This window comes from Myotis myotis, unplaced genomic scaffold (genome assembly GCF_014108235.1).
Source record: "Myotis myotis isolate mMyoMyo1 unplaced genomic scaffold, mMyoMyo1.p scaffold_m19_p_4, whole genome shotgun sequence".
NCBI lineage: Eukaryota > Metazoa > Chordata > Mammalia > Chiroptera > Vespertilionidae > Myotis > Myotis myotis.
In genome coordinates, this window is record NW_023416346.1 from 75144009 (window position 1) to 75216097 (window position 72089).

At 43.5% G+C, this 72089-nt stretch overlaps 1 pseudogene; it reads left to right on the forward strand.

Annotated features, from left to right (window-relative positions):
* The first annotated feature begins 32411 nt into the window (after positions 1–32411).
* On the forward strand, positions 32412–32862 carry LOC118653291 (annotated as a pseudogene).
* The last annotated feature ends 39227 nt before the right edge of the window (positions 32863–72089 follow it).

A 72089-nucleotide genomic window follows, 5' to 3' on the forward strand; every position in this document is an offset into this window, starting at 1 on the left:
CAATTTCGCTTCTGTAACTGCTTTGTGCAAACCAGGGTCCTCATTCCAAACCCTGGGATGTAATCAATACCTTTGTGATCTTTGCCTATATCAGTGATGGCGAACCTATGACACACATGTCAGAGGTGACACGCGAACTCATTTTTTTGGTTGATTTTTCTTTGTTAAATGGCATTTAAATATATAAAATAAATATCAAAAATATACATCTTTGTTTTACTATGGTTGCAAATATCAAAAAATTTCTATATGTGACACGGCACCAGAGTTAAGTTAGGGTTTTTCAAAATGCTGACACCCTGAGCTCAAACGGTTCGCTATCACTGGAGTATATAAATCTGATGTTGGGGCTGGGGAGGGCACTGCGAGATTTAGGAGAGCGAAATGCCCCCTCGTAGTCACGGATTTGCAATAAATGTGACTCCTTAATTCGACTTCTTGAGGCGTCCTTGTGTGATTCGCGGGGTATATTACAACAGTACCTTTTAATATTCCAATTTCTTTATCATTTTGCCTTCTGATCAAATTTTTCTCCATAATAATCTGACTTAAACACAAAGTATCACCCATGCACTTGCGGATCCGCGGTCTTCCGAAGCTGACATGGGCTCTACGTACAGTTAATCTAACCACCATCACTGGTGCTGTTTCTGCTCAGGTGAATACTTCTTTTCCAGATGCCCATCACCATTACTGTTTGTGCCGCCAGGGTTCAGAAAGCCCCACTTCTGGCGTCCATTAATGTTGGGGCTCTTGTTCCGGCATCAACAAGGGTTCAGGAATCTGGAGAAGGTTGTGCATAGATGTTAAATAAGAGTCCAGAGACTAATAAAGATTCCGGAGATGAAATATAATTTTGAAAGGCATTTAGGGGTCAGAGGAGCTCAGCTAAAGGAGCTAAGTTCTAAGGTCTTAAAGCCAAAGGTCTTAGGTTCTCCTCATCCGCAGGACCCCATGCTTTTTATTAACACAACTTGCCCTGAGGCTAGGCAGAGATATACACTTCAAAGGGTATACACAAGCATTGTCAGAATGGGAGAATTAGCCTACAGCTGTTCAGGTATTTGGCCAGTAGGAGGCAATAACATGTAGATTAAGATGCCTTTTAGCTATCTGGCAGCCAAGAAATCAATTTAATGTATCCTATTCAGGTTTGGGAAAATGCCTTCAGCCATTCCCAGATGCAGCCCTGCTGTCATGCTGGAATTGGTCTCCAGCAGATATAGGTAAACAACACAATTTAACAGCCTTTGAACTTGGGATATATATATATATATATATATATATATATATATATATATATATAGTCTAATCTCCAAAAAGGCTAATAGGATATTAAGATTTCTTTTGGTAGACTGCAGATGAGATGAAGAGAAAGTAGTTTTCTTCTTGAATGTTGGAGGGACTGAGTATTATAAATTCACAAGTAGTGCCAAGAAAATTTACTAGATAAGAAGGCCCTAGAATTTTTTTAAGGTTTATCAGATTCTTTTGCTGGCAAAAGTGTAATGATACCATAGTAAGTGCTGTTGAGAATGTGACTTCTAAATTTTTTTTAATTTTTTTTAAATTAAATCTTTATTGTTCAGATTATTACATTTGTTCCTCTTCCTCCCCCCCCCATAACTCCCCTCCTCCCAGTTCCCGCCCCACCCTCCGCCCTCACTCCCCACCCACTGTCCTCATCCATAGGTGCACAATTTTTGTCCAGTCTCTTCCCGCATCTCCCACACCCCTTTCCCCCACAAGAATAGTCAGTCCATTCCCTTTCTATGTCCCTGATTCTATTATAATCACCAGTTCATTCTGTTCATCAGATTATTTATTCACTTGATTCTTAGATTCACTTGTTGATAGATGCATATTCGTTGTTCATAATTTGTATCTTTACCTTTTTCTTCCTCTTCCTCTTCTTAAAGGATACCTTTCAGCATTTCATATAATCCTGGTTTGGTGGTGATGAACTCCTTTAGCTTTTCCTTATCTGTGAAGCTCTTTATCTGACCTTCAATTCTGAATGATAGCTTTGCTGGATAAAGTAATCTTGGTTGTAGGTTCTTGGTATTCATCACTTTGAATATTTCTTGCCACTCCCTTCTGGCCTGCAAAGTTTCTGTTGAGAAATCTGCTGACAGTCGTATGGGTATTCCCTTGTAGGTAACTGAGTTTCTTTCTCTTGCTGTTTTTAAGATTCTCTCTTTATCTTTTGCTCTTGGCATTTTAATTATGATGTGTGTTGGTGTGGTCCTCTTTGGATTCCTTTTGTTTGGGGTTCTCCGTGCTTCTTGGACCTGTAAGTCCATTTCTTTCACCAGGTAGGGGAAGTTTTCTGTCATTATTTCTTCAAATAGGTTTTCAATATTTTGCTCTCTCTCATCTTCTGGCACCCCTATAATTCCGATGTTGGTACACTTGAAGCTGTCCCAGAGGCTCCTTACACTATCCTCGCATTTTTGGATTCTTTTTTCATTTTGCTTTTCCGGTTGGGTGTTTTTTGCTTCCTCGCATTTCAAATCATTGACTTGATTCTTGCGCTCCTCTGGTCTGCTGTCGGGAGTCTGTATAATATTCGTTATTTCAGTCCGTGTATGCTTAATTTCTAGTTGGTTCCCCAATATAACATCGAGGGTCTCATTCGTTTTCTTGTAGATCTCATTAAGTTTATCGGCGGCTTCTAAACAGTTCTTGAGAGACCTTAAAAGTGTGGTTCTGAACTCTATATATTTCATTGACAATTTTGTCCTGTTTCTTTGTCTCCGCATTTTGTTATGCTTTCTTGGTGCACCCCCTAGTGGTCTTTGTGCGCAGTCTTATAGTTAAACCTTGATTGTTGTAGCTAATACCAGGGAGGGTTTGACCTCCAGGCCAAGTGGCTATGAGAATCAGCTGTGTCTGCAGTGAGAGAACTTCTGTCCTCTAGGGAGGTGCTAATCTAACCTTTGCCTTAGGCTATCCGGCAAATGCCTCTGTGCAGGGCTTGGGTGGGGCGGGTTGCACAGGATCAACAGGGTGGGCCGGAGAGAGCAGTTATGGCGGCTCTCAGTTCTGTCCCCAGGGGCTCTGCCTCTCTGAGTCCCAGCACCCGCTGCAAACCTCGGAGAGAAAGCTGCACTCGCTCTGACCGAAGACAGACAGTCCCGCTTCTCCCGTTTGAGTCTGGGTCCCTAAAGACTCGCCTGTATCTGGAGCTCAGAGTCTTCGACTCCCTCCCAATTGAAAACGCCAACCGCGCCCTCCACCGCCAGCCCGCTCTGCGCACTTCGCACCCTCAGAATTTGACTTCAGCACTGCGCCTCCTCTGAGTGTCCGTATGATATTCTCTTTCCTCCTAGTTGTAGGACTTCCACTCAGCCAGCGTTCCTGTGGTTCTGGGTGATGTCCGTTCCGTTTTTTAGTTTCACTTTTGAAGTAGTTGTTCAAGGCAGCAAACTCCGGCGTTAACCTATGCCGCCATCTTGGTTCTCTACTGTGACCTCTAAATTGTCATGATGTCATTTATATATTGAAAGTTTTAGACATTAGAAAGTAGAGGCACTGATACTAAATTTTGACATACTCTTTGGTATAAATGGTGGTGGGGAGTTTTGTCCTACTAGTATTCCTCTATTTGCAACTTTTCCCAAAAAGAGAATGCTCTCTGCTACTTATAGATAGGAATGTACAAGTATATAACATTAATTCTTACTATAGATTCAGGTCTTGAAGCAAGTAGAAAAACATATTAAGTTGGTCCAAATGTCTCCAGCCACAAGTTCATATTAGCTTACCTCCTTCATATGACCATTGCACAAACACAATTAGTTGAATCACTCTTTTTACATTCAGGCAGTATGGTATTTATTTATATATATCCAACAGAGCCATAAAATTTTAGTCCTTCCCCTTCATGTAGTTACCAGCATACTTCGATATTACCTAGTATCTGAGGCTGGGGTAGAGGGAGAGTAAGGGATCAGGGAACATGAAGGAACAGAATAGCTCTGCACCAGTAATTAAGACACATGGACTTTTTGTGTCCAGGAGTCTGTTAGCTGCTTAAAACAAGTAAATAAATTTCAAGCAATTGTTTTTTTCAGTTAATCTAATGCTTTTTTATTAGTATTGTAGATTCATTGACTCACTGCCTCTTCCCTCCTGGAGGGCAGTGAGTAAGAAAATATTGGGCAGCTTGCTTTAATCCTACTTCCCACATTCAGCCTTAATAAAAAGTTGGACATTAAGCTACCTTTATCCTCAACCCTCCTGTCTCTTGGCAAAAATATTTTCCTTCTAATCCCAGGAAGATTTCTCATATCCCCTAATATGGTACATGTAGGACCCTTGTCCTCACTTCTTTCAGAAAGTTAAGTCTCTGTTAAGATTTCACTATCATCACTAATTTTATATAGTATTATGAAGGACCTAATATTTTACCCTACTTGCAAACTAGCAAATTAGTCTGTCAAAATTTTATAGATGCCAAGAGAAGATACAAGAATCTTAGATCAGAGACAAATAAATGTATTACTCATAGCACAGCACATCAAGTACCATGAACTCTATGTTTTCAGTTTTCCTTGCCTTCTAAGGCACACATGGGCAATGTACTGGGTTTGTGCCCATAGCTGAGAAAACCAGTGTGTAGGAATCAGCAATCATATGAGGGTACTTCTGGAAAATCTTCCCAAGCTTTTCCTTGAAGAGGTATATTTTTCTTATTATGCTAGTCAGAAAACAAATATTTTAACTGCTCTAGGATGAAGTGCTATCATTGTCCTCCTAGGCTACTTACATGCAAATATCATTGGTAAGAGTCAATAATAAATCTGTCAATTTTTTTTCAAAAGGACAGGAAGAAAATCAATTGCTCCATAGATAATTGTCTCTCAACTTTGTAGATATGTAATTATACCCATTTTTGTTAGAAATCATCCTCCACATTTTTAATTCTTATGAATTAGGACTTGTTTATGGTTCAGTATATAGTCTATCTTTATGAACACACTAGTGGCCCAGTGCATGGATTCATGCACATTGAAAGGAAATTAATTAGAAGGTGGCCAGTGGGACAGGACTGGGCGAGAAGGGCCAGACACACCATAGAGCCAACCTCTGTGGTCCTTCCCCAGCCAGAAGCATCTGCAGTCACCACAGCTTAGCAGTAAACCAGATTTGGGCCAATAGTGTAGCAGCAACAACATAACCCATGGCCAAAGGTGGAATCGCATGGCCTCATGAGGAGTCGGGCTCCCTACTCTCTGGTTCCAGGGTGTGTCACCAGAGAACCACCACTGCCAAGTCACTGCAGCTAGGCAGCTCCTGCGCTGAGCATCTGCCCCTGGTGGTCAGTATGTGTCATACCTATTGGCTGGTTGGATGGTCAGAAGGTCGCTTAGCCATATATATATATATATATATATATATATATATATATATATATATATATGTATATATATATATATATATTTGTTCTTGGATTAATTAGCTAGTTATTAATATTAATACTAGAAAAATCAAAGGGAAGGCCAGACATTATAAGTATGGTCATCTGAGTTGCTTCACCAGCAGGCTGCAGCCTCACAATCTCAGGTCTATCACTAAGGGAAGGAATAGAAGAAAGGGGGAAATAGGTGCATGTGCAGTGACGTCAGATGATGTAGAGGAGATACTTGTCTGTCAGTCTAACCTGGGAAAAAAGAGAATTAGCTAGGGGGTATAGAGCCACTGAAATTGAACAAAATCCTGAAGGGTTAATTGGTTAAACTCCTAGTTATAATCCCCAGAAAAGAGTTCTCTCTCTCTTGCTTCACTTTTGGTTTCTTGCTCTGGCATTCTCTTGCTCCATGCCTGTGCACTAGCCTGCCATGTGGCCTTAAACAACCAAATGGCCCATGGACATGGTGATCCCACATTCAATGGACTGCAGCTGGGAACACAAGCTAAACTAGCCAGATGCTATACTATACTGTACTTTGACATGGAGCAGAAACTCTAGGCAAGGACCTTAATTCTAGCCCCAGTGAATATAAGATTGGACATTTTCTATGGCTGGATGGAGAGAAATAGGACATTGGAAACCCAGGTATTTAATTCCACAAAATAAAGATCACTCATTCTTCCATGGAAGTCTCAGGAAATTCTTTTTCTTGAGAAATCGCAAGAACTCCACTTCCACGGGCAACAGAGGGAGACACAGATGGCACCCTATTGGTAACATAAACTTGAAAAAACCCGGTCTTCTGAAACTGAAGGTTGTAATGTTCTATACATATTAATTTAGTCAAAATAGTTACTAGTGTTGTTCAAAATATATAAGATATTTTATAGACTGTTCTGTCAGTTGTTGGGAAGAGCTGTTAAAATTTCCAATTATCGAAAGAATCATCGGAAGAGAAACCAAGATGGTGGCATAGGTAAACACCGGAGATTGCTGCCTCGCACAACCACTTCAAAAATACAACTAGGAGAAACTAAGATGGCGGCATAGGTAAACACCGGGAAATAGCCGCCTCACACAACAATTGAAAATTACCGCAAAGGACAGAGCAAACATCATCCAGAACAACAGGAAGGCTGGCTGAGTGTAAATTCTACAACTAGAAGGAAAGAAAAGCACGCTGAGAGCCAGAGGAGCTGCAGAGGTGAAGTGCAGAGGTACAAGTGCAGAGGTACTACCGGCTCGCGCGCGCGAGTAAAGGGGGTGGCACCTGAGGACTCGGCTGTCTTTTTGAATCACAAGCTCCCGACTGCTCTGAACTCCGGTTCCGGGAAGTCTCTGGGGACCCAGGACTCATACGGGGAGAAGCTGGTCTGTCGGGCAGCGGGCGAACTTGAAGGCGGCTTTCCCTCAGAGGTGCTTGCAGCAATTAGCTGGTCACTGAGACCCGCGACTCCTGGCGGAGAATCAGCCATAGCTCCTTGATACGCCCTTTGATTCCCTGAGACCCCGCCCCACCCAGGCTGCGGCAGAGGCTTTTGCATGTGAATGTACCTAACTGCAGCCTAGCCAGTCAGACCCGGAACTTCCAAGAGAAGGCCCAAGGCCCTGCAGTGGCTTGCATTGCTTCACAGCTGAGCCTCTTCGTGTCTCCTGCTGTGTGGCCTCAGGCAGAGGCTGAATTAGCACCTCCTTAGATCCAGGAGCCACTCTACCCAGTGGTCAGAGGGGGACCATCCAGATTGCAACTCCTCAGATCCATAAGGGACACACTCAGGGAGCAGACTCAGTGAGCACCAAAGCCCCACTGAAGCAAGTCTTGCCCCAGAAGGGTGTCTTCAGCACAGAAGTTCTCCCACTTTAGACACAGCTGATTCTCACAGCCAATTGGCCTGGAGGTCAATTCCTCCCAGTGATCCTACAACAACCAAGGCACCAAGAGTGCACCAAGAGTGTCCACCCCAGGTAACTGGGGAGGCTGAGCTACTGGGCCCTACAGGACACCTGGCCTGCAGGGCCACTCTATCAACACAGGGAAGCTGCCAAAATGCGGAGACAAAGAAACAGGTCACAAATGGCAGAAATGGAGGAAAGCAAATGATTGGATATAGAGTTCAAGGCCACGTTTATAAGGATTTTCAAGAATTTTATGGAAACCGCCGATAAGTTTAATGAATCCCTCAATAAGTATAGTGAGACCATGGAGGACATGAAAAAGGACCAACTAGAAATTAAGCATACACTGACTGAAATAAAGAATAATTTACAGAGATCCAGCAGCAGACAAGAGGATCCGAAGAATCAAGTCAAAGATTTGAAATACAAAGAAACAAAAAATACCCAACCGAAAAAGAAAAAAGAAAAGAGATTCCAAAAATATGAAGATAGTGTAAGGAACCTCTGGGACAACTTCAAGCGTACCAACATCAGAATTATAGGGGTACCAGAAGGAGAGAGAGGGCAAGATATTGAAAACCTTTTTGAAGAAATAATGACAGAAAACTTCCCCTACCTGGTGAAAGAAATGGACTTACAAGTCCAGGAAGCGCAGAGAACCCCAAACAAAAGGAATCCAAGGAGGACCACACCAAGACACATCATAATTAAAATGCCAAGAGCAAAAGATAAAGAGAGAATCTTAAAAGCAGCAAGAGAAAGACAGTCAGTTACCTACAAGGGAGTACCCATACAACTGTCAGCTGATTTCTCAACAGAAACCATGCAGGCCAGAAGAGAGAGGCAAGAAATATTCAAAGTGATGAATAGCAAGAACCTGCAACCAAGATTACTTTATCCAGCAAAGCTATCATTCAGAATAGAAGGTCAGATAAAGAGCTTCACGGATAAGAAAAAGCTAAAGGAGTTCATCACCACCAAACCAGGATTATATAAAATGCTGAAAGGTATTCTTTAAGAAGAAGAAGAAGAAAAAGGAACTCTTACCATTTGCCACAGCATGGATGGAACTGGAGAGCGGATAAATACCACATGATCTCACTCATTTGTGGAATATAATGAACAACATAAACTGATGAACAAGGACTGATCCAGAGACGGAGAGGCATTGATTGGACTGTCGGGACTTGGAGGGAAGGTAGGGGAGGGTGGGGGTAAGGGGGAAAGATCAACCAAAGGACTTATATGCAAGCATATAGGCCTAATCAATGGACATGGACAACGGGGGGGTGAGGGCATGAGTGGGGGGGGGGTTGGGGGTAGAGGGTAATGTGGGGACAAGGACACATATGTAATATCTTAATCAATAAAAAATATATTTAAAAAAATACAACTAAAAGATGGAACGGACATCACCCAGAACCACAGGAAGGCTGGCTGAGTGCAAATTCCACAACTAGAAGGAAAGAGAAAAGCATACCGAGACTCAGAGGAGGCGCATTGTGGAAGTGAAATACTAAGGTGCAGAGGTGCGCATGGAGAGAGCTGGCAGCTGAAGGTGCAGTTGTCTGTTTCAATCAGGAGGGAGTCTCGGGCTCTGAGCTCCAGTTCCAGGCGAGTCTCTAGGGACCCAGACTCAAACGGGAGAAGTGGGACTGTCTGGCATCGGTCGGAACTCGCGGGCAGCTTTCTCTCCAAGGTTTGCAGCAGTTGCTGGGACACTGAGAGGCAGAGCCTCTGGGGACGGGACTGAGAGCAGCCATAACTGCTCCCTCCGACTGCCCTGTAGATCCCCGGGGACCCGCCCCACCCAAGCCTTGCACAGAGGCATTTGTGGGATAGCCTCAGGAAAAGGCTAGATTAGCACCTCCCAAGAGGACAGAAGTTCTCCCACTGCAGACACAGCTGATTCTCACAGCCAGTTGGCTGGGAGGTCAAATCCCTCCCAGTGTTACCTACAACAATCAAGGCTTAGCTACAACAAGACTGCGCACAAAGACCACAAGGGGGTGCACCAAGAGTGTCTACCTCAGGTAATGGGGACACTTAGCACAGAAAGCCACTCTATCGAAACAGTGAAGCATAAAAAAAGCCAAGACAAAGAAACAGGACACAAATGACAGAACTGGAGGAAAGCAGGCTGCTGGATATAGAATTCAAAACCACACTTTTGAGGTCTTTCAAGGGTCTTCTAGAGACTGCCGATAAACTTAATGAGATGTACAAGAAATCTAATGAGACCCTCGATGTTGTGATAAAGGACAAACTAGAAATTAAGCATACACTGACTGAAATAAAGAATATTATACAGACTCCCAACAGCAGATCAGAGGAGCACAAGAATCAAGTCAAAGATTTGAAATGCGAAGAAGCAAAAAACGCCCAACCAGAAAAGCAAAATGAAAAAAGAATCCGAAAATACGGTGATAGTGTAAGGAGTCTCTGGGAGCTTCAAGCGTACCAACATCAGAATTATTGGGGTGCCAGAAGAAGAGAGAGAGCACGATATTGAAAACCTATTTGAAGAAATAATGACAGAAAACTTCCCCTACCTGGTAAAAGAAATAGACTTACAACTCCAGGAAGCGCAGAGAACCCCAAACAAAAGGAATCCAAAGAGGACCACACCAACACACATCATAATTAAAATGCCAAGAGCAAAAGACAAAGAGAGAATCTTAAAAGCAGCAAGAGAAAGAAACTCAGTTACCTACGAGGGAATACCCATATGACTGTCAGCTGATTTCTCAACAGAAACTTTGCAGGCCAGAAGAGAGTGGCAAGAAATATTCAAAGTGATGAGTACCAAGAACCTACAACCAAGATTACTTTATCCAGCAAAGCTATCATTCAGAATTGAAGGTCAAATAAAGACCTTCACAGATAAGGAAAAGCTAAAGGAGTTCATCACCACCAAAATATGAAATGCTGAAAGGTATCCTTTAAGAAGAGTAAGAAGAAGAAAAAGGTAAAGATACAAATTATGAACAACAAACATGCATCTATCAACAAGTGAATCTAAGAATCAAGTGAATAAATAATCTGATGAACAGAATGAACTGGTGATTATAATAGAATCAGGGACATAGAAAGGGAATGGACTGATTATTCTTGGGGGGGAAAGGGGTGTGGGAGATGTGGGAAGAGACTGGACAAAAATCGTGCACCTATGGATGAGGTCAGTGGGTGGGGAGTGAGGGCGGAGGGTGGGGTGGGAACTGGGAGGAGGGGAGTTATGGGAGGAAAAAAGAGGAACAAATGTAATAATCTGAACAATAAAGATTTAATTAAAAAAAATAAAATTTCCAATTATCTACACTAATAAAAGTCAAAGATGCTAATTTACCATAGCTTTGCCATGCCCAAGCCATGCCCACCAGCCAATCAGAGGGACTATATCCAAATAAACAGAACAAAAATGGCGGCTGGAAGCCATGGAGCTAGAACAAGCAGGAGGCTTGGTAGCCCCGGTGATGGAAGAAGCCAAGCTTCCCACCTGCCCTGGCCAGCTATACCTCTGCAAAAGGAAACAAAGTTTCAATTATAGAAGCTAAATAAATCCCAGATACCTGCTTCCACCCAGCCCCCACTTGGAGCTGGGGTGGCTGGGAGCTGTTGCCAGCCTGCAAACAGCCATCAGCCCCTCACCCAGGCTGGCCAGGCACCATAGGGTGAACCCCTACCCTGAAGGGGCTGTGGCCAGCCTGCAAACAGCCATCGGCCCCTCACCCAGGATGGCCACACCCTCATGGAGTGAGGGTCCCTGCTGGGGGGCGTGGTCAACCTTCAAACAACCATCAGACCATCATCCAGACTGGCCAGGGACCTCAGTAGGACCCTCCAACCTGAAGGGGATGTGGCCAGCCTGAAAATGGCCCTCAGCCCCTCAGCAAGGCTGGCAAGACATCCCAGTGGAGACACCTACCCTGAAGGGGCTGTGGCAAGCCTGAAAACAGTCCTCAGCTCCTCACTGACACTGGACAGGCAACCCAGCGGGGACCCCCACCCTGAAAGGGATGTGGCCAGCCTGCAAACAGCCATCAGCCCCTCACCCAGGCTGGCAAGGCACCCCAGCAGGAACCCCTATCCTGAAGGGGCTGTGGACAGCCTGAAAATAGCCATCAGCCCATCATCCAGTATGGCCACACCCTCATGGGGTGAGGGTCCCTACTAGGGGCCTTGGCCAGCCTGCAAACAGCCATCAGCCCCTCACCCAGGCTGGCAAGGCACCCCAGCAGGAACCCCTATCCTGAAGGGGCTGTGGACAGCCTGAAAATAGCCATCAGCCCATCATCCAGTATGGCCACACCCTCATGGGGTGAGGGTCCCTACTAGGGGGCTTGGCCAGCCTGCAAACAGCCATCAGCCCCTCACCCAGACTGGCCATGGACACCAGCAGGACCCTCCACCCTTAAGGGGCTGTGGCCAGCCTGCAAACAGCCCTCAGCCTCTCACCCAGGCTGGCCATACTCTCGGTGGGTAAGGGTCCCCGCTGGGGGGCTTGGCCAGCCTGCAAACACCTATCAGCCCCAAACCCATGCTAGCCAGGCATCCCCGTGGGGACCCTCCACTCTGAAGGGGTGTGGCCAGCCTTAAAACAGCCATCAGCCACTCACCCAGGCTGACCAGGCACCCGAGCAGGATGCCCCTCCCTGAAGGGGATGTGACCAGCCTGAAAATGGCCCTCAGCCCCTCCCCCAGGATGGCCACACACTCATGGGGTGAGGGTCCCTGCTGGGGGGATTGGCCAGACTGCAAACGTCCATCAGCCACTCACCCAGGCTGGCCAGGCACCACAGGGGGAACCCCTACCCTGAAGGGGCTGTGGCCAGCCTGCAAACAGCAATCAGCCCCTCACCCAGGCTGGCCAGGCACCCCAGCAGGGACCCCTACCCAGAAGGGGCTGTGGCCAGCCTTCAAACAGCCATCAGCCCCTCACATAGGATGGCCACACCCTCATGGGGTGAGGGTCCTTGCTGGAGGGCTTTGCCAGCTTGAAAAACACCCATCAGCCCCTCACCCAGGCTGGCCAGGCAACCCAGTGGGGACCCTTCACCCAGAAGGGGCTGTGGATAGCCTGCAGACAGCCATCAGCAACTCACTCAGGCTGACTAAGCACCCCAGCAGGACCCCGCTCCCTGAAGGGGTGTGGCCAGTCTAAAAACAGCCCTCAGCCCCTCACCCAGGCTGGCTAGGCACCCCAGCAGGGACCCTCACCCTGAAGGAAGGTGGTCAGTCTGAAAATTTCCCTCAGCCCCTCACCCAGGCTGGCCAGGCACCCAGCAGTACCCCCGCCCTGATCTGGGACACCCTTCAGGGCAAACCAGCTGGCCCCCACCCATGCACCAGGCCTCTATCCTATGTAATAAAAGGGTAATATGCAAATTGACCCTAACAGCAGAGCGACTGGGAATGACTGGTCACTATGACACACACTGACCACCAGGGGGCAGATGCTCAATGCAGGAGCTGCCCCCTGGTGATCAGTGTGCTCCCACAGGGTGAGCTCTGCTCAGCCATAAGCCAGGCTGACGGCTTCCAGGACAGCGGTGGTGGTGGATGCCTGTCCCGCCTCCTCAGAAGCACTAAAGATGTCCGACTGCAACTAGGCCTGCTCTCCGCTGGCAAGTGGACATCCCCTGAGGGCTCCCGGGCTGCCAGAGGGATGTCTGACTGCCAGCTTAGGCCCAATCCCCTGAGAAGCGGGCCTAAGCCAGCAGGGTGGTCATGCCCTGAGGGGTCCCAGACTGCGAGAGGGCACAAGCCAGGCTGAGGGACCCTCCCAAGTGCACAAATTTTTGTGCCCCAGGCTTCTAGTAATTATATAATTTTCAATTTCTCCCTTTAGTTCAGTCTGGGTTTGCTCTATGCTTGAATTTGTTATTAAAAGTATACACATTAATAATTGTTTTGTCTTCTGGGTAAATAGAAATTACTATCTTTATGAAATTATCATCTTTATCACTGATAACATGGTTTTTCTCTATATGTCATCTGATAATGACACTGTCACTGTAATATTTGTATTCTTACTTTTTCCATCAATGAAGATTTTTGTGTTATATATAAACACTAGAGGCCTGGTGCATGAAAATTCTTGCATTTGGGGGGTCGGTCCCTCAGCCCTGCCTGCACACTCTCACAGTCTTGGACTCCTCGGGTGATGTCTGATTGACGGCTTAAGCCCACTCCCCAGAAGAGCTGGCCTAAGCCATTAGTTGGACATCCTTAGCACTGCCGTTGAGGCAGAAGAGGCTCCCGCCACTGCTGCTGCGCTGGCCAGCCATGAGCCAGCTTCTGGTTGAGTGACACTCTCCCTGTGGAAGCACACTGACCACCAGGGGGCAGCTCCTCCATTGAGCGTCTCCCCCCTAATGGTCAGTTCACATCATAGCAACCAGTCGTTCTGCTGTTAGGGTCAATTTGCATATTACCCTTTTATTATATAGGACTAGAGGCCCAGTGCACAAAAATTTGTGCACTGGCAGGGGGGTATCCCTCAGCCCCACTTGTGCCCTCTCACAGTCTGGGACCCCTCAGGAGATAATGACCTGCTGGCTTAGGCCCACCCCCCGGGTGGCCGAAGGCTGGCCCAATCCCTAGGTGCCTGCCCAGCAGCCCCTGGTTGGGCTCAGAGCAAGGCCGATTGGGGAGTTGGGGCACCGCCCCCTGTCATGCACAGAGCAGGGCGGATCAGGAGGTTGTGATGCCACCCTCAGTCACACTCAGGGTAGGGCCAATTGGGGTGTTGGGGCGCCGCACCCTGTCACACTCAAGGCAAGGTCGATGGGGAGGTTGCGGCTCCACCCCCTGTCACATACAGAGCCGGCCGATCAGGGGGTTGGGGTGCTGCCCCTGTCACACACAGAGCAGGCCCATCAGGGGGGTTGAGGCTCTGTACCCTGTCACACACAGAGCAGGGCCAATCAGGGGGTTGGGGAGCTCTCCCCATCATGCACAGAGTAGAGCCGATGGGGAGGTTGGGGAGCTCCCCCCTATCAGGCACAGAGCAGGGCAGATAAGGAGGTTGTGGCCCCGCCCCCTGTCACACACAGAGCCGCAGGGCGATCAGGGGGTTTGGGCTCTGCCCCCTATCACGCTGCTCCAGGGGCCAGGAGGCCTCGCTGCTCCACTGATCCTGGTGCTGGGAGGCCTCGTGGCTCCTCTTGACACAGGGGCAGTGAGGCCTCACTGCTCCGCTGATCCCGGTACTGGGAGGCATATTACCCTTTTACTATATAGGATAGAGGCCTGGTGCACAGGTGGGGGCTGGCTGGTTTGCCCTGAAGGGTGTCCTGGATCAGGGTGGGGGTCCCGCTTGGGTGCCTGGCCAGCCTGGGTGAGTGGATGATGGCTGTTTGAAGCTGGTCACACCTCCTTCAGGGTGGGGGTCCCCACTGGGGTCCCTGGCCAGCCTGGGTGAGTGGATGATGGCTGTTTGAAGCTGGTCACACCTCCTTCAGGGTGGGGGTCCCCACTGGGGTGCCTGGCCAGTCTGGGTGAGGGGCTGAGGGCCATTTTCAGGCTGGCGGGTGACTGAAGCTCCTCCCAACCTCTCCTTTTTTCCTTTTTTTTTTTAATTCTAGGATTTATTTCCTTCTATGGCTGTCACTGGAGCTGAGAGCCAGCTTTAGCTCAGACCTCAGCTGCTGAAAGCAGGTTTCTGTGCTTTGTTTACCTTCTGTATTTGAAACTTTGTTGCAACTCCAGCTCTGAGGTCCCAGCTGACTGAAAGCAGGTTTATGGGGTTTTGTTTAGCTTCTATATTTGTAACAATGTTTCTTAGAGAGCAGCTCAGAGCCCAGCAGTGGCAGGTGGGAAACTTGGCTTCCTCTGTGACCGGAGCAAGCAAGCCTCCTGTTCGCGTCAGTTGCCTGGCTGCAGGCCGCCATCTTGGCTGGCAGTTAATTTGCATATTGCCCTGATTAGCCAATGGGAAGGGTAGCGAAGTTACGGCTAATGACCATGTTTCTCTTTTATTAGATAGGATGATTTTCTATAGACAGCATGCATTTAGATATTGCTTTTTCACTCACTGAAAGAAACTATGCCTTTTATCAAAATTTTTAGTTTAGTGACATTTAGTGTAACAATGTGATAACATAAAAATTAAAAAGTCAAACTGAGAGAAAAGTAGCACTTATTTGAGGTGGAAAAAGCAGAGCTGTTCTATAAATACTGATTCAGACAGAAACTCAAATAGCATTTCCAATAGCTGACAAATGCAAGGGGTACTTATGAGAAAGGGAAGAGAAACAATTACAGCAATTGAAGAAAGACATATTCATTGCTGAATATAAACTAACTTATTGATGACAATTTTAAAAATACATTTTTAATTTTAGTCCAAAAAATAACTGCTTTTTTGTTAACTTTTGAAACAGTCCTTTGGGACACAATATTGCTTTAGGCAAAGTCCAAAAGTTATTTTGTCCTGTTTTAATGTTTGAAAGCTTTGAGGCATAAAATGTGTAAGGGAGCTCCTCTGAAATGCCAGATATGACTCAATTTTAAAGTGACTCCATTCATCATCTTTTCCAAATTAATATGATTGTAATCTGGTTTAGAATTTTGCTAAGTTTTCTGAATTTTTTTGTTTTTATTTTGACTACTTTGTGTTTTTTTAATTTATTTTTTGATCAATTAAGTATTTTCTTGAAATTCAATGTATGTGTTTTTATTTATCTGTATTTTTTGAATTTTCAGAGGTTGCTCTATGTATTATAATATGTATCCTTAACTTTTCTTATTTTACTCAGATTTGCTAATTTAGAACCTCAAATAAGCTCTAGAATCATCGTAACTATATATATTTATTAAAGCAACTCATACTTTATATTTATTCTATATATTACTTCAAAGTTATTAAGTTCACTATTCAATACTCCATATTTTGCAATAAATGCCAATTTGCATTTTAAAATTTAAAAAGTTAAAATGCAATATTTCTTACTTAATCAAATATTTATTATTTTCCTTTTCATCTTTCCTTTTTGAACTTACATTATAGTATTTATATGGTATTACTTACATGTGTACAAGATTGTTCAAACCATGCAGGATAAAATAGGAGGTATTTACTTACTTGTCATTCCCAACACCAAAAGTCTGCAAATCTAGGTGTCAGCAGAGATGCACCTGCTTCAAAAGATCGAGAAAAGTAAAGAATGACAAAATATGCTATTCTAAAATATGCTTCAGTAAGATAAGAATGAATTTGAGCTGATTATTTGAGAAAGAGAAGTCAGAAGAAAAACTCTGAAAACAAAATAAGTTATTCTATTATATGGAAAATTTACATCTATAAAGGAAATCTCCATTTGTAAGGGGGTCTCCCTCTCTGTATCCTGAGGAAAAGGATGATTAAATCATAAAATACATATATTGAGAAGATACTGACTTAAATCTGCATAACAAACTTTATTTTTGTTTGCTTTATTTTTTACTAGTAACTCCTTAACTGGCCTCCCACACACTGTTTTGCTTGTTTGTATGTTTTTAAGTGAATAAAGCATTTAAGCCTGAAATCTGAGCCACCTGTGTGAGTTATTCATTTTTCTCTGAGTATCTTCCAGGTATACATGACCAATCCTATATAATAAAAGAGGAACATGCAAATTAACCGTCCCTCTGCTATGCTTAAGCCACACTAACAAGCCATGCCCACCAGCCAATCAGGAGCAAGTATACAAATTAACCCAACTAAGATGGCGGCAGCCACGGAACTGGAGCCAGCAGGAGGCTTCAGTTGCCCCCAGCGATGGAGGAAGCCAAGCTTCCCGCCTGCCCTGGCTGGACCTGGGCTCCACTCAAGGATACAAAATTTCAATTACAGAAGGTAAATCAATCCCAGGGGGGAAAAAAAGAATAAAAGGAGAGGCTGGGAGCTTGTGTCACCTGGGGGCATTGCCCAGCTTAAAATAGCCATCAGCCCCTCACCCAGGCTGGCCAGGCACCCCAGTGTGACTCCCCCACCCTGAAGGGGCTGGGGGCAGCCTGAAAACGACCTTCAGCCCATCACCCAGGCTGGCCACACCCCCATGCGGTGAGGGTCCCCACTGGGGGACTTGGCCAACCTGAAAACACCTATCAGCCCCTCACCCAGGCTGGCCAGGCACCCCAGTGGGGACTCCCACCCTGAAGGGGGTGTGGCCAGCTGAAAACAGCCCTCAGCCCCTCACCCAAGCTGACCAGGCACCTCAGCGGGACCCCTACTCTGATCCAGGACACCCTTCAGGGCAAACCAGTTGGCCTCCACCCATGCACCAGGCCTCCATCCTATGTAATAAAAGGGTAATATGCAAATTGACCCTAACAGCAGAACAACTGGGAATGACTGGTCACTATGACACAAACTGACCACCAGAGGGAAGACGCTCAATGCAGGAGCTGCCCCCTGGTGGTCAGTGCGCTCCCACAGGGGGATCTCTGCTCAGCCACAAGCCAGGCTGATGGTTGCCAGCACAGCGGTGGTGGTGGGAGCATCTCCTGCCTCCTCAGCAGCATAAAAGGATGTTCGACTTCAGTTTAGGCCTGCTCCCCGCTGGCAAGTGGACATCCCCTGAGGGTTCCCAAGCTGCCAGAGGGATGTCTGACTGCCAGCTTAGACCCAATCCCCTGGGGAGTGGACCTAAGCCAGCAGGTGGACATCCCCCAAAGGGTCCCAGACTGTGAGAGGGCACAGGCTGGGTTTAGGTACCCCCTTGAGTGCACAAATTTTTGTGCACCAGGCCTCTAGTCCTACCTAATAAAGGACAGAAAAGATAATTAACCATACCTCCGCTACTCTTTTCATTGGCTAATCAGAGAGATATGCAAATTAACTGCCAAGAAAGATGGTGGTAACCGCCAACAAAGATGGCGGTTAATTTGCATACGCGCAATGATGGGAGGCAAAAGGAAAAAGAGGAAGAATGGTGATCAGCAACCCAGGCGGAAGGCAAGAGCTGGGGGGTGGGCAAAGGCCGCCTTTCCCCACCCCCCAGCCGGTGATCGCCATCAGAAAGCCGGCGGCAACCCCGGCCCCCCGTGATCGCCATGGCGATCGGAGAGTGGGAGAGCCAGGGCGCAGGCTCCGTGATCGCCATGGCGATCAGAGGGCAGGAGATCTGGGGTGCCGGAACCTCTCTTAAAGGTTCTCTTAAAGCAGTTGGCAGGGACCTCGGAGAGCCCCAGGGTGCCCTGGTGCCAGCAAAGCTGATGCCAGGGGCGGCTCTCTCCCAGGAAGGTCTAGGGAACAGCCACTGCAGCCTGCCCCCACCCCAGTGCAAGGCAGGGCACGCTGGGCCCGAGGACCCACCCCCTCCCAGAGGCTCCTGGCTTGCTCATGCAGCCCTGGTCATGTCACCAGAGCAGCTACAAGGCACGGGAAGCACCAGGGATGGCCGCTTGCCCCTACCCGCATTTGCAAAGACAAGGCCGGAGGGTGTGAGGGCCGGCTCACATCTCCTTCTTCTTCCTTTTGCTCCTCCTCTGGCTGCTCAGCTTGCCCAGCTTCTTATCCAGGCTCCTCTGCAGCTGGTCCCTCTTGGCGGGGTCCAGGGACTGGTCCTTGGCCCCACTGCCGGCGTACAGCACTCCCTCCAGGCTGATTCTCTGCCAGGCATGGGTGCAGGCCCTCTCCCCACAGTTATGGATCTCGGGCAGGCAGTGGCTGAGGCAGTAGCGGTGGCTGCCATGTGGGCAGAGCTGGCCCAGAGTCACGACGCTGGCCCGGCACTTGGCGAGGCCACAGGTGTTATCAGCCTTCATGGCGGCCGAGAACAGGGAATCGAAGTCCTCTGTGGAGGGCAGATCCAGGGCCACGGATCCTTTTGCATTTTTCTTCTTTTTCTTTTCTGGTAACTTCCGCAGCCCCGGTCCCTCCTTGGCTCGCTGCTTCTGCCTTCCCCTCTCCCTCTACAGTTGCTCCAGGTGCACAGCCCTCAGGTTCATGCTGCTCAGCTCTCGCCCGGGGGGCTCCGTCTGCATGGGGCTGGAGGGCTCAGGATGGAGAGGGGCTTTGCTGTCAGACCCTTCCCAGATGGGTGGGACAGGTGGGACTGGTGGAGACGATTTTTTTTTCTTTCTTTTTTTTTGGCCATGTGCACATAGCTTTAATTATTAAATAATTTAAACTCCTCTGAAAAAAAAATAAAACTCTGCGGCCCTGTGATCGCCATGGTGATCGGAGGGCGGGAGAGCCGGGGCTCAGGCCAGGTGGCACCCGGGCACCCCAGCACCTGACATGCAAAGGTCAGGGATGGAATAACATTTCCCAACCACATCTGCAAATATCCTGGGGAAGGCATCACTGAAGAGTTCACAACAACTCTCTTACTTGGCAAGGAAGAAAAAAGTTGGCAATGGAAACAATCCCTTACATCAAAGTTAAGGTCCCTCTGGGTAAAAAAGAATATTTCCAACGTAAAGGAGGGAGCAGGCAAAAATAATAGGTTCTCATGACTTCCACTGAAGATTGAGCATATGACAGAGTCAAAACGAACATACAAATTAAAACAGTGGACATTCAAATGACCCAAATCAACTGTCACTGTTTGTCTCAATAGCAGCAATGCTTATGTGATAATATAGTTTAACAAACATTCAAAACAAGTCACATGATAAAAGAGGTTCGGCTTCTAAAGTAAATTGAATATGTTCTTTTAAAATTCTAATGTCCTTCCCTCTGACTATAATTCTTAATTTTCCAATCAGAAAATTACCCCACATGATCCAGTAACATGTAGAACTCCAGTAACCTAACATATATTTTCTGAATAGAAAATATTTCAGTTTTTGATTTAAAAAAATCATAAAAAATATATAAGTGATACATTTTCCCAAGGAACTCTGAATTAGTACCTTTCCCTCTAACTTTCTTCAAATTGAGAGAATCTATGGAGTTCCCTATACTGCACAAGTTTTAATGAAAGAAAATAAGGCTTTCTAAGAGCATCAAATACATGTTTTCTTATTTACAAACATATACACTCTCTCTCTCTTTAAAATATATTCTTACTGATTCAGAGAGGAAGGGAGAGGGAGAGAGATAGAAACATCAATGATGAGAGAGAATCATTGATCAGCTGCCTCCTACACACCCCGTACTGGGGATCAGGCCAAAACCTGGGCATGTGGCTTGACCTGGAATCAAACTGTGACTTCCTGGTTCATAGGTCGATGCTCAACCACTGAGTCACACCCGCTGGGCTCAATTCTTTTTTTTTTTTTAATTTATTTCTTATTTATTTATTTATTTATTTATTTTATTGCTTACAGTATTACAAAGGGTATTACATATGTGTCTTTTTTTTCCCCCCGCCCTTGACAATCCCCTAGCCTCCCCTACCCCCCAGTGTCTTATGTCCATTGGTTATGCTTATATGCATGCATCAATTCTTATTTATAAATTCATTCCAAGGACATATACAGCTTGAAAAGCTTTGAAGCAGTTTAAAAAAACAACAACTAGCTTTTAAGTAACAAGAAAACAGTTATAGAAGAAAGTTTAAATTAAAAGAAAAAAATCGTTTTAATTATTCAAGAGTGGGAACATCCTCCATGAAAATGTGTCCCTTGACTGTGGATGGCTGGGTGGCCTTATCACACCTTAGGAATTCAAATGCTTTTTACAATGACAAGAAAGAGAGTTTCATCTCATTTCTCTCCCAGGGTAGATGTCTGTCAACAGAAGGTGGACATCAATAAAAGGAGGGGCTTGGAATCAATACAGAAAGTTGGCAATCTATGAATAATCCAGAACCCAGTATTTATCTCCTCTGCCACGCACCCTCCCTCCCAGCCAGTGAGCAACATAATTACTCTCAAGTCAAGGTAAGTGCCCCCCAGTCACAGTGGCCCAATGCTGACATACAAAGCATACAAATAATTCTCAATCTGGCATAAAAGTGGCAACTTTCTCGGAAGAAAAGCAGATACTGTAAATTTCTCAAAGTCTTCCTGAAACATTTTTTAAAGTAATTTTTACTTCTTTAGAAAAAATGCATACATGGCAAACCATCTGTAATAAAAGGCCCATTCTATAAAATTTTACCTGGTCCTACTCATATCTCCAATCATAATCATATTTAAAGACAAATATATCTATACTAATAAAAGAGTAATATGCTAATTAGACTGGGAGACCTTCCAGGAGACCTTCCAGATGTTCTTCAGGACAAAGCCATGGTGGTGGGGACGAGGTAGAGGCAGTTAGAGGCCAAGAGGGAAGGCAGTTGTGGGTGATCAGGCTGGTGGGGGGTGGGGCTGTTGGGGGCAAGCAGGCCATCAGTGGGGGTCAGTTGGAGGTGATCAGGACAGCCGGGGGGGGGGTAGTTTGGAGTGAGCAGGCCAGCGGGGGGACAGTTGGGGATGAGCAGGCCAGTGGGGATGGAAGGTAGGGGCAAGCAGGCCAGCAGGGGGGGGCAGTTTGGGGTGATCAGACTGGCGCAGGGTCATTTGGGGGCAAGCAGGCCAGCAGCGGGGAAGAGGGCAGTTGGAGGCAAACAGGCTGGCAGGCAGAGTGGTTAGAGGCAATCAGGCAGGCAGGCAGGCCGGTGAGCGGTTAGGAGCCAGCAGTCCCAGATTAGGAGAGGGATGTCCGACTGGTGGTTTAGGCCCAATCCCTGTAAACTGGCAGGACATTTTTCGAGGGGTCCCAAATTGGAGAGGGTGCAGGCCAACCTGAGGAACACACCCTCCCCCGTGCACGAATTTCGTGCACTGGGCCACTAGTATCCTATCTAATAAAAGAGAAACATGGTAATTAGCTATACATCCACTACCCTTCCCATTGGCTAATAAGGGCGATATGCAAACTAACTGCCAGCCAAGATGGCAGCCGGCAGCCAAGAAGCTTGAAGCGAACATGAGGCTTGCTTGCTTCAGTGACGGAGGACTCCAACGTTCCCCGCCTGCCACTGCCGGCCTCTGAGCTTGAGGTTTGAAACATTGTTACATAGAAGCTAAACAAAACCCCAGAAACCTGCTTTCAGCCAGCTGGGATCTCAGAGCTAGAGTTGAAACAGTGTTTCGATTATAGAACCCAAACAAACCAGATACCTGCTTTCAGCAGTGGAGGCCTAAGAGCTGGAGCCAAGCCTCAGAGCTAAAGCTGGCCCAGAATAAAAAAGAAAAAAGAAAAAAAGGAGCGGTTGGGAGCTTCAGTCACCCTCCAGCCTGAAAACAGCCCTCATCCCCTCATCCAGGCTGGCCAGGCATCCCAGTGGGGACCCCCACCCTGATCCAGGACACCCTTCAGGGCAAACCAGCCGGCCCCCACCCGTGCACCAGGCCTCTATCCTATATAGTAAAAAGGTAATATGCCTCCCAGCACTGGGATCAGCGGAGCCGCAAGGCCTCCCAGCACTGGGATCAGCATGACAGGGGGCAGTGCCCAAACCCCCTGATCGTCCTGCGGCTCTGTGTGTGACAGGGGGCGGGGCCACAACCTCCCTATCTGCCCTGCTATGTTCGTGACAGGGGAAGGCGCCCCAACACCCTGATTAGCCCTCCTCTGTGTCTGATAGGGGGGAGCTCCCCAACCCGCTGATTGCCCTGCGGCACTGTGTGTGACAGGCTGCGGTGCCCCAACCCCCCCCCCCCCATGGGCCCTGCTCTGTGTGTGACGGGGTAGAGCCATAACCTCCCCATCAGCCCTGCCCTGAGTGTGACAGTGGAGGCACCCCAACCCCCTGATCGGCCCTGCTCTGTGGGTGATAGAGGGCAGCACCCCCCAACCGCCCCCCAGGGGGCCTGCTCTGTGTGTGACAGGGTAGAGCCATAACCTCCCCATCGGCCCTGCCCTGAGTGTGACATGGTGCGGCGCCCCAACCCCCTGATCCACCCTGCTCTGCGTGTGACAGGGGGCGGTGCCCCAACTCCCCTATTGGCCCTACTCTGTGAGTGACAGGGGGGAGCTCTCCAACCCCCTGTTAGGCCCTGCTCTGTGTGTGACAGGGGGGAGCTCCCCAACCCCCTGAACGACCCTGCTCTGTACATGACAGGGTATGGAGCCCCAACCCCCCTGATGGGCCCTGCTCTGTGAGTGACAGGGGGTGGCGCCGCAACCTCCCCATCGACCCTGCCTTGAGTGTGACAGGGGGCGGTGCCCCAACCCCCCAATCGGCCCTACCCTGAGCATGACTGAGGGTGGCATCGCAACCTCCTGATCCGCCCTGCTCTGTGTATGACAGGGGGCAGCGCCCCAACTCCCCAATCGGCCCTGCTCTGAGCCCGACCAGGGGCTGCACCTAGGGATTGGGCCTGCCCTCTGCCACCCAGGAGCAGGCCTAAGTCAGCAGGTCGTTATCTCCCGAGGGGTCCCAGACTGCAAGAGGGAACAGGCCGGATTGAGGGACCGCCCTCGTCCCCCCCGAGTGCAAATTTTTGTGCACCGGGCCTCTAGTGTTTTTATTTATTTATTTATTTATTTTTATTGCTTAAAGTATTACAAAGAGTATTACATATGTCTCCTTCCTCCCCCCCCCCCCCGCCATTGACAATCCCCTGGCCTCCCCTACCCCCCAGTGTCTTATGTCCATTGGCTATGCTTATATGTATGCATACAAGTCCTTTGGTTGATCTCTTACCCACCCCCCTCCTGCCCTCCCACCCTCCCCGGCCTTCCTGCTGTAGTTTGACAGTCTGTTTGAGGCAGCTCTGCCTCTGTATCTATTTTTGTCCATAAGTTTATAATGGTCTTTATTATCCAGAAATGAGTGAGATCATGTGGTATTTTTCCTTCATTGACTGGCTTATTTCACTTAGCATAATGCTCTCCAGTTCCATCCATGCTGTTGCAAATGGTAAGAGTTCCTTCTTTTTTATAGCAGCATAGTATTCCATCGTGTAGATGTACCACAGTTTTCTAATCCATTCATCTACAGATTGTCACTTAGGCTGTTTCCAGATCTTAGCTAAGGTGAATTGTGCTGCTATGAACATAGGGGTGCATATATCCTTTCTGATTGGTGTTTCTGGTTTCCTGGGATATATTCCTAGAAGTGGGATCACAGGGTCAAATGGGAGTTCCATTTTTAGTTTTTTGAGGAAACTCCATACTGTCTTCCATAGTGGCTGCACCAGTCTGTATTCCCACCAGCAGTGCACAAGTGTTCCTTTTTCTCCACATCCTCTCCAGCACTTGTCGTTTGTTGATTTGTTGATGATAGCCAGTCTGACAGGTGTGAGATGGTACCTCATTGTTGTTTTGATTTGCATCTCTCAGATGATTAGTGACTTTGAGCACGTTTTCATATGTCTCTTGGCTTTCTGAATGTCCTCTTTTGAGAGGTGTCTATTTAGGTCCTTTGCCCATTTTTTGATTGGATTGTTTAACTTCCTTTTGTTAAGTTGTATGAGTTCCCTATAAATTTTAGAGATTAGGCCCTTATCAGATATGACATTGGCAAATATGTTTTCCCACACAGTGGGTTTTCTCATTGTTTTGTTGATGATTTCTTTTGCTGTGCAGAAGGTTTTTATTTTGATGTAGTCCCATTTGTTCATTTTCTCTTTAGTTTCAAGTGCCCTAGGAGCTGTATCAGTGAAGAAATTGCTTAGGCATATGACTGAGATTTTGTTGCCTTTGGCTTCTTCTAGAATTTTTATGGTTTCCTGTCGTACATTTAAGTCCTTTATCCATTTTGAGTTTATTTTTGTGTATGGTGTAAGTTGGTGATCTAGTTTCATTTTCTTGCATATATCTGTCCAATTTTCCCAACACCATTTATTGAAGAGACTCTCTTGGCTCCATTGTATGTTCTTGCCTCCTTTGTCAAATATTAATTGAGCATATTGGTTCGGGCCGATTTCTGGGCTCTCTATTCTATTCCATTGATCTATATACCTGTTCTTGTGCCAGTACCAGGCAGTTTTGAGAACAGTGGCTTTGTAATACAGCTTGATATCTGGTATTGAGATCCCATCTACTTTGTTCTTTCTCAGGATTGCTGCAGCTATTCGGGGTCTTTTTTTATTCCGGATGAATTTTTGGAGAGTTCGTTCTAGATCTGTGAAGTACGCCGTTGGTATTTTAATGGGAAGTGCATTGAATTCATGGGTTGCTTTGGGTATTATGGACATTTTAATGATGTTGATTCTACCAATCCATGAACACGGTATGTCCTTCCATCTGTTTATGTTTTCCTCTATCTCTTTTTTCAACATCCTGTAGTTTTCAGAGTAGAGGTATTTTACCTCTTTAGTTAAGTTTATTCCTAGGTAGCTTAATTTTTTTGGTGCGATGGTGAATGGGATTGTTTTTATAATGTCTCTTTCTGAAAGTTCACTATTGGTGTATAGAAATGCCTCAGATTTCTTGGGGTTAATTTTGTATCCTGCTACATTGCCAAATTCATGTATTAATTCTAGTAGTTTTTGATGGAGTCTCTAGGGTTTTGTATGTATAATATCATGTCATCTGCAAATAAGGACAGTTTTACTTCCTCTTTTCCAATTTGGATGCCTTTTATTTCTTCTTCTTGCCTAATTGCGATGGCTAATACTTCCAGTACGATGTTGAACAGGAGTGGTGAGAGGGGGCATCCCTGTCTTGTTCCTGTTCTTAGGGGAAATGGTGTTAGTTTTTGTCCATTGAGTATGATGTTGGCTGTGGGCCTGTCATATATGGCTTTTATTATGTTGAGGTATGATCCTTCTACTCCCGCCTTGCTGAGAGTTTTTATCAAAAATGGGTGTTGGATTTTGTCACATGCTTTTTCTGCATCAATTGATATGACTGTGTGGTTTTTTTCTTTCAATTTGTTTATGTGATGTCTCACGTTTATTGATTTGCGGATGTTGTACCATCCTTGCATCCCTGGGATAAATCCTACTTAGTCGTGGTGTATGATCTTTCTGATGTACTGCTGGATCCGATTTGCTAAGATTTTGTTGAGGATTTTGGCATCTATGTTCATGAGGGATATTGGCCTGTAATTCTCTTTCATTGTGTTGTCTTTACCTGGTTTTGGTATTAGGGTGATGCTGGCATCATAGAATGAGCTTGGAAGTGTTCCTTCCTCTTGGATTTTTCGTAGTAGTCTGAGGAGGATAGGTTTTAGTTCTTCCTTGAATGTTTGGTAAAACTCCCCTGTGAAGCCGTCTGGTCCTGGGCTTTTGTTTGCTGGAAGCTTTTTGATGACTGCTTCAATTTCTTCCATAGTTATTGGCCTATTGAGATTTTTAGATTCTTCCTGATTGAGTTTTGGAATTTTGTATTTTTTTAGGAATTTGTCCATTTCCTCCAGGTTGTCTAGATTGTTGGAGTAGAGCTGTCCATAGTATTTTTTAACGATCATTTGTATTTCTGTGGGATCTGTTGTTATTTCGCCTCTATCATTTCTGATTTTGTTGATTTGGATCCTTTCTCTTTGCTTCTTGGTGAGCCTGGCTAGAGGTTTGTCAATCTTGTTTATCCTTTCAAAGAACCAGCTCTTGGTTTCATTGATTTTCTGTATTGTTTTTTTGGTCTCTATGTCATTTATTTCTGCTCTAATCTTTATTATCTCCTTCCTTCTGCTCACTCTGGGCTTTTCTTATTGCTCTCTTTCCAATTCTTTGAGCTGTAGATTTAGTTGATTTACTACCATTTTTTCTTGTTTGTTGAGGTAGGCCTGTAGAGCTATAAACTTCCCTCTCAGGACTGCTTTCATTGCGTGCCAAAGGTTTTGCATTGTTGTGTTTTCATTGTCATTAGTTTCCAGGATATTTTTAATTTCTTCTTTGATCTCATTGGTAACCCAATCAATATTTAATAACGTGCTATTCAGCTTCCAAGAGTTTGAGTATTTTGAGTTGTTTTTGTTGTAGTTTATTTCTAATATTATGGCCTTGTGGTCTGAGAAGATGCTTGGTATGATTTCAATCTTCTTGAATTTGGGGAGACTTTGTTTGTGACCCAATATGTGGTCTGTTTTGAAGATGTCCCATGAGCACTTGAGAAGAATGTATATTTTGTGGCTTTGGGGTGAAGTGTTCTGAAGATGTCAATTAAGTCCATCTGATCTAGTGAGTCATTTAGGATTGCTGTTTCTTTGCTGAGTTTTTGTCTAGTGGATATATCCAGTGATGTTAGTGGTGTATTAAAGTCCCCTACTATGATTGTATTGTTGTCGATCTCTCCCCTGATATCTTCCAGGAGTTCTCTTATGTATGTGGGTGCTCCTGCATTGGGTGCATATATGTTTATCAGGGTTATATCCTCTTATTGTATTGATCCCTTTAGTATTATGAAGTGGCCTTTCTTGTCTCTTGTTATGGCCTTCACTTTGAGGTCTATTTTGTCTGATATAAGTATTGCTACCCCAGCTTTTTGTTTCATTTCCATTTGCCTGAAAGATATTTTTCCATCCCTTCACTTTCAGTCTGTGTGAGTTCCTTCTAATGAGGTAGGTCTCTTGTAGACAGCAAATATATGGGTCATGTTTTTTTATCCATTCAGCCACTCGAAGTCTTTTGGTTGGAGCATTTAGTCCATTTACGTTTAAAGTTATTATTGAAAGGTACTTGTTTGTAGCCATTTCTATTTTTTTTTTTTGTGGCTGTTTTCTTTCTGGGCTTTTTAGTTCTTCTTTTTACACCAGTCCCTTTAGCATTCCTTGCATTGCTGGCTTGGTGGTGATACACTCCCTTAGCCTTTTATTTTCTGTGAAGCTTCTTATTTCCCCTTCAATTTTGAATGATAGCCTTGCTGGATAGAGTATTCTTGGATTCAGTCCTTTGCTTTGTATCTCTTTGTAAATTTCTGTCCATTCTTTTCTGGCCTGATGTGTTTCTGTTGAGAAATCATTTGATAATCTGATGGGGTATCCTTTGTAGGTAACTCTCTGTTTCTCTCTTGCAGCCTTTAAGATTCTGTCTTTGTCTTGTACATTTGCCATCGTTATTATGACGTGTCTTGGTGTGGGTCTTTTGGGGTTCATCTTGCCTGGGACTCTCTGTACTTGTGTAACTTTTTTCTTCCCCATATCTGGGAAGTTTTCTGACATCAATTTTTCAAATAGATTTTCTAATCCTTGCTGCTCTTCTTGTCCTTCTTGCAGCCCTATTATGCGTATGTTACTTCATTTCATGTTGTCCCGAAGCTCCCTTAGGCTCTCCTCCTGCTTTTTAATTTTTTTCCCCAGTTGCTGTTCAGATTGAGCTTGTTTCTCTGCCTTATCTTCTAATTCACTAATTCGGTCCTCTGCTTCTTCTAGTCTGCTGTTGAAACTTTCCATGGTGTTTTTGATTGTAGGTATATCACTTTTCATTTCTTCCTGATTCTTGCATAGGTTGTTGATTTTCTCACCCATCCGGTGAATGAATTGTACAACCATTATTCTGAATTCTTTTTCTGTCATGTTGCATGCTTCAACTTCATTAATGTCCTTTCTTGGTGACTCCTCATTGACTTTCCTCTGGGTGTTGTTTCGTCTCTTCATTCTGATTATCTCCCGATGGTTCAAACATCGAGTTGCGTGGGCCTGGGCCGTGTGCAGTGGGAGCCTCTCACCACCCTAGTGTCACTGAAGAGCTCTGACACTAAGATGTGTGGTCGTTGTGGGTTGGTGGGATCCAGGCTTGCTCAGAGCCAGTGTTGTCAGCGCTCAATGTGGCCTCATACGCGCCCTTAGAATCAGGGACCCTGCCTGCACCGTGCTGAAACAGAGACCCCCCTGAAGCGTGTTGAAAACCAGAGCCCCCTAGCGTGCTCCAGGAGTCAGAGTTCCCCAGAATCCAGTATCAGAATCTCTGTTGCTTTGAGCGACCTTGCCTTGAGAATTAGGGTCCCTGTCTGCCCTTGCACCAGGAATTGGAGTCACTGGCTCTTAGTATGAATGCACAGGAAATCAGGATCTCAGGCGCAGGTGAAAAGAAACATAGTGAAGTCACTGGTGTTTGGTGCTGCCACCTGCCCAGAGAATCGGGGTCCCTGGGCCTGTGATATGTGGGACAAATTCCCGGTGTTCGCACGATTGCTCCTAGCCCAGGGCTCAGAAGCCGGCAGTGAGCCTAGGTTCAGTTCCTGGGCCTTGCGCGTTTGCTCCCAGCCCAGTGTTCAGAAGCTGGCAGTGTGCCTAGGATTAGTTCCAAGGTACTCGCGCACATCCAGGCTAAAGTTCCTGGAGCGCTGAGGCCCCGGCAAGGGGTGGGTCTATCAGTTAGTTACTCTGGTGCTGCCAGCAATCCTGCAGGAAGGGGGTATGGGCTCTGTTACTCAGGGATCTGCCTCGGGGATTTCTGAACTTTTGGTGTCAGCAGGTCTGTAGCTGTGGTCACAGGTCTCTGTCCCCAGTGGCTGCAGGGTCCTGGTATGCGTCTGAGATCAGACTGGGTGGTGCTGAGGCCAAGATCGCAGTCTCAAGCAGCTCTGTTTCCCAAGATGGCATGGTCGCTTTGCCTGTGCTGGCGACCTAGAGGCCCAGGAGTCGCCTCTAGTGTTTTAATAAACTTCTATGTTTTCTCTTTTTATAAATTTTATTTTGTTGTTTAAAATGTTACAGATAGTAGTACATATGTCTCCTTTTTTTTCCCCGTTGACCTTCCCCAGCCTCCCCTACCCCACCCTCCCCAGCACATGCCCTCACCCCACCCCCGCATTGTCTTGTGTCCATTGGTTATGCTTATATCCTTGCATACAAGTCCTTCAATTGATCGCTTACCTCCCTCCAGCAACACTCCCCAGCCTTCCAACAGTAATTTGACAGTTTGTTCAATGCTTCTCTGCCTCTGTATCTATCTTTTTGTTCATCAGGTTATAATGTTCTTTATTATCCATAAATGAGTGAGATCAAGTGGTAACCTTTTTTTGTAACAGGAATCCCAGTCAAGAATTTAGAATCATAGCAGAAAAATTATTTTTTCCTCATTTACAGAGAAATATTTCCATGCCTCTTCCAGCTTCTAGTGCATCTAGATGTTTTTTTACTTGTGGAAACATAACTCCAATATACCTCCATCTTAAGATCAATCTTCACATGGTCTTCTTCCCTTCTATCTCTTGTAAGGATACTGGACATTGGGTTTTGTTAGGTCACCAAAGGAGGAATGCAGGAATCCAGAATGGTGAGGGATTATGAATTTATTCAGTCATCCACACACCAGGTGGCTGAGCCTAGATGGCTCCAGCATCCAGTGACATGATGGGAGTCAGCGACTTTTAAAGGACTTTTGGTGGGCTTTTTCTGGACAGAGACTTCTTTATGCATACCGGGAGAGGAAATAATGGATCACCGCAAGTAAAATGTGGTCAAAGGGAATGTCCATAGTAAAATGACCTGAAAAGCCAGTTCCCAGGGGAGGGGTATCAATTCAATTGCTCCATCAAACCTAACATTCAAGCCTTTTGTTTTATGGAATAGGGACGAAGGTCATATCTTCTGTAATTGCTTCCTGCTGAGGTGGGACGTCGAGACCACAGGGGAATGGACTTTGATAGTAGTGGGCTGGACAAGGGGTGCAACAACATGATTTCCCCAATAGACTGGTTGGTGAAGTCTCGAGAGTGATCCTGTTGAGTGACTTGGCAGGTAAAAGCTAGTCCTGAGGCTGCCACAGCATCACTTGTCTAGTTTTGCTGCTTTTCTGGGCCTGGAGCTGAAATACAACTGAGACTTAGATGTTACCTTTAGGGGGGGGAAGATTAGGGGTCTCAGTTGCCTGACTAGTGATATGAAAGGGGAGAATAGGTTACCCTGGGGGTGAGGTTCTTGTTTTCCCAGTTTTGTCCCTTAATGGGCATCTACAAGTCTCTTGTAGGTCCTGAGACAGGATTTCAAAATAGGTAGAGCTGTGGTTAAGCTCCCTATGGCAGTTCCAACCCCTGCTGTGATGCCCAGGGTTATTAGGAGAGGGATTATTTGGACTCCTCTTTTGTGTCAGATATGATGGGTTACAGGGACAGGTAAAGACTGATTATTGGGGGCTACATCTATATTGGGTGAGAGATGAAAGTACAGGTTACTGTCCAGCTGATGGGGAGTCAGATATATGTTTTCCCCACAAAGGAAGAAAATCCCTGGTGATGGAGACAAGCTGAAAGGTGTAAGGAGAAGAGGTGGACTAAGGGGTATAAGATTCGCTTTCCCGGTTCCACGCTCTAAGCTGAGAGGGTAGTCACCATGGCACTACCAATAAGGAGTGACATATGAGTGGTTGAGATTTTATTGCAATGAAAGCGGGAGGGAATGCTAGAATGAGCTGTTATCCAAGGAAAAGAGAAAGGGAAGCAAAGGAGAAGTTGAGGCCAGGGTCCTGGATAGCTGGATAAGAAGTAAGACAGACTGGCTTTGATCAGTTAATTGTAAGACATCACTGCACTCAGACCAGCCAAATTTAGTACTTTAAGTTTCCTGAGGTTATAATCTCCCATTCACATTCTTAACATGTTATTTTTACTGAACCTTAATCCTTGCTGTTTTTACGAGTAGGATTTGAAGGTAAGCCTAGGACCAGCTGCCATTGCCTACTGCTCTCCGAGTAGCAAACTCGGGGTGACCAAAGCCGGGGCGATGGCTCCCATCCCCGTGGAACCCTCCCAGGTTTTTGGCACCAAATGTTAGGTCGCAGCAGGAGGAATGCAGGAGGCTAGAATGGTGAGGGATTATGAATTTATTCGATCATCCACACATCAGGTGGCTGAGCCTGGATGGCTCCAACACCCAATGACATGAAGGGAGTCAGTGGCTTTTAAAGGATGTTTGGTGGGCTTTTTTCAGGGTGGAGACTTCTTTATGCCTACCTGCATACCCGGAGGGGAGATAATGGAATGTGGTTACCGAAAGTGAAATGTGGCCAAAGGGAAAAGCCAGTTCCCGGGGAAGGAGTATCAATTCAATTGCTTGATCAAACTTAACAGGTTTAGGGCTCATCGAGTTAACTCTGGATGATCTAATCTTGAGATCTTTAATTCTACCTGAAAATATCATTTTTACAATTAAGGCCACTGTTAGAACTCTTAGAATTAATTTAAAAAATTCAGCAGAGGGGTCCCTGAGTGCTTCCGGCAGAAGAAAGGAGCTGCTGGTGTCCCAACCAGGGAAAAGAGGCCAGGTCACTGACAGTCCTGAAATTAAAGGGAGGAAATTTGTACAAATAAAGACTGACAGTGATGGATTAATTGGATTATTTCAAGATGAGCTTTCTATTACCCAAGCTGACTAGCAAAAAAGAAGTCAACTAGGCAATAAAGCACACTGCAGAGGAGGTGTTGGTTCTCAGGTTTGGGACAGACGAGGATACTGTCTGTCTGCACCTAGATGATATTCTTTTTAAGACCTCTTCTGACTTGAGTTAAAATGGCTGCTATAAATCTGGTGGATGTGGACCAAACTCCAGTTTATACACACTATTTTGACATCAGTTATATTCCATCTACTGTGTTTCTCTTCAATGGGCAGCATATGAAAGTAGATTATAGGTCTCCAGATCACTCTAAATTTGTGGGAAGTTTCAAAACCAAACAAGACTTCATAGATTTGATTGAAGTAATTTATCAAGGAGCAATGAGAAGAAAACTTATTGTCCAAAGTCCAATTGATCCCAATTATATTCCCAAATATGACCTTCTCTGTCAAGACATTTAGCACATTAACTACTGTCAAAGTTGAAGAGAAAGGCCCTTCTGGAAACGGTATCTAAAGGCAGCTGTGCTGTTTTCTGGAGTCCTTCGGAAAGGTGCTCAGCGTTCCAATGGAGAGAGGTTTGACTTGTATAGAAAATACCAGCCTGAGTAGAAGACCACATAGGGACTGTGATGACCTGGGAAGCCTAAGTGTTCATTCCCCGCTAATCTTAGAGCAGTCAAGTCAACTGTGATCAATTTCCCTGCATGATTTGTTTGACTTTTCTTTATATTGTGCTTTTCTTTAACTCAACATAATACAGAATTTTCCTAAAAAAAAAAAAATCAGCAGAGATGCCAGATACAAAATCAGCATGCACAAATCACTTGCATTAATATATAATAATAATAAACATGTAAAATAAAGTTAAGAAAGTAATTTCATTACTAATAGCATAAAATAATAAACTACGTTGGAATAAACTTTATCAAGGAGGCGAAATATTTGTACACTAAAAAAAATAAAAACTATAAAACATTGCTGAAATTAAAGAAAACATGCATAAATGGAAAGACATCTGATGTTTATGGATTGAAAACTTAATGCTGGTAAGATGTCAATAAAGATTCAACACAAGCCTGTCAACATCTCAATGACATTTTTTGCATAAATAGGAAAATCCATCCTAAAATTTATATGGCATCTTAAAGGACCCCAAGTAGCCCCCCCCCCAAAAAAAAAGAAAGAAAGAAAAAAGATCTTGAAAAAGAACAATTTTTCAGGACTCACAGATCATTTCAAAGCTTACTACAGAGTTGCAGTAATCAAAATAGAGGGCTCAGAAACAACTCCCATTTATAGTCAAATGATTTTCAACAAGGGTGCCAAGACTTCAATGGGGTATGAAAAATCTTTTTAACAAATGGTGCTGGGAAAACTTGATATGTAAGTGCAAAAGAAGTTGAATTTTTATCATATGTTATATCATGTATTAAAATTAACTGAATTCTTACCATATGTTATATCATGCATCAAGGACCTAAACACAAGAGCTAAAATTATAAAAATTTTAGGAAAAAACTGGGTAAACACTTCATATAATTGAGTTTGGGAATTATTTTTGGAATATGACACCAAAATCACAGTTTGGGAATGATTTCTAGAATATGATACCAAAACAAAAGAAAAATAAATAAATTGGACTTCATAAAATTAAACAAAACTTTTGTGCACTAAAAAAATCCTATTATCCCAAGGCCACACATGGAATGGAAGAAATATTTTTAAATCATATATCTTATAAGTGATTAATATCCAGAAAATGTAAAGAGCTTCTACAAATCAATAACAAAAACAATTTGATTTAAAAACTGAGTTACGGAATTACATAGACATTCCTACAAAAATAAGGTATACAATCACCAAGAAAGCACATAAAAAGATGTTTGACATCATTAATCATCAAGGAACTGCTAATCAAAGTCACAGTAAGATACCACTTCAAACTCATTGGGATGGCTACTATCAAACTAAAACAAAATGATGTATTGGCAAAGAGGTATAAAAAAAGAAATTCTAGTACAGTATTGAAAAAGATGCAGCCACTGTGGAAGACAGTATGGAAGTTCCTCAAAAATGTGATGATAAAATACTATACAATCCAGCAAATCCACTTCTGGGTATAACGACCAACCAATTGAAAGCTATGCTTAAAACCTATACCTGTACACCCATATTCATAGTAGGATTATTCACAATAGCCAAAAGGTGGAAACAACCTAAGTATCCATACTATATAAAATGTAGGATAAATAGATAAAATGTTATATATACATATAATACTTGTGGCTGAGCAGAGCTCCCCTGTGGGAGCGCACTGACCACAAGGGGGCAGCTCCTGCATTGAGCGTCTGCCCCCTGGTGGTCAGTGTGTGTCATAGTGACCAGTCATTCCCAGTCAGCCTTAAAAATGAATGAAATTCTGAGAAACCAAGATGGCGGCATAGGTAAACGCCTGAAATTGCTGACTTGCACAAACATTTCAAAAATACAACTAAAAGCCCTAACTGGTTTGGCCCAATGGATAGAGCGTCAGCCTGCGGACTGAAGGGTCCCAGGTTCGATTCCGGTCCAGGGCATGTACCTTGGTGTTGTGGGCACATCCCCAGTGGGGGGTGTGCAGGAGGCAGCTGATCGATGTTTCTCTCTCATCGATGTTTCTAACTCTGTCCCTCTCCCTTCCTCTCTGAAAAAAAATCAATAAAAAATACAACTAAAAGACAAAATGGACATCATCCAGAACCACAGGAAGGCTGGATGAGGGGAAATTCTACAACTAGAAAGAAAGAGAAAAGCACACTGAGACTCAGAGGAGGTGCGGAAGTAAAGTGCAGAGGTACGGAGGCGAACGTGGAGAGGGCTGGCAGCTGAGGACGCAGTTGTCTATTTCAATTGGGAGGGAGTCTCAAGCTCCTGACTGCTATGAACTCCAGTTCCGGGCGAGTCTCTGGGAACCCAGACTCATACAGGGAGAAACTGGACTGTCTGGCGTCGGTCAGAACTCAAGGGTGGCTTTCTCTCAGAGGTGCTTGCCGCGATTACTGGGACACTGAGATGCGGGGCCTCTTATGGAAAGACTGAGGAGCAGCCATAGCTTCTTGTGCCACACTGTTGATCCCTGAGACACTGCCCCACCCAAGTTATGCGCAGAGGCTTTTGCATATGAAAGGCCTGGCAACTGGCAATCTGAAAATTACCTAACAAATTGCAGCAAGGTCAGAGAGACCAAGAACTTCCAAAAGAAGGCCCAAGGCCCCACAGCAGCTTGCATTGCTTCACAGCTGGGCCTCATCTGGGCACCTCCAAACCCCAAACAAAGAAGAGGAATCTGGAGGTCTTTCCATAGCTCCTGCTGGGTAGCCTCAGGCAGAGGCTAAATTAGCACCTCCTTAGAGATCCAAGAGCCAGTATACCCAGTGCTCAGAGTGGGACCATCCAGATTACAATGCCTCAGATCCATAAGGGACACACTCAGGGGGCAGACTCAGTGAGCACCAAAGCCCCACTGAAGCAAGTCTTGCCCCCGAAGGGTGACTCCAGCACAGAAGTTCTCCCACTGCAGACACAGCTGATTCTCACAGCCAATTGGCCTGGAGGTCAATTCCTCCCAGTGATACCAACAATAATCAAGGCTTAACAACAACAAGACTGTGCACAAAGCCCACAAAGGGGTGCACCAAGAGTGTACACCTCAGGTAATTGGGAAAACTGAGCCACTGGGACCTATAGGACCCCTAGCACAGAAAGCCACTCTATCAACACAGAGAAGCATAAAAAAAACAGAGACAAAAAAACAGGTCACAAACGACAAAAATGGAGGAAAAGAAACTACTGGATATAGAGTTCAAAACCACGGTTATAAGGTTTTTCAAGAATTTTCTAGAAAACGCTGATAAATTTAGTGAGACCATCAAGAAATCTAGTGAGACCCTCGAGGTTATTAAAAAGGACCAACTAGAAATTACACATACACTGACTGAAATAAAGAATATTATACAGAGTTCCAAAAGCAGACTAGAGGATCACAAGAATCAAGTCAAATATTTGAAATATGAAGAAGCAAAAAACACCCAACTGGAAAAACAAAAAGAAAAAAGAATCCAAAAATATGGAGATAGAGTAGAGAGCCTTTGGGACAACTTCAAGCGTACCAACATCAGAATTATAGGGGTGCCAGAACATGAGAGAGAGCAAGATATTGAAAACCTATTTGAAGAAATAATGACAGAAAACTTCCCATACCTGGTGAAAGAAATAGACTTACAAGTCCAGGAAGCGCAGAGAACCCCAAACAAAAGGAATCCAAAGAGGACCACACCAAGACACATCATAATTAAAATGCCAAGAGCAAAAGACAAAGAGAGAATATTAAAAGAAGCAAGAGAAAGACAGTCAGTTACCTACAAGGGAATACCCATATGACTGTCAGTTGATTTCTCAACAGAAACTTTGCAGGCCAGAAGGGAGTGGCAAGAAATATTCAAAGTGATGAATAACAAAAACCTACAACCAAGATTACTTTATCCAGCATAGCTATCATTCAGAATTGAAGGTCAGATAAAGAGCTTCACAGATAAAGAAAAGCTAAAGGAGTTCATCACCACCAAACCAGGATTATATGAAATGCTGAAAGGTATCCTTTAAGAAGAGGAACAAGAATCCCAGCAACAACACAGAGCGGGTAACTATTAAGGAACCAGCTCTGGAGAGTTTACCTCTCCAAATCACTTTTAAGTGCAATAGAGATGCCGTATAGCCTCAGAGGCCAACCCCAGAACACTGCCACCCAGAGGCTGAGCCACAAACTGACTCTTTGCTAAACACAAAATAAGGCAGTCTGGGAAACAAATACGGCCTGCTTTAAAATAAGGACTGTGGTTTACAACACAGAGGAACAGTGTATCACAGGGAAACTCAACACTCTCCTGAATACCTGGCAGGTCTAAGGCGAGCCACACTGAAGAATAGAAGCACCGAAGGACCTTCACTACTGCAATTTATTTTTTCTTTTTTCACCTTTTAACTAAGAAACCAATTTTTTTTCTTTTTTTTCTTCTTCTTTTTCTTTTTTTTTCTTCTTTTTCCATCACCTGATTTTACCCTTTTAATTACTACCTTCTTATTTTTAACCAGTATTATTAATGCCACCATTTTACCATTTTTAAAAGTGCCATTTTATTTTCTCTTTATTTTATTTTGGGATTAGTGTTCTCCATTCTATTTTCATCATTATATTATTGGTTGTTTCTAGTTTGCATTCATCTCCAGGGAGCTGTTGCTGGAATTTGTTGGGATTAGTGGCGGTTCTATAGGAGTATCCTCCTCATATAAAAAGTCTCTTCCCCTCTTCCACTTCATTCTCTCTTTTTGCTCTTTTTTTTCTTTTCTTTTCTTTTCTCGCTTTTATTTTCCCCCCTCCTTTTCCCCAATTTCATTATTGCACTCCTTTTATTGGTCCCTACTTTTCTTTTCTTTTTTCTCTTTTATATTTTTCTCTTCCTTCTTCCTTATCCCCTAATTCTCTTAATTTGGGTGGTCACCTTTATTTGGGGTTATTAATATCGTGAATATATTTGTGTATAGTGCCTGGTACGTGGTGCCTTGTTGTGTTGTATTTTGTGCCTTTAAATCAACGCAGCAAATCCAAGCAACAACAACCTCCTGAGCACCACACCCTCTGCTGAGGAACAGCAGCTGTACGTGAAACCTCACCCCACCAGACAGAAGAGCCACCACAGCTGTGAACAGCACCCACCAGAGGAGCTGCTGCCAACTGAAGAGCAGCTGTTACCGCAACCGCCCGAAGAGCAACCACAGACCAAGGAGTCTCTGCCGCCCAGGGAGCAGCCACTGAACGACTCAACGTCTAGATATGTCAGTGAGATCAAACATGGGTAGACAAAGAAACCCCCAAAGGAAAGAGAAGGAGGACTCTCCAGAAAAGCAGCTAAGTAATACAGAGGCATGCAACATGACAGAAAAAGAATTCAGAATAAGGGTCCTAGAGTGCATAAACCGGATGGAGGAAAAAATCGACAACCTCTGCAAGAAGCAAGAAGAAACAGATGAAAAAATCAATAACATATGGAAGAAGCTAGAAGAAACAGATGAAAAAATCAACAACTTAAGTAAGACCCAAGAAGAAATGAAGAGTGATATAGCTGCAATGAAAAACTCCATTGAAAGTATCAACAGTAGACGAGGAGAAGCGGAGGACCAAATTAGTGAATTAGAAGACAAGGAAGCAAAACACACCCAAAATGTACTGCAATTGGAGAAAAAAATTAAAAGACAGGAGGAGAGCCTAAGGGAGCTTTGGGACAACATGAAAAGAAACAACATACGAATAATAGGGGTACCAGAACAACAGAAGGATGAACAAGGATTAGAAAACCTATTAGAAGAAATAATATCAGAAAACTTCCCTGAGGAGTGGAAGAAAAAAGTCACACAAGCCCAGAGAGTCCCAAACAAGGTGAACCTGAAAAGACCCACACCAAGACACATCATAATTACCATGGCAAATGTTCAGGACAAAGAGAGAATTTTACAGGCTGCAAGAGAGAGACGGAAAGTTACATACAAGGGATCTCCCATTAGATTGTCAAATGATTTCTCAACACAAACACATCAGGCCAGAAAAGAATGGACGGAAATTTACAAACTGATGCAAAGCAAAGGACTGAATCCAAGAATATTCTATCCAGCAAGGCTATCATTCAAACTTGAAGGGGAAATAAGAAGCTTCACAGACAAAAAAAGGCTAAGGGAGTTATCACCACCAAGCCAGCAATGCAAGGAATGCTAAAGGGACTGGTATAAAAAGAAGAAATAAAAAGCTCAGAAAGAAAACAGCCACACAAAAACAGAAATGGCTACAAACAAGTACCTTTCAATAATAACTTTAAACGTAAACGGACTAAATGCTCCAAACAAAAGACATCGAGTGGCTGAGTGGATAAAAAAACATGACCCATACATCTGATGTCTACAAGAAACCCACCTCATTAGAAGGGACTCACACAGACTGAAAGTGAAAGGATGGAAAAATATCTTTCAGGCAAATGGAAAGGAAAAGAAAGCTGGGGTAGCAATACTTATATCGGACAAAATAGACCTCAAAGTGAAGGCCATAACAAGAGATAAGGAAGGCCACTTCATAATACTAAAGGGATCAATACAACAAGAAGATATAACCCTGATAAACATATATGCACCCAATGCAGGAGCACCCAAATTCATAAAAAATCTCCTGGAAGATATCAAAGGAGAGATCAACAACAATACAATCATAGTAGGGGACTTTAATACACCACTGAAAGCACTGGATAAGCCCTCTATACAAACAATCAGCAAAGATACAGCAATCCTAAATGACTCACTAGATCAGATGGACTTAATAGACATTTTCAGAACACTTCACCCCAATGCCACGGAATATACATTCTACTCAAGTGCTCATAACACATATTCAAAAATAGAGCATATATTGGGTCACAAGCAAAGTATCCCCAAATTCAAGAAGATTGAAATCATATAAAGCATCTTCGCAGACCACGATGGCATAATATTAGAAATAAACTACAATAAAAACAACCCAAAATACTCAAACACCTGGAAGCTGAATAGCATGCTATTAAATATTGATTGGGTTACCAATGAAATCAAAGAAGAAATTCAAAACATCCTGGAAACTAATGACAATGAAAACACAACAATCCAAAACCTATGGGACACAATGAAAGCAGTCCTAAGAGGGAAGTTTATAGCTCTACAGGACTATCTCAAAAAACAAGAAAAAATGGTAGTAAATCATCTAACTCTACAACTCAAAGAATTAGATAGAGAGCAACAAGAAAACCCCAGAGTGAGCAGAAGGAAGGAGAAAATAAAGATTAGAGCAGAAATAAATGACATAGAGACCAAAAAAACAATACAGAAAATCAATGAAACCAAGAGCTGGTTCTTTGAAAGGATAAACAAGATTGACAAACCTCTAGCCAGGCTCACCAAGAAGCAAAGAGAGAGGACCCAAATAAACAAAATCAGAAACGATAGAGGCGAAATAACAACAGACCCCACAGAAATACAAATGATTGTTAAAAAATACTATGGACAGCTCTACTCCAACAAACTAGACAACCTGGAGGAAATGGACAAATTCCTAGAGAAATACAACATTCCAAAACTCAATCAGGAAGAATCTAAAAATCTCAACAGGCCAATAACTATGCAAGAAATTGAAGCAGTCATCAAAAAGCTTCCAGCAAACAAAAGCCCAGCACCAGACGGCTTCACAGGGGAGTTTTACCAAACATTCAAGGAAGAACTAAAACCTATCCTCCTCAGACTACTACAAAAAATTCAAGAGGAAGGAACACTTCCAAGCTCATTCTATGAAGCCAGCATCACCTTAATACCAAAACCAGGTAAAGACAACACAATGAAAGCGAATTACAGGCCAATATCCCTCATGAACATAGATGCCAAAATCCTCAACAAAACCTTAGCAAATCGGATCCAGCAGTACATCAGAAAGATCATACACCATGACCAAGTAGGATTTATCCAAGGGATGCAAGGATGGTACAATATCCGCAAATCAATAAACGTGATACATCACATAAACAAATTGAAAGAAAAAAACCACATGGTCATATCAATTGATGCAGAAAAAGCATGTGACAAAATTCAACACCCATTTTTGTTAAAAACTCTCAGTAAGGCGGGAGTAGGAGGATCATACCTCAACATAATAAAAGCCATATATGACAGGCCCACAGCCAACATCATACTCAATGGACAAATCTAACACCATTTCCCCTAAGAACAGGAACAAGACAGGGATGCCCCCTCTCACCACTCCTGTTCAACATAGTACTGGAAGTGTTAGCCATTGCAATTTGGCAAGAAGAAGAAATAAAAGGCATCCTAATTGGAAAAGAGGAAGGAGAACTGTCCTTATTTGCAGAAGACATGATATTATACATACAAAACCCTAGAGACTCCATCAAAAAGCTACTAGACTTAATACATGAATTTGGCAATGTAGCAGGATACACAATTAACCCCAAGAAATCTGAGGCACTTCTATACACCAATAGTGAACTTTCAGAAAGAGAGATTATAAAATCAATCCCGTTTACCATAGCATCAAAAAAATTAAGCTACCTAGGAATTAACTTAACTAAAGAGGTAAAAGACCTCTTCTCAGAAAACTAAAGGACATTGAAAAAAGAGATAGAGGAAGACATAAACAGATGGAAGAACATACCCGTGTTCATGTATTGGTAGAATCAACATCATTAAAATGTCCATACTACCCAAAGCAATCTATAAATTCAACGCACTTCCCATTAAAATACCAAGGGCATACTTCATAGATCTAGAACGATCTCTCCAAAAATTCATCTGGAATAAAAAAAGACCCCGAATATCTGCAGCAATCCTGAAAAAGAACAAAGTAGATGGGATGTCAATACCAGATATCAAGTTGTTTTACAAAGCCACTGTTCTCAAAACTGCCTGGTACTGGCACAAGAATAGGCATATAGATCAATGGACTAGAATAGAGAGCCCAGAAATCGGCCTGAACCAATATGCTCAATTAATATTTGACAAAGGAGGCAAGAGAATACAATGGAGCCAGGAGAGTCTCTTCAATAAATGGTGTTGGGAAAATTGGACAGATATATGCAAGAAAATGAAACTAGACCACCAACTTACACCATACACAAAAATAAACTCAAAATGGATAAAGGACTTAAATGTACGACAGGAAACCATAAAAATTTTAGAAGAATCCAAAGGCAACAAAATCTCAGTCATATGCCGAAGCAATTTCTTCACTGATACAGCTCCTAGGGCACTTGAAACTAAAGAAAAAATGAACAAATGGGACTACATCAAAATAAAAACCTTCTGCACAGCAAAAGAAACCATCAACAAAACAACGAGAAAACCCACTGTGTGGGAAAACATATTTGCCAATGTCATATCTGATAAGCGCAAAATCCCCAAAATTTATAGGGAACTCATACAACCTAACAAAAGGAAGATAAACAATCCAATGAATAAATGGGCAAAGGACCTAAATAGACACCTTTCAAAAGAAGACATTCAGAAAGCCAAGAGACATATGAAAACGTGCTCAAAGTCACTAATCATCCGAGAGATGCAAATCAAAACAACAATGAGGTACCATCTAACACCTGTCAGACTGGCTATCATCAACAAATCAACAAACGACAAGTGCTGGAGAGGATGTGGAGAAAAAGGAACACTTGTGCATTGCTGGTGGGAATGCAGACTGGTGCAGCCACTATGGAAGACAGTATGGAGTTTCCTTAAAAAACTGAAAATGGAATTCCCATTTTACCCTGTGATCCCACTTCTAGGAATATATCCCAAGAAACCAGAAACACCAATCAGAAAGGATATATGCACCCCTATGTTCATAGCAGCACAATTAACCATAGCTAAGATCTGGAAACAGCTTACATGCCCATCAGTAGATGAATGGATTAGAAAACTGTGGTACATCTACACGATGGAATACTGTGCTGCTCTAAAAAGAAGGAACTCTTACCATTTGCAACGTCATGGATGGAACTGGAGAGCATTATGCTAAGTGAAATAAGCCAGTCAATGAAGGAAAAATACCACGTGATCTCACTCATTCATGTATAATAGAGACCATTATAAACTTTTGAACAATAATAGATACAGAGGCAGAGCTGCCTCAAACAGATTGTCAAACTGCAGCGGGAGGGCCAGGGAGGGTTGGGGGGCAGGAGGTAAGGGGGTAAGAGATCAACTAAAGGACTTGTATGCATGCATATAAGCATAACCAATGGACATAAGACACTGGGGGATAGGGGAGGCTAGGGGACTGTCTAGGGCGGGGGGATAAAATGGACACATATGGCCAGTGAAGGCGTCGTATTTGTAATACTTTAAGAAATAAATAAATAAATCACCCTGGTATTGCCGACATCAATCAAGGCTTAAAGGCAACAAGACTGCGGACAAAGACCACTAGGGGGTGCACCAAGAAAACATAAAAAATGCGGAGACAAAGAAACAGGACAAAACTGTCAATGGAGGATATTGAGTTCAGAACCACACTTTTAAGGTCTCTTAAGAACTGTCTAGAAGCTGCCGATAAACTTAGTAAGGCCCTCGAAGAGACTGGTGAGACCGCCGATAAATGTAGTGAGATCCTCAAGAAATCTAATGAGACCCTCAATGTTGTGATAAAGAACCAACTAGAAATTAAGCATACACTGACTGAAATAAAGAATATTATACAGACACCCAACAGCAGACCAGAGGAGCGCAAGAATCAAGTCAAAGATTCGAAATGCGAAGAAGCAAAAAACACCCAACTGGAAAAGCAAAATGAAAAAAGAATCCGAAAATATGAAGATAGTGTAAGGAGCCTCTGGGACAGCTTCAAGCGCACCAACATCAGAATTATAGGGGTGCCAGAGGATGAGAGAGAGCAAGATATTGAAAACCTATTTAAAGAAATAATGACAGAAAACTTCCCCCACCTGGTGAAAGAAATAGACCTACAGGTCCAGGAAGCGCAGAGAACCCCAAACAAAAGGAATCCAAAGAGGACCACACCAAGACACATCATCATTAAAATGCCAAGAGCAAAAGACAAAGAGAGAATCTTAAAAGCAGCAAGAGAAAGAAACCCAGTTACCTACAAGGGAATACCCATACGACTGTCAGCTGATTTCTCAACAGAAACTTTGCAGGCCAGAAGGGAATGGCAAGAAATATTCAAAGTGATGAATACCAAGAACCTACAACCAAGATTACTTTATCCAGCAAAGCTATCATTCAGAACGGAAGGTCAGATAAAGAGCTTCACAGATAAGGAAAAGCTAAAGGAGTTCATCACCACCAAACCAGTATTATATGAAATGCTGAAAGGTATCCTTTAAGAAGAGGAAGAAGAAAAAAAAAAGGTAAAGATACAAATTATGAACAACAAATATGCATCTATCAACAAGTGAATCTAAGAATCAAGTGAATAAATAATCTGGTGATCATAATAGAATCAGGGACATAGAAAGGGAATGGACTGACTATTCTTGGGGGGGAAAGTTGTGTGGGAGATGCGGGAAGAGACTGGACAAAAATCGTGCACCTATGGAAGAGGACAGTGGGTGGGGAGTGAGGGCGGAGGGTGGGGCGGGAGCTGGGAGGAGGGGAGTTATGGGGGGAAAAAAAAGAGGAACAAATGTAATAATCTGAACAATAAAGATTTAATTTAAAAAAAAAGTTATATAAAAAAAAGAAATAAATAAATAAATAAAAGAAAAGAAAAAAAATAAAAGAAAATAAAATGCCAAGAGCAAAAGACAAAGAGAGAATCTTAAAAGCAGCAAGGGAAAGAAACTCAGGTACCTACAAGGGAATACCCATACAGTCTCAGCTGATTTCTCAACAGAAACTGTGCAAGCCAGAAGAGAGTGGCAAGAAATATCCAAGTGATGAATGCCAAGAACCTACAACCAAGATTACTTTATCCAGCAAAGCTATCATTCAGAATTGAAGGTAAGATAAAGAGCTTCACAGATAAGGAAAAGCTAAAGTAGTTCATCACCACCAAACCAGTATTATATGAAATGCTGAAAGGTATCTTTTAAAAAGAGGAAGAAGAATAAAAAGGTAAAGATACAAATTATGAACAACAAATATGCATCTATCAACAAGTGAATCTAAGAATCAAGTGAATAAATAATCTGAGGAACAAAATGAACTGTTGATTATAATAGAATCAGGGACATAGAAAGGGAATGGACTGAGTATTCTTGGGGGGGGGAAGGGGTGTGGGAGATGCGGGAAGAGACTGGACAAAAATCGTGCACCTATGGATGAGGACAGTGGGCAGGTAGTGAGGGCGGAGGGTGGGGTGGGAACTGGAAGGAGGGGAGTTATGGGGGGGAAAAAAGAGGAACAAATGTAATAATCTGAACAATAAAGATTTAATAAAAAAAGGAAAAAAAAGAAAGGGAGTAGACTGACTATTCTTGGGGGGGGAAAGAGGTGTGGAGGATGCGGGAAGAGACTGGAGGAAAATGGTACACCTATGGATGAGGACAGTGTGGGAGGAGCGTAAGGGAAGAGGGTGGACTGAGAACCAGGTGGAGGGTAGCTATGGGGGGAAAAAAGAGGAATAACTGTAATAATCTGAACAATAAAGATTTAATTAAAAAAATTAAAAAATGAATGAAATTCTGATTAAATACTACAACCTGGATAAACCTTGAAGACAGAATGCTAAGTGAAATGAGTCAGTCATAAAAGGACAAATATTGTATAAATCTATAAAATCATCAATTTAATAGAGGTAGGAAGTACATGGTTGTGATTAGGATCTGAATGGGTCTTAAAAATAGAGTATTATTTTAAATACTAGAGGCCCGGTGCACAAAAATTTGTGCATTTGGGGTGGGGGGAGGCGTTCCTCAGCCCAGCCTGTGCCCTCTTGTAGTCTGGGACCCCTCAGGGGATGACCACCTGCTGGCTTAGTCCCGCACCCTTTGGTATTGGGCCTAAGCTGGCAGTCAGACTTCTTTCTAGCATCCTGGGAGCCCTCGGGAGATGTCCACTTGCCAGCGGGGAGGAGGCCTAAGCTGCAGTTGGACATCCTTAGCACTGCTGAGGAGGCAGGAGAGGCTCCCAGCACCACCGCTGTACTGGCAGCCATCAGCCTTGCTTCTGGCAGAGGAGAGCTCCCTCTGTGGGAGCGCACTGACCACCAAGGGGCAGCTCCTGCATTGAGCATCTGCCCCCTTGTGGTCAGTGTGTGTCATAGTGACCAGTCATTCTCAGTCGTTCTGCTGTTAGGGTCAATTTGCATATTACCCTTTTATTATATCGGATAGAGACCTGGTGCATGGGGGGAGGGGCTTGCTGGTTTGACCTTAGGGGTGTCCCGGATCAGGATGGGGGTCCTGCTGGGGTGCCTGGACAGCCTGGGTGAGGGGCTGATGGCTGTCTTCTGGCTGGCCACAGCCCCTTCAGGGTGGAGGTCCCCCCTTGGGTTCCTGGTAAGCCTGGGTGAGGGGCTGGTGGCTGTTTTCAGGCTGGCCACATCCACTTCAGGTTGGGGGTCCCCACTGGAGTGCTTGGCCAGTCTGAGTGAATGCCTGATGGCTGTTTTCAGGCTGGCCAAGCCCCCCAGTGGGGACCCTCACCCCATAAGGGTGTGGCCATCCTATGTGAGGGGCTGATGGCTGTTTGCAGGCTGGCCACAGCCCCTCAGGGTGGGGGTCACCCTGGGGTGCCTGGCCAGCCTGGGTGAGTGGTTTAGGGCCATTTCCAGGATGGCCAGACCCTTTAAACATGGGAGGCCCTGCTGGGGTGCTTGGCCAGTCTGGGTGAGGGGCTGATGGCTGTTTGCAGGCTCTCTAATCCCTCCAGCAAGGACCCTCATCCCATGAGGGTGTGGCCAGCCTGAATAAGGGAATGATGGCTGTTTGAAGGCTGGCCACGACCCCCAGCCACCCAAGCTCCCAGTGGAGGCTGACTGGAAGCAGGTATCTGGGATTTATTTATATTCTATAATTGCAACTTTGTTGCCTTGAGCGGAGGACACAGCTGGCCAGGGCAGGCAGGAAGCTTGGCTTCCTCCATCGCCGGGGCACCCAAGCCTTCTGCTTGCTCCAGCTCCATGGCTGCCAGCAGCCATCTTTGTTGGGTTAATTTGCATATATTCACTCTGATTGGCTAGTGGGCATGGTTTGGGGCATTGTGGAGTCGCAGTCTATTTGCATGTTTCTCTTTTTATTAGATTAGATATTTTATTGGTTTCAGATAGGAACAGAGGGAGAGATAGAAACATCAATGATGAGAGCAAATCATTGATCGTCTGCCTCCTGCATGCCCACCCACTGGGGATCAAGCCTGGATCCCAGGCATGTGACCTCACCAGAATTGGACTGTGACCTCCTGTTTCATAGGTCAACACTCAACCACTGAGCCATGATGGCCTGACCAGTGTTATTTTTTTGGGATACAGAGTTTCAGTTTATTAAGAGGAAAAAGTTCAGAAATATAGGATAGGGATGGTTACACAACAATGTGATTATCCTTAATTCCACTGAATTGTATACTTAACATGGTTAGAAAAGTAAATTGTGTATTATGTATATTCTAACTCTCTCTATATATATTATCTTATATAATGAAGAATTCTATGCAAATTAACCCTCACAGCCTCACAAGAGGGCTGCCTATGACCAGTCTGGCAGAGGGGTTAGTGAGGGACAACCGAACAACTGAACAAGCAGGCTGCGTGGGGCGGCCAGGCCAGCAAGGGGGGCAGTTAGGGGCGACCAGGCAAGCAGACAGGTGAGCAATTAAGAGTCAGCAGTCCCGGATTGGAGAGGATGCAGGCTGGGCTGAGGGGATCCCCTCTGCCCCCCGTGCATAGGTGTACATTCAACTATGGAGCATCACTGGCCAGACAATTAATTATTTTTTATAAAAAAACAAAACAAAACAGAATTACCTTTTGCATATAAATAAGACGAAACAGTACAAATACACTATATATATATATATATATATATATATATATATATATATATATATATACACTAGTGGCCCAGTGAACAAAATTCGTGCACATTAAAATGGAATTAATTAGAGGAAATATTTTAATATTGCTATTTGCCCTTTCTCTATAATAGAAGTGTCAGAGATGAAAGAAAATTAGTAAAATGTGTATGAAAATCTTCCTGCTGTCAGAGTCTGGGGCATGCCGCAGGACCCAGTGTCAAGTTCCTGCCCACCTGCGTGCACCTCAAAATTTCATGAGACCCAGACCCACATTGGGCGAGATTCAGACCTGGCTGGCCCCATCCCCGTCAAGCCCCTCTGGGCAGGGCCTGCAGCTTCAGGTCCCCCATCAAGCCCTGCTGGGAGGGGAGGTACAGCCTCAGGGTCCCCATCCAGCCCTGCAGGGTGGGAGGTGTGGCCTGAGGTCCTCCATCAAGCCTCACTGTTCGAGGGGCACAGCCTCAGGTCCCCTGGCCCATCTTAGCACCATACATCCTCAGGTTCCTGCTGATCACTTGTTACAACTTGTTAGGGAAACCCCGCCTCCGCTGTGGGCACAGCCATCTTGTGTTACAGGAATGCTGCCTTGGCTGTGGGCACAGCCATCTTGTGATGGCATGATGGAGTAAGGAATGTTGTGCCCAGATTTCATGATTCCCAAGAACCCACAGGGAGCCAGCGAGTCCGATGCAAAAGCAAAGAGTCATTCATTTCAAACCTAGGTTTGGCTCCCCTGCCACACTCACCGATGCAACGGTAAGCTCCAGTGGCCAAGAGAGAGAAAACTCTGTGTGGAGAGAGGTTTTATAGGGCGTTGGGGTAGGGGAGGAGAAAGGACTGTGGGCCCTGCCGATTGGCCAGGCGCGAGTCGGTGTCTCATTACACAGGATGCGGTCATAGTGATGGCGTGCACGTCCCTTGACTATCATTGGCCAGTCCAGAGAAATCCTGGGCGTGGCCAGCAGCGGCTTGGCTTCCAGGAAGAAGCCTTGCTGAGCACATGGCCAAGGTAAGATGGAGGGCATAGCCCTTACCCTGGGGCAAGGTGGAGAGCGTAGTCCTCGCCCTTTCATTCCCCCCTTGTCTTGGAACTTCCGGCTCAATCATGAGATGGACTGCATTTCTATTCCACCGTTGCTAGAGGCCCATACTGAGCACACAGAACTATCAACTGAACTATCCCTATAAGCTTAACAAATGGCCCAGTGGAAGGGAAAGAAACCATTTTAGATTTAACAACTTCTATTGAAACAGGATTTTTCTTCTTAAAATTCCTCCATGGCTATCAAAAAGCCAAATCAAGATTAATTTATCTACTGTCCTGATGTTTGCATAAACACAACAAGAATGGTAACAGACTACCTTTGCTGGAATTTCATGGTTGAATCTTAATGTGCCCCGTAGGGCCAGGAAGCCAAGCCATCCAGGTGCCATCAAGCCTGCCTGCAGTATCTGCTGAGTTAGGTGAATCCCTCACCTGTAGCAACTCCACCTGAGCCCACGCTCCAGGCTTTAAGGCCCATCTCAGTAGCCCTCCTACTCGTTGCGGCCCAGAGTGTGTGGGGGTTCTGCAGGGATGCAGAGGCATCTTTACTGCTCCCCTTCTACTCTTACCAACCGCCAGTGATGGTAGGGCATGGGCCTGACGCTCCAGCGCTAGCCATCTTCAGGGCTCCCAAGCAGGATACCAGGCTTTCTTCGTGGCATTTTTACTGGCTTCAAGTCTTTAGAGCTCAGATAGGGCTCTTCAAAACATGATACTCCAGTCAAAGTTTTCCGTTAATAAAACCACTATTAGGAACCAGTCTTACTGAATCTATGCAAAGAAATGTACTTATTTAGCATTGCCAGATTTCGGAGGAATTACATAAGTAGAAAAACATACTGATCTACTCTAAGATTTTCTGACTTTCCTTGCTAATTCCTTTTCATGGATTTAAAACAAAACAGGAACTGTTGGCATAAAACCTTATTTCTATGCATAACCATGCCTCAGACCTTCTATTCTAAACAGGCTTTTTCCAGCTTTACTACCCCTGACATGGCATGGTGACTCAGGCCTGCAAGACAGTATAACAGGCTGCCAACTGTTAGCTGTCTCCCAAAAGAGACCAAAACCTGATGGGCACCCTTCCCTGCCCAGTTGGGCACCTGCCCTCTTGGCAGCTAGGCACCCTTTACTTTTGGGGGTCACCCCACACAGTCCCCTTTCAGGATAACCAACATACATTCAAACCTGCAAAAGAATCAAAGGTTAATATAACATATCAATACAATGAAACATAATATTGGCATCATGGCCGCTTCAGAGAGCCAAATCTTCTGCTACGAAACATGTGATCCTATAAATTGTCCTTGTATCTTTGGAGCCATGTCCATGAAGATGCAGGCATTATCTAAGTGTATTACACAGTGTTGTGGGGGCTCCTGGTGACAGGAGTGATCGCGAGCCATGTTACCGGCATCAGGCAGGTCAAACACGCCGTAGAGCGGGTTGCGTTGATCTCGATCGATGCTCCATTTGGTGATGAAGTCTTTCCGGATGGACCCAGGTCGCGACACCGTCTACCTTGAGAGCGGTGGGGGTCGTCAGCACCACAGTGTAGGGACCCTTCCAACGTGGCTCTAGGGTCTCCCGGGTGTGCCTTCTGACGTGGACCCAATCTCCTGGTCTGTGCTGATGAGGAGTTGGGGTTGGGCTGGTCTCGTAGATGGCGCGGAGGCGCGGCCAAATGTCCTTGTGCACCCTCTGGAGCCCTCTCAAGGAAAGAGATTGTTAAAGAAAAGCCACCCAGTCCTCGCCAGTCTCTGAGTCAGATTCCTCCTCTCTTGGAGAACTTCAAAGTCCTGATGGCTTCTAGGTAACGCTGTTTATCAGCTACAGCGCTCTGCTTTTTTTTTGGCCTTTCTATCAGTTCCCTTTGTGGCAGAGCAGCAACCAGGCCTCTTTCAAGGGAGTGTGTTAGAAGTGGGTATCAGCCCCTCCTTTGCTAGCAGCAACAGGTACCAAACCCTTGCAGTACATTTGACCAGCTTTATTCCTGCCCACCTTTACAGATTCTAAGGCCCATTGTTTTCCTTTAACCAGCAAGCTAAATGACACTGGCCTGTATTATTTAATTCAGCACAGGCAGGGGGAAGGGCCCATGGAATCTCTGCCTTGAGGAACTGTGAGCCCCGCCCTTAAATGTCCCAATCAGACTAGAAAAGCCATAAATACCTTTTAAATCTACCCCAGAATTCCAAAATCCCAAGCCAGCACTGAATATCACATAGCAAATCAAAGTTCCCAGCAAACAAACAGACAGAGATGTTTACTAGTTAGGCGGGCCGATTCCACCGCTGACAGAGAGCAAGCGCTCTTGGGGCAAGCATGTGCCTTTTTTTCCCACAGACTTCCACACTTACATGAACAAATAATTATACCCAAGTAGACATACAAACATCAAATAAATATTTACACTTACACCCTTTCAGTGAACAAGTACCTTTACAGTCTTGGGATCTTGAGCAGATAACAGGAACACCGCCCAAGTCCCCTGATGGGGGCCTGACAGGAACAGATGTGGGGGCCTCCCTTTCCCACATCCCAGGACAGGATTCTTGACCTATGTCTCATCCAGATAGAAACGGTACTCATATTGAATAAGGAAATCAAGACTAAATAGACACGATAACTAGATACATTCCCCATTAAGAACTTCGAGGTGCATGCCACATTTATACCACAAAATACCAACAAATCAGTTTCAGTTGTGTCGAGATACAGAACAAGTACCTGAACAGAGGCAGTAGAAAACTGCTTAGGAATGCTTCTTTTCTACCTTTTTAAAAGATAGGCCAGATTCGAACCCTTAGCCAGTCCGAGCTTTGACTTCCCTCTGGAAGTCCTAGAGACGGTGAATACCATCTAGAAGCCATTCCTCCAGATACAGGACAAGTACCTTAGAGATTCTTGATAATCTACATCAGTAATCCATTCACACAATCCCCCAAAAGTTAAAGAGGAAGGAAAGAACCATTCAATGTCCTTCAAGAGGATTTCGGCGAAACAACAAAATCGACAGATTTAACACATTGGAAAACCAAGGCCAGAAGTACCCTCAGACGTTTCAGGGGTACCAAGGAAGGAGAAGTTAGGCCATGTCCAGCCCTTTTCACAATCCACCATCAGTGACCAGTCCCAGCTCACTGGTCTACCATCCATTTAACATTTCTTTTTCCTCCCATCATACCAAGGCCATGCTTTCCAGGTAGCTAGAACTTTTAAACCATAGTTTCTACCTGAAATAATTGTGCTTTACTTTAGAAATTGGGTTACTGCTATCCTGGCATAGCTGCTAAATTTCAAAATGGTCACAATTTTCCTGCTGGGGAATTCAAGAAGCAAACCCATAACTATTAAGGCCAAAACAGTCTCTGGTTTTTATTCTGTACACAGCAAAAGGTCAAGTTCAGCTCAAAACTATGCACACTCGTTTTTAAACTGGCCTTTTCCTTTACATGTGCACAGAAATCCTGGATGCATTTATGAATTTGTAAAAGCTTTTCAATTCTCTATCTACAAGCCCTTTAAGAAATACAAGCTCTATTGTCGGCCCTTATAAAGCCAACTGCTCAAAACATTGGTCTATCATACCACTAAAATTATATTAAGACCGTGATTGCTAATTTAGTATTAAATAAATCTGGGAGGCAGGCACACTTTCTGCCCCATCTGCATTTCCTTAGTAAAACTCCGCCTTAAAACTCCACCCCTGAAATCCCATCCTGCCTCAGTGAGCAGACATTCCTTTTGTGATTAACTAAGTCAGAGGGAGGGGCCTTTACTGTTCCAAGATGGCGGCCCCCAGGAGCACAGCATGCCATGCGGCCAACATGGTGGCTGCCAAGTCAGGCAGCTCAACATTGTGGCGGTCTAAACTGTTCTCTGACAGAAAATATGATTTCCTCATTCTCACAATAAACAAGGGAAGAGCAAATCAAAACCCCTAAAAGATAGATGGCCAACATTATATTGCAGAACTTTTTTAAATCTTAGGTAGCAAATTAAATACGCTAGCCCAAAACCCAATCCGAAATCGGAAGGTGCGCACATTAGTTTTAAGCCAGCTTTTCTCCTAACACGTGCACAGAAATCCCAGACGTATTTACTTGGGGAGGGGGTGACCTGTTTCCACAGACCCTCACTCAGGCGGCCGCCCGACCGCCACACAAAGGAGGGGGGAGGGCAGTCCCCCTCCCTCCACACTCACACACTTTCACCAGACATTCATTCAGAGTTTAAACAATCCATTCAATTCCTAACAACTTCCCAACCCCTGAGGGAGCTCTAAAGCCTCCCCCAATCTCCTTGAAATGATCAATCACAATACCCAAAGGTGCAGTCTGAGTCCATCCCATAACATCCATCCAGTACAAACACAGAACACTAAACAGGGCCCGAAAATACAGCCTTCCAACTCCATGGAAGTAACGAGACGAAGGCCTTACGCCAAACCGGCAGGAGCGACCTGCCTCGTCTCAAATCCGCGAGGGGCATATCCATCCCTCGTGAGGGGCATATCCATCCCTCCTGGGGTGAGGGGCATATCCATCCCTCCTGGGGAGCGGAACGTCTTCCAACTCTCCCCTGCCTGTGGTCGTTCACGGCGCGTCCGCCTAGACCCCTCAGGCAATTACAGGTTCCAGAAACGAGCTCACACTGAACAGAACATACAACGACACACACATACCGCGGTCAGTCAGACTCTTCGGATCGGGGGTCCCTCGATGGTCTTGGGAATCCCGGACAAGCCCCCAAATGTTGTGCCCAGATTTCATGATTCCCAAGAACCCACAGGGAGCCAGCGAGTCCGATGCAAAAGCAAAGAGTCATTCATTTCAAACCTAGGTTTGGCTCCCCTGCCACACTCACCGATGCAACGGTAAGCTCCAGTGGCCAAGAGAGAGAAAACTCTGTGTGGAGAGAGGTTTTATAGGGGGTTGGGGTAAGGGGAGGAGAAAGGACTGTGGGCCCTGCCGATTGGCCAGGCGCGAGTCGGTGTCTCATTACACAGGATGTGGTCATAGTGATGGCGTGCACGTCCCTTGACTATCATTGGCCAGTCCAGAGAAATCCTGGGCATGGCCAGCAGTGGCTTGGCTTCCAGGAAGAAGCCTTGCTGAGCACATGGCCAAGGTAAGATGGAGGGCATAGCCCTTACCCTGGGGCAAGGTGGAGGGCGTAGCCCTTACCCTGGGGCAAGGTGGAGGGCGTAGTCCTCGCCCTTTCAGGGTCAATTGGTATATTACCTCTTTATTATATAGGATACATTTTCACTCAATGTTATATTTACACTTGTAGTTTTTTCCAGTATTTTAATAATTTTTGTTTACTGGCCTCCATTTCCTCCTCCTCTTCTTCTCCTTCTTCTTGTTTGATGAGATATTACTGGTCATTAATCACATTTTCCCCTTGTCAGTAATTGGTTATTTTTCTATTGTTGTTTTCAGAAATTTGTTTTTATCTTTAGTTTTATGGTGTATTAGTACACAGGCATTATTTCTTTTGAATTACCCTGCTTTGTTTGTAGAATTTTATAAATCTCTAAACTATGTCTTTTTTCAAATTTGGAAACCTCTGCCATCCTTTCTTAAAGTATTTCTCTGCTTCATTTTTTCTTTTTGCTATTATGGGACTGTGGACGAAAGGGGCCACATGCTGATCTGACAAGCTCAGGGGAGGCCTGCATGGCAGTCTTGCAAACTCAGAGACCTAAAGTAACCACAAAGGATGGTCTGAAATTAAGCTTTAACTAAAAGCAGTTATGGTGGGCAGTTACGTCCTGGGCCAGTATCTTCACTGACAAGGTCAACCTTTACCTTAACTGAGCCTGTCTGTCTTTTTGCATCTATGATAACATACCCTTGAAATGTCTGGGTAACTTGTGACTTCCCTTTATCTGGAGCCCCTGGGGCACAACCAAATGTGCTGGGCCCCAGGACAGATACCACAAATTCCTTCATCATCATGTTAATTGTTCCTGCACCCACCTAAGTATGTGTCCATTGTTTTACTTTTTATCCAATCCCAGGGGTTTCCCTGCTTTGCTTATCCCTCCTCCTTAATCTATCACCAATGAATTTCATGTAACCCACCTACGTTCCTCCTTTGATTGAAATGTATAAATACAAATGTAACCCTGCCATTCTCCAGAGCATTATCTCAATTCGTTGAGTTCTGCTTCCCGGCATATGTTGACAGTTTGGCTCAAATAAACTCACAAAAATTCTTTACAGGTTTCAATCATTTTTTTACATTGACAGGACTAAAAATAAAATGTTAAAATTTTTGCTCTTGTGCTATAGTTCCCCTGAAATGTGTTCTTTGATTTCTCAGTTATTTTTTTTAATATTTTATTGATTTTTTTTTTACAGAGAAGAAGGGAGAGAGATAGTTAGAAACATCAATGAGAGAGAAACATCAATCAGCTGCCTCCTGCACACCTCCCACTGGGGATGTGCCCGCAACCCAGGTACATGCCCTTGACCGGAATCGAACCCGGGACCCCTCAGTCCACAGGCCGACGCTCTATCCACTGAGCCAAACCGGTTTCGGCAGTTATTTTGTTATATATTTTTCATAATGGATAATAAGAGGTGTTTGCTTTCTATAGATATAGAAAGTTTGTAAGAGTAAGTTTTGTGCTGGTCTTCTATTAATGATTCTGGCATTGGTCTGCAAAAATAGTACTGTCATCATCTGGGACATTGAGAATTAATTAGCCTTACTTGTGAGAAACAACATTCAAAGCAGCTGGTATAGGACCCATTCACTTTCAGCTTTAAATTTTATAATTGGTGAAAATTAATTTGCATCTAACTTTTTAGATGAAAAGTATAATGAGAAATATAGTTCTTAGCTTTAATATTCTGAAAAATATAGGAAGACACAGTAGAAGAATGCTGGCTTTGAGGCTTCATGTGTATTCACCATATCCTGCACAGGAACTTATCTGAAATAGAGAAACTTTGAAGTCCTATAGAGGAAATCTATGAGTAAAAAGAAAATTCTAATTTTAGTTCTCCAATTAAAAAGTTGCATGTCTGGATGGCTGGCATGGCTTAGTGGTTGAGCATCTACCTATGAACCAGGAGGTCACTGTTCAATTCTTGGTCAGGGCACATGCCTGGGTTGTGGGCTTAATCCCTAGTGGGGGGCATGCAGGAGACAGCCAATCAATAATTCTCTGTCATCATTGGTATTTTTTTTTAAATTTTGTTTTATTGCTTAAAGTATTACAAAGAGTATTACATATGTCTCTGTTGTTTTCCCCCCTTGACATTCCCCCAGCCTCCCTTACCCCCCAGTGTCTTGTGTCCATTGGTTATGCTTATATGCACGCATACAAATCCTTCAGTTGATCTCTTACCGCCTTCCCCACCAACCCTCCCCAGGCTTCCCGCTGTACTTTGACAGTCTGTTCAATGATGCTCTGCCTCTGTATCTATTTTTGTTCATCAATTTATAGTGGTCTTTCTATCTCTCTCTACCTCTCTGAAATCAATAAAAATATGCAATTTTTTAAAAAGTTGCATGTCGTTGAAAAACCTAATTTTTTTTGGATTTTTATTTTATCTATAAAATAAAACCATATTTAGCCTATTTCAGTAAAATAATGTAAAAGTAACATTTAACAGATATAAAAATATTAAAATAAAACATTGAAATAAGTTTCATTTTAATAAGACAAAATGTTACTTCTGGATTTCTAGTTCCTAGTAAAAATGGAACCTGGGTCTTATTTTCTCTTTTGTCCTTTTTTCTGCCAAGGGAAATTTGGATATTTATAACATCATTTGCAGGCCATACAAAATTATCATTTTTAAAAATTAGCCTGCTATTTTTTGTCAAAAAGTTAATTAATTCACCTCTAATGCTTTGACAGGGCCAGACCAAATAATTTATCAGGCCTTGTATTCCCTGCCACAATTCTAGGGTATATCCATTCTTATGATAGAGGGAAAATTCTTATATACTTTTCAAAATTCTTAATGTCTTAAATATAGTAGTGTAATATGAGCCAGATATCTCCTATGTTAAAATAAATAGTTCCGGCATGAATTCTGTTCCTTTCTGAAAAAGTGTACTTACTCTATAACCATGTTTTTACTTAGATATTTGAGTATCCTATTTAGAAGATAAAAGAAGGGACAGAAGAATTCTTCCAATTATTTGTGGAGATGTATAAAACAGAATTTTCCTAATAACATAGAAATATATATTATTTTTCAGTAAAGCAGTGGTGGCCAATCAGTGTTCAAAGTTAAAAAATAAGTTTATAGTCTATAATAATTTCGCTATATGTTAATATGTAGGGATGGGCAAAGTGTGTTTACAGTTGTGAGTATGCAAAACAGAGTTTATTCTTGTATTATTGTTTATCTATTAATTATTGTATTTTTCCACATAAAAAAAAGTGTAAACCTACTTTTGTCCACCCTTGTATATAAATATATAACCATGTTGTATACCTGAAACTAATATAATGTTATATGTCAATTATATCCCAATGAAAATGAGTTGGAATTTTTGGACTGGAACCCGGATTCTTTGTGTGCCAGAATTGAAGAATAAATCCACAGACAAAAAGTGGTATAGCAAAGGTGGAGATTTATTGAAGAACTATAGACTCCCACATGGGGAGAGGGAAAGAGTCCCAAAGAATGGACTCCCAAGTAGGGAGGAGGAAAGGGTCCCACTGAGTTTTTCCCCCTATGGTTTATAAAGGCTACAGATCCTGGTGCCTTGTTATCTCCTCTGATTGGTCACTATTCCCTTAGACTGGTTACTATAGTATCTCCTGGGCTCAAAAGTTGAACCTCACATATGAGGTTCTCCCCCCACTACTTTCTTATTGCTATCTCCTTTGGGCTTTCTTCCTCTCTTTCTGGATGAAGGACTTCCTTCTCTTTATTTTGTAAATATAGATCTTTGCTGTTTCCAGCTCCCTCATTCTATGGAAATGTACCTTCTGCTGCTCTGCAGCCTGTGCTTCCTCCCTGCTCCCTTTAACTTCCAAAATTTCTAAAATTTCCTAAACCTGTCCTATTTTACCCCTAAAATTCCTGTTTCAAAAAGATTTTTTAAAAAATGTTATGAATGAATAGTAATATTGTTTATTATTTGAAGACTATATATAGTAAGGAAGAAATAATAGCATTTGTGGAATCTCATTAGCATTATACATGAAAAATTTTCAAATAGTTTTCCATGATAAAACAATTTTTTCAGTATGTCAGTTTGTGAGTTGTTAAAAAAATGCTGGAGAAGATCCAAAAGGGTTGTTTGAACAATACATTTTCATATATAGGACAGTCTTATCTACTTAAGTTCCTATTTTACTTCTTCAATATCAAAATGGGATTCTCTCATTTTTATTGAATTTACTGGGTGACATTGGTTAACAAAACCATACACATTTCAAGTGTACAACTGAACAAAGCATCATCTGCACAAAGAATCTTGCACCCATTGCCCCAAGCAAAGTCTCCTTTTATCCCCATATCCTGCCTCTTTGTCCCACCTCTCATTTCCTCTGGCTATCACTATACTGTTGTCTGTATTTATGTGTTATGTATGTTTTTTGGTTAAGCCCTTCACTTTCATTTATTTAGTTCTGCAACAACCCTCCCCTCTGACAGCTGTCAGTCTGTTCTATGTATCCATGCCTCTGTTTCTATTTTGTTTGTCAGGTTATTTTGTTCATTAGATTCTACATATAAGTGATATCATATGGTATTTGACTTTTTTCTGACAGTCTTATTTCACTTAGCATAATTATCTCCAGTTCTATCCATGCTGTCACAAAAGGTAAGATTTCCTTTTTTTTTTTTTTTAATGGCCGACTAGTATTCCATGGTGTAAATGTAACACAGCTGTTTTATTCACTCATCTACTGATGGGAAGTTGGGCTGTTTCTGCTGGGGTCCAGCCCCAGCAGGTCCAGGGGTCCCCAAAGGTGTGGAAAGAGTAGGCGAAGAAGGAACGACACGGAGGCAGCATTCAGTTGATCAGCAGCCTAGCCAGGATCTCTAGCCAGGTTCTGGTCAGGACCTCCAGCAAAGTTCTGGTTAGGATCTCCAGCCAGGTTCTGTGTCCATGTTCTCTTGCTAGGTTCTCCAGCCAGGTTCGGTCGCCAGGTTCGGTAGCCGGGTTCTTCAGCCAGGTTCTCTCGCTAGATTCTGTCTCTAGGTTCTGTCTCTAGGTTCTGTGTAGGTTCTGTCTTCTAAGTTCTGTCTTGTTACATCTGTATTTATACCAGTTGATTCCAATCCTAGCAATCTCTATTCCAAAGGTTAGGGCGTTTCTTATCTCCATTCCAGGGAGTAAAGATTATGTAGCTTAAGCATGATTGTTCATAGTTAAAGTGATTAATTACCCGCCTGGCACTTAGTTAAGAGGTTTTATTCCCTCCCTAACTTCAGGGGAAAATCCCTACCTGGGGAAACAACCTTTCTCAGAGACCTTGGTTAAAACACATAGTGCCAAGAAGGTGAGCAAACATATTAAGAACAGTATGCCATATATTCCAGGTCCCTTGAAACAGCAAGCATGGACCGGCTCCTGGCATGTTTCCAGATCTTTGCTATTGTAAATAATCTACACTAATAAAAGAGAAACATGCAAATTAACCATCACTCCGCCACTGCGCTACACCCACAAGCCATGCCCACAAGCCAATCGAGAGCGAGTATGCAAATTAACCCAACTAAGATGATGGTGGCCACGAAGCTGGAGTGAGCAGGAGGCTTGGGCTGCCCCCGGCGATGGAGGAAGCCAAGCTTCCCGCCTACCCTGGCCCACTCTGGGCTCTGCTCAAGGCTATAAAGTTTCAATTATAGAAGATACATTAATCCCAGGTACCAGCTTCCAGCCCGCCATGGCCTCCACTCAAGGCTACAAAGTTTCAATTATAGAAGATAAATAAATCCCAGATACCTGCTTCCAGCCCAAAAGGAGAGGCTGCGAGCTTGTGTCACCAGGGGGGCATGGCCAGCCTGAAAAAGCCCCTCACCCAGGCTGGCCAGGCACCCCAGTGGGGACCCCCACCCTGAAGGGGGTGTGGCCAGTCTGAAAATGGCCCTCAGCGCCTCACCCAAGCTGGCCAGGCAATGCAGCGGGACCCCCACCCTGATCCAGGACACCCTTCAGGGCAAACCAGCTGGCCCCCACCCATGCACCAGGACTCTATCTTATATAATAAAAGGGTAATATGCAAATTGACCCCAATGGCAGAATGACTGGTAATGACTGGTCACTATGACACATACTGACCACCAAGGGGCAGATGTTCAATGCAGGAGCTGCCCCTTGGTGGTCAGTGCGCTCCCACAGGGGGAGCTCTGCTCAGCCACAAGCGAGGCTGATGGCTGCTAGCACAGCTGTGGTGGCGGGAGCCTCTCCTGCTCCCTCAGCAGTGCTAAGGATGTCTGACTGCAGTTTAGGCCTGCTCCCCGCTGGCAAGTGGGCATCCCCCGAGGGCTCCTGGGCTGCCAGAGGGATGGCTGACTGCCATCTTAGGCCTGATCCCCAGGGGAGCAGGCCTAAGCCAGAAGGTGGACATTCCCCATGGGGTCCCAGACTGTGAGAGGGCACAGGCTGGACTGAAGGACCCCCGAGTGCACAAATTTTTGTGCACCAGGCCTCTAGTACTGCAATAAACATACGAGTACATATATTTTTTCAAATTAGTATTCCTGGTTTCTATCACTGTAAGCCTCAGTAAATAAACAATACTAGGCTTTAAAATTTCAGTTTTGCTTTAATCTGTTATTTCTCACATAAGTGCACACTGTGCTGTTGTTCTTGATATAGTTTATTCTGACTTCTTGTACAAAATTTTTGTCTGAATAGCAATAAACACACTGTAAGGAAAACACTCTATATTAAAATAAAGCAATGTTAAATTTTTAAACTTACTGCACAGTTTACAAGTAGACACATTAGATTTGTTACTGGAGAAAAAATATCTATAGTAGCAAATTCATAGAATCATTAATTTTAAATAAGGGAACTATGAAGCAAATATATTAGAATTATAAATATGCATATACATACATAATTCTCTATATTTATAGAATTGTATATATACTTTTAAATACTATTATATATAGTACTAGAGGACCGGTGCACAAAAATTTGTACACTGAGGGGGTCCCTCAGCCTGGCCTTTGCCCTCTCGCAGTCTGGGACCCCACGGGGGATGACCACCTGCTGGTTTAGGCCTACTCCCTGAGGGATTGGGCCTAAGCTGTCAATCAGACATCCCTCTGGCAGCCTGGGAGCCCTCGGGGGATGTTCATTTGCCAGCAGGGAGCAGACCTAAGCTGCAGTTGTACATCCTTAGCGCTGCTGAGGAGGCAGGAGAGGCTCCCACCACCACCACTGTACTGGCAGCTGTCAGCCTGGCTTGTGAATGAGCAGAGCTCCCCCATGTGGGAACGCACTGACCACAAGAGGGCAGCTCCTGCATTGAGCATCTGCCCCCTGGTGGTCAGTGTGTGTCATAGTGACCAGTCATTCCCAGTCTTTCTGCTGTTAGGGTCAGTTTTCATATTATCCTTTTACTATATAGGATAGAGGCCTGGTGCATGGGTGGAGGCTGGCTGGTTTGTCCTGAAGGGTGTCCCGAATCAGGGTGGGGGTCCTGCTTGGTTGTCTGGCCAGCCTGGGTGAGTGGCTGATGGCTGTTTGCAGCTGGTCACACCCCCTTCAGGGTGGGGGTCCCCACTGGGGTACATGGCCAGTCTGGGTGAGTGGCTCAGGGCCGTTTTCAGGCTAGCCAGTGACTGAAGCTCCCAGCCTCTCCTTTTTTTCTTTTTTTTATTCTGGGATTTATTTACCTTCTATAATTGAAACTTTGTTGCCGTCAATGGCGCTCCCAGCTCTAAGGCTGCAGCTAGCTGAAAGCAGGTATCTGGGGTTTGTTTGGCTTCTATAATTGAAACTTCGCTGCTTTCAGAGCTGTTGCTTTCAGAGCTCAGAGCTGGGCCGTGGCAGGCGGGGAACCTTGGCTTCTTCCATCACTGGAGCAAGCAAGCCTCCTGCTTGCTTCAGCTGCATGGCTGCCAGCTGCCATCTTTGTTGTTGTTGGCAGTTAATTTGCATTTCTTGCTGATTAGCCAATGGGAAGCATAGCGGAGGTATGGTTAATTACCCTTTTTGTCTTTTATTAGATAGGATTCTTTATATTTTTTAAATTTTATATATATATACATATATGTAATATATATATATATTAATTTTTTTATTGATTATGTTATTACATATGTGTACTTATCCCAAAGTTACCCCCTATCCCCCCACTCATGCTCTCACCCCCCTGTTGTCTGTGTCCATTGGTTAGCTCTATATGCCTGCATATAAGTCCTTTGGTTGATCTCTACCCCTTACCCCCACCCTCCCCTACCTTCCCTCTGAGGTTTGGCAGTCTGATTAATGCTTCTCTGTCTCTGGATCTGTTTTTGTTTATCAGTTTAGGTTGTTCATTATATTCCATAAATGAGTGAGATCATGTGATATTTATCTTTCTCTGACTGCCTTATTTCACTTAGCATAATGCTCTCCAGTTCCAGCCATGCTGTTGCAAATGGTAAGAACTTCTTTTTCCAGCAGCGTAGTAGTCCATTGTGTAGACATACCACAGTTTTTTAATCCACTCATCTACTGATGGGCACTTAGGCTGTTTCCAAATCTTAGCTAGGGTGAATTGTGCTGCTATGAACATAGGGGTGCATATATCCTTTCTAACTGGTGTTTTTAGTTTCTTGGGATATATTCATAGAAGTGGGATCAGTGGGTCAAATGGGAGTTCTGTATTTAGTTTTTTGAGGAAACTCCGTACTGTTCGTCACAGTGGCTGCACCAGTCTGCATTCCCACCAGCAGTGCACGAGGGTTCCTTTTTCTCTACATCCTTTCCAACACTTGTCATTTGTTGATTTGTTGATGATAGCCATTCTGACAGGTGTGAGATGGTACTGCATTGTCTGCATCTCCCGGATGATTAGTTACTCTGAACATGTTTTCATATGTCTTTTGGCCTTTCTTCTGTCTTCTTTTGAAAAATATCTATTTAGGTCTGTTGCCCATTTTTTGATTGGGTTGTATATTATTAATCCATTTAAAATTTAGAGGGCATCTACATTTGAAAGATACCGTTCTATCATTTAGAGAACTTTTTGGCTTTAATTCTACATAGACATTACTTACATTGAATTTCTTTATCTTGATGCTAGTCTAATTTCACAGGAAAATTCTTGCTGTCATTGTATAAATTAGTGTAAATATTGTCCATACAACACCAAGAAACAAAAGGAATTTGAAATATATGTTGGAAATAGAAAACAAGGTGGGAAGTGACATTTGAGTCAGGAGTTGTTTTTTTGTTTTGTTTGTTTGTTTGTTTTGGGGGGTTGTGGAAAAAAAATAGAACAAGATCAGACCCTGTTCAGTCTGGCTAAGTTGGTTGGGTGTTGTCCAGTGCACTAAAGGTTGTGGGTTCAATTCCAGGTCAGGGCACATGCCCAGGTTGCTGGCTCAATCCCCATTAGGGGAATTTCAGTAGGCGGCAGGGGCAGCAGATCAACGAGTTACCCTCACTTCAATGTTGATTTCTTTTGTTTTTTTTTTTCCTCTCTCCCTTTTCCTTCCTCTCTCTCTAAAAATCAATACAAATATTTTTAAAAACTAGGACAAGATTATCAGTGATTTCCAAAGAAGGATTCACATCTTGAGCATAGCCCCTGAGCAGGTTTTCAATTTCCACTCCCCTACAGATTTTATCATTTTTTTAAAATATTTTTTTTGTTTGTGCTGCTTATATACTGACATAACATCAGTTATTTACAACATAAAAAGCAAGTTATGTCTAATGAAAATAAAGTTATTATCCTTCCCATACTGTACAAAATTATGGGGAAAATATTTGGTTTTGAATATCTTTATACCACTCCTTCTAGATTCCTCTAATCAACTACTTCAGGTTCTCATAAGAATTTATTTTATAACAGTAATATATTTATATCAACAATTAGCCATCAAAGCAGCCATACAATGCCATGCTGACTTCTGTAATTTTCTTTCACCACATACCAGTAAAAGCTGAATTGGCTTCTGTCTAGGGCAGGTCCAACCATTATATTTTAAAAATTAATAAATATTATATGGATCACAGAGTAGACAAATAGTTTTTATCTACAAACACATAGACATAATTGCACACTCAAAAATGCTCAATTTCTGTTTTTACCCACTCTGAAAGATCTGATTGAGATCATTGTATACACAATCTATCTACATATAAAAAGTCAGCAACTGTAACATCGTAACAATCAGAAAGACCAATCGACCAGTCGTTATGAGGTGCATTGACCACCTCTTGGTCCCTCCCCCCCAGCACACGAGCTCCCATCACTGGATGGCCAATGGGGAACCATGTGGAACTGGGGTGGTTGACGGCGGGGTGGGACTGGGGACTGGCGAGTGGACACCTCTTGGTCCCTCCCCCCAGCCTGCAGGCTAAGATCAATCACCAGGCTAACGGGGAACCACAGTGGGTGGAGACTGCGGGGCAGGACTGGGGACCGGTGAGCAGGCAGAAGATGGCCTAATTGCAGGCTAGGCCTGGGGATCCTACCCACACACAATTTTGTGAGCTGGGCCTCTAGTCTATTATAAATACAATGCTGTGGGACTCTAATATAAAATGATTTTCAAAATAGTCATATTGAAACTAAATTAATCCAGCCTTAAAAATTATACAGCATGAGCTATATAATTAAAAAAAAGAAAAAGAAAGAAAGAAAGAAAATAAATAGAAGTCCAAAGTATGAATAGTTTGATTTTGGTGTTATTTTACTATATTTTGACTTACTAGATTCTATTTGATTTAGAGACCTGTATATAAAGTCATTTATTTCTTGTGCAATATGTGGGAAAGAAAAAATTGTACCTGTGGATAAAAAGGTGGTCTATACCAGTGGTCGGCAAACTGCGGCTCACGAGCCACATGCGGCTCATTGGCCCCTTGAGTGTGGCTCTTCCACAAAATACCATGTGCGGGTGTGCATGTACAGTGCGATTGAAACTCCGTGGCCCATGCGCAAAAGTTGGTATTTTGTGGAAGAGCCACACACAAGGGGCCAAAGAGCTGCAGTTTTCCAACCACTGGTCTATACAAAGTAACCTCACAGGGTTACCTGATTATACATTTCTATAACTGTACAGTTCATGGTGGGTAGACATGGATAGAGTGTCAGCCTGTGGAACAAAGGGTCCCAGGTTCCATTCCAGTCAAGGGCATGTACTTGATTGCAGGCTCCTTCCTGGCCTAGATCCTGGTCAGGTCTACTGCAGGAGGCAACCAATCAATGTGTTTCTCTCACATCAATGTTTCTCTATCTTTCCCTCTCTCTTCCACTCTCTCTAAAAATCAATGGAAAAATATCATCTGGTGAGGATTAACAACAACAAAAGTTAAAAATAATAATAATAAAAGACTGTGGCTTTGTAACATTGCATCTTTCCATCTGTTGTAAATTACTTAAAAATGTATTTAAAAAAAGATTAGGTACTATTTCAAGAGGCCTACAAAACTTGTTAGCTTTATTTAACTTTTCTGCCTCAGTTTCCCTATTCCACTTATCCTGGAATTTTCATAGCTTTTCCTTGTCCTATAACAATTCTAATGTTATATCTATTTCACCCAAATTGAGGTACATAGCTTAATATATTGGGGAGTTTGGGAAGGTGCTGCTTCTGATTTTGGCCTTTTGTTACTCTGTTGTACATGTTTTTAGACTTCATGTTGTTAGGTTAGCTCCTTAAGATAAAGTTCCTCTCAAACCAATATTATCAGAGTGCAGACATTTGTTATTCCAACCTATGATATGCTCTGAGTCACCTCAGTGAACTGGAAAGTTCTTTCTTTATAGAGATCCTAGAGGTCAGTGCAAAAAATTCGTGCATAGAGGGGGAGGGGTTCCCTCAGCCAAGCCTGCACCCACTCCAATCGGGGACCCCTTGGGGGATGTCCAATCTGTGGGATTGGGCCTAAACCAGCAGTCGGACACCCCTCTCATAATCTGGGACCTCTGGCTCCTAACCACTAATCTGCTTGACTGCCTGATTACCCCTAACCTCTCTGTCTGCCTGCCTTATTGCCCCTAACTGCCTCTGCCAGCCTGGTTTCCCCCAACTGCCTACCCCTTCTGGCCTGATCTCACCTCCAACAGCCCTCCCCTGCCAGCCTGATTTCCCCTAACTGCCTCTGCCTGCCTGATCATCCCTAACTGCCTCTGCCTGCCTCATCACACCTAAATGCCCTCCCCTGCCAGCCTGATCTCACCCCCAACTGCCCTCCTCTGCCAACCAATTTAGTTCTGATTGGTCAGTTTCTATGCCAGTCAGCATCAAGAGTTCCACCTCCTAGGCAGGCATTGGCTCCTTACATTCACCCAGATTTGGTTCTGATTGGTCAGTTTCTATGCCAGTCAGCATCTCTGGGCCTATCAACAGGGCCTGATCAGAAAGGCGGGGCTGATCAGCAGCCTTGGTGGAAGCCTGGAGAGAAATGAAGGTGGGCTGTTGGCAGGGCCAGAGAGAAAGAGAGGCAAGTTCTGATCAAATGCTGCCACAGAGGCTACAGATCAGACTCTGCCTCTCTTTCTCTGCAGGCCTCTCTCTGGGCCTGATTCATAGCCCCCTAGGCAGTCAGTGCTGGGTTGGGGTGCCCGCAGCAGCCCCAGTCAGTGCTGGGTTGCTGTGGCAACCAAGCACTGACTTCCAATCTGGTCCAGCCTTTGGTCTTAACGGTAGTTACAGCCCTGGCTATTTACTATATAGATCACCTTTATTCTTTTTTCTTAAGTTTCCAACACATGCCCCTAGAAGGGGAAGTGAAAACAAAGATAGCTGTTTATAGATGATAGATAGATAGATATAAAGATTGATAGATAGATAGAAGATAGATGGAAAGATAATATAAAGACAGATTTCTACTACATCCAAAATCACTGCTTAACTACTTAGCTTTGTCCTAAGCTTAGATGTTTTGAGTTGAATTATATCTCATAAAGCTCTTTAGTGTTTTATAAAAATAAACCACTTGGAGAACTTTCTTACCAGATTCCTAGGAATATTTTTAGGAATAGCATGACAAACTTGAATCCTTAGAGATTATACTTCCAGATAACATGCTAGAGCCCTTATTTACAGCTAAATGGCATAGCAACAGTAGACATGAGAAAATCAGGAATACAAAAAAAAAAATTGATACAGAAATATCTAATAAACTAAAATGCCATTTCAGTACATTTAAGCTGCTATAACAAAGTATGATGTACTTAATGACTTATAAACAATGTAAATTTATTAGAGTTCTAGAGGTTGGAACTTCAAAATCAAAGTGAGCAGCTTTATAGCCTTTGTAGTCTAACTCCTGGGACAGTGCTTTATATGATACTATACCATAACATGGTAAGGACTGTTTTTGATTCTTAAGGTTGTGAGTATCCTCTATGAAGCTAAGTTAGAGTTTCAGGGTTCAGGGTACCTGTTTGTGCAAGAATCTCAAGAGTACCCCAAGTTACTTTGGGGTACAAGTTTCTCATGGCATGGCTTAACTAACTTTAAGACACACTCAGAAGAAAGATAGATAGATAGGGGTGAGACCAAGAGAAAGGAAAGTAAAACCCAAGAACCCAACTAGGCAGAGTTATTAAAGCACCCCAACTGGGCTGAGAAGGAAGGTTCAGAGAGGCATGAACTTTTTTTTAAGAGTTAACTATTTATTTATTTATTTATTTATTTATTTATTTAAAATTAAATCTTTATTGTTGAACGTATTATCTATGTTCCCTTTTGTCCTCCATTGACCCTCTCCAACCTGCCCCCACTGCCCATACCCAGATCCTCACCACCCTTGTCTGTGTCCATGGGTTATGTATGTATGCATACAAGGTATTTTTTGATTACCTCCCCCACCTCCATAGCCTCCCTCAACTTCCCTCAGAGATTTCTTACTCTGTTCCATGTTTCCATGTCTCTGGATTCACCTCAATCATCAGTTTATTTTGTTCATTAGATTCCACATATGAGCGAGATCATGTAATATTTGTCTTTCTCAGACTGATTTATTTTGCTTAGCATAACATACTCTCCATGCTGTTTCAAAGGGTAAGAGATTCTTCTTTTTTACTGCTACATAGTATTCCATGGCATAAATGTACCATAGCTGTTTTATCCACTCATCTGCTGATGGGCATTTAGGCTGTTTCCAGATCTTAGCTATTGTAAATTGTACTGCTGTGAACATAGAAGTGCATATATTCTTTCTGATTGGTGTTTCAGATCTCTTCAGATATATTCCTAAAAGTAGGATCACTGGGTCAAATGGCAGTTCCATGTTTAATTTATTGAGGAAACTCCATAATGTTTTCCATAATGGCTGCACCAATCTGCATTCCCACCTACAGTGTACTAGGATTCCTTTTTCTCCACATACTCACCAAAACTTGTCCTTTGTTGATTTGTTGATGATAGCATTCTGACACTTGTGAGGTAATACCTCATTGTCATTTTAATTTGTATCTCTCTGATGATCAGTGACTGAGCATTTTTTTCATATGCCTCTTGGCCATCTGTATATTTGCTTTGGAGAAGTGTCTATTTAGGTCCTTTGCCCATCTATATATATAAAATCCTTAAGTGACTGCTCGACTGTTCAACTGGTAGCTATGATGCCCACTGACCACCAAGAGTCAGGCACTCAACACACAGGCATGCAAACATGGAACAGACGGATGAATCTGGGGGAGGAGGAGGGGCGGGAAGAGATTAACCAAAGATCTTATATGCATACTAGAGGCCCAGTGCATGGATTTGTAACATTGCCAAATATGTTCTCCCATACAGTGAGCTCCCTTTTCATTTTGTTGATAGTTTCTTTTGCTGTGCAAAAGCTTTTTATTTTGATGTAGTCCCATTTGTTTATTTTCTCCTTAGTTCCCTTTGCCCTAGGACAGTGGTCGGCAAACTCATTAGTCAACAGAGCCAAATATCAACAGTACAATGATTGAAATTTCTTTTGAGGGCCAAATTTTTAAAACTTAAACTATATAGGTAGGTACATTGTTATTAACTTAATTAGGGTACTCCTAAGCTGGCCTTTGCTAAAAACATCCTCAATCTGATTGAGGTATGTTCGCTGAGGTCGACCCCTTCCAACTCTCCCATCCACACTCTTCTTGTATACTTGTTTCAACTATCTCCTTTCGTTTATCCTCTCTACATGTCCAAACCATCTCAACATATCATTCTCAATCCTCGACACTACATCTTCTTTCACTCCACAACGTTCCCTGAACGTGTGCGCCTGCACGTGGTATTTTGTGGAAGAGCCACACTCAAGGGGCCAAAGAGCTGCATGTGGCTCGCGAGCTGTGGTTTGCCGAACACTGCCCTAGGAGATGTATGAGTAAAGATATTGCTATGCCATGTGTCTGATATTTTGCTGCCTATGGATTCTTCTAAGATTTTTATGGTTTCCTGTCTTACCTTTAACTCTTTTATCCATTTTGAGTTTATTTTTGTGTATGGTATAATGTGGTAATCTACTTTCATTTTTGTGCATGTATCTGTCCAATTTTCCCAGTACCATTTATGGAAGAGACTGTCTTGACTCCAGTGTATGCTCTTGCCTCCTTTGTCAAATAAAAATTGAGCACAGCCTTAACCGGTTTGGCTCAGTGGATAGAACATCGGCCTGCAGACTCAAGGGTCCTGGGTTCGATTCTGGTCAAGGGCATGTACCTTGGTTGTGGGCACATCCCCAGTGGGGAGTGTTCAGGAGGCAGCTGATCAATGTTTCTCTCTCATCGATGTTTCTAACTCTCTATCCCTCTCCCTTCCTCTCTGTAAAAAATCAATAAAATATATTTAAAAAAAATAAAAATAAAAAAATAAAAATTGAGCACAATGGCTTGGGTAGATTTCTAGGATCTCTGTTCTGTTCCACTGATTTATATGCCTGTTCTTTTGCCAGTACCAGGCTGTTTTAAGTACAGTGGCTTTGTAGTATAACTTGAAATCTGGTTTTATGATTCCTCCAACTTTTTTTTGTTGTTTGTTCTTCTGTTTCTCAAGATTACTGTTACTCTTCAGGGGCTTTTTTGGTCCCATAAAAATTTTAGGAGTATTTGTTCTAGATCTGTGAAATATGCTGTTTGTATTTTATTAGGGATTGTATTGAATCTGTAAATTGCTTTGGGTAGTATGGACATTTTAATGATGTTATTTCTACTAATCTATGGACATGGTATATTCTTCCACTTGTTTATATCTTCCTCTATCTCTTTTTTCAACATCCTGTAGTTTTTTGAGTACAGGTTTTTGCCTCCTTGGTTAAGTTTATTCCTAAGTATCTTATTTTTGTTGTTGTTGCAATGATAAATGGGATTCTTTCATTAGATTCTCTTGGTGTATAAAAAAACCATAGATTTTTGGGTTTTGAATTTGTATCCTCCTACATTGCCAAATTAATTTATTAAATCTAGTAGTGTTTTGGTGGAGTCTTTAGGATTTTCTATGTACAATATGCCATCTGTGAATAATGAGAGTTTTATTTCCTCCTTTCTAATTTGGATGCCTTTTATTTGTTCTTCTTGTTTGATCGCTGTGGTTAGGACTTCTTGTACCATGTCGAGGAAGTGTGGTAAAAGTAGATATCCCTGTCTTATTCCTGTTCTTTGAGGAAATGGTCTTAGGTTTTGCCCATTGAGTATGTCTGCTGTAGGATTGTCTACATGGCCTCTATTATGTTGAGGTATAATCCCTCTATTCCCACTTTGCTGAGAGTTTTTATCAAAAGATCTAGAGACAGAGAAGTATCGATCAGATGCTCAAACCCCGGAGGGAAGGCAGGGGAGGGTGGGGATAAGGGGGAGAGATCAACCAGAGGACTTGTATGCATGCATATAAGCATAACCAATGGATACAGACACTAGAAGGTGAGGGCATGAGTGGGAGGATCGGGGGACAATGGGTGAATAAGGGCACATTTGTAATACCTTAATCAATAAAGGAAAATAAAAGGGTGTTGGAGTTTCTCCAATGCTTTTTCTGCATCTATTGATGTTATCATGTGATTTTTGTCTTTCAATTTATTTATGTGATGTATCACGTTTATTAAGTTGCAAAAATTTTACCAGCCTTGCATCCCTGGAATAAATTCCACTTGATCGTGTTGTATGACCTATATAATACATTGCTGGATTAAATTTGCTAATATTTTGTTGCAGATTTTAGCATCTATGTTCATTAGGGATAATGGCCTGTAATTCTCTTTCTTTGTAGTGTCTTTATCTGGTTTTTGAATTAGGATAATGATAGTCTCATAAAAAGAGCTTGGAAATGTTCCTTCCTCTTGTACTTTGTGGAATAGTTTGAGGAGTATAGGTGTTATTTCTTCTTTGACTGTTTGGTAAAACTCCCCTATGAAGTTGTCCAGACCCAGCCTTTTGTTTGTTAGGAAGAGGTTATTATTATTATTATTATTATTATTATTATTATTATTATTACTGCTTTAGTTTTATCAGTAGTTATTGGCTTATTCAGGTTTTCTGATTCTAACTTATTCAGTTTGGGAGATTTTATTTTTCTAGGAATTGTTCCATTTCATCTGAATTGTCCAACCTGCTGGCATATAGTTGTTCATAATATTTTCTTACAATCCTTTGTATTTATGTAGTGTCAGTGGTTACTTCTCTGCTATCGTTTCTGATTTTATTTATTTGGGCCCTCTTTGTTTCTTGATGAGTCTGGCTAATGCTTCATCAATCTTGTTTATCCTTTCAAAGGACTAGCTCTTGGTTTCATTGATTTTTTTTTTTTTTTTGGTCTCTATGTCATTTATTTCTACTCTAGTCTTTATTATTTAATGCCTTTTACTTACTCTGAGCTTTTTGTCTTGTTTTCTTTCTAGTTGTTTAAGTTATATGGTTAAATATTTTATTGTTAATATTTATTTATTTATTTATTTATTTATTTATTTATTTATTTAT